The sequence below is a fragment of the Myotis daubentonii genome, chromosome 14 (assembly GCF_963259705.1).
Source record: "Myotis daubentonii chromosome 14, mMyoDau2.1, whole genome shotgun sequence".
Taxonomy (NCBI): domain Eukaryota; kingdom Metazoa; phylum Chordata; class Mammalia; order Chiroptera; family Vespertilionidae; genus Myotis; species Myotis daubentonii.
The window spans coordinates 59,588,309-59,645,910 of record NC_081853.1 but is presented as its reverse complement, the minus strand read 5'-3'; the positions used below and the strand labels follow the sequence as shown (position 1 = coordinate 59,645,910).

The 57,602-nt window shown below is 50.0% G+C and overlaps 3 protein-coding genes, 1 non-coding gene and 1 pseudogene across 5 annotated transcripts; 2 read left to right on the top strand and 3 right to left on the bottom strand.

The window, feature by feature from the left end:
- Positions 1–1,247: 1,247 nt before the first annotated feature.
- On the top strand, positions 1,248–5,466 carry RTP3 (receptor transporter protein 3). The gene is made up of 2 exons (XM_059664962.1): positions 1,248–1,783; positions 4,412–5,466. Exons 1-2 carry the CDS (start codon positions 1,617–1,619, stop codon positions 5,136–5,138), a joined length of 894 nt encoding a protein of 297 aa, XP_059520945.1. The 5' UTR covers positions 1,248–1,616; the 3' UTR covers positions 5,139–5,466.
- Positions 5,467–5,551: 85 nt separating this feature from the next.
- LOC132215516 (UPF0598 protein C8orf82-like) lies at positions 5,552–8,663 on the bottom strand (annotated as a pseudogene).
- Positions 8,664–12,072: 3,409 nt separating this feature from the next.
- LRRC2 (leucine rich repeat containing 2) lies at positions 12,073–30,881 on the bottom strand. Of its 2 annotated transcripts, XM_059664960.1 has the most exons (10): positions 30,739–30,837; positions 28,262–28,322; positions 25,518–25,661; positions 23,406–23,613; positions 22,067–22,223; positions 21,614–21,750; positions 19,614–19,759; positions 16,650–16,805; positions 13,598–13,734; positions 12,073–12,964 (listed from the first exon to the last, which is right to left on the bottom strand). In XM_059664960.1, the coding sequence occupies exons 3-10, from the start codon at positions 25,640–25,642 to the stop codon at positions 12,915–12,917; spliced, it is 1,116 nt and encodes a 371-aa protein (XP_059520943.1). In that variant the 5' UTR covers positions 25,643–25,661; positions 28,262–28,322; positions 30,739–30,837; the 3' UTR covers positions 12,073–12,914. The 2 variants fall into 2 exon arrangements, with proteins under 2 accessions (XP_059520943.1, XP_059520942.1); XM_059664959.1 differs by lacking the exon at positions 28,262–28,322 and having other exon boundaries at positions 30,739–30,881.
- On the bottom strand, positions 20,094–20,257 carry LOC132215977 (U1 spliceosomal RNA). Its single transcript, XR_009448666.1, has one exon. It is a non-coding gene; the product is annotated as a U1 spliceosomal RNA (small nuclear RNA).
- A 9,304-nt stretch (positions 30,882–40,185) lies between the features above and the next one.
- CRIPTO (cripto, EGF-CFC family member) lies at positions 40,186–42,689 on the top strand. The gene is made up of 5 exons (XM_059662944.1): positions 40,186–40,231; positions 40,312–40,440; positions 41,110–41,224; positions 41,311–41,420; positions 42,574–42,689. The coding sequence occupies exons 1-5, from the start codon at positions 40,192–40,194 to the stop codon at positions 42,687–42,689; spliced, it is 510 nt and encodes a 169-aa protein (XP_059518927.1). The 5' UTR covers positions 40,186–40,191.
- Positions 42,690–57,602: the final 14,913 nt, after the last annotated feature.

Sequence of the window (57,602 nt, the reverse complement as noted above, 5' to 3'; positions counted from 1 at the left end):
GTACCTTGGTTACAGGCACTGTTATGGGTTCAATCAGCGAGATAGACCACCGACTCAGAATTTAAATTTAAGAGCCTGTATTAAGCTGGCCAGCGACTTACAGTGCGTACCTCCTCACAAGGGAGCCTCGCAGCTGTAGTCCCGACCGAGTGCAGCAAAGCTTTTATTTGCAAAAACTACAAAGCGTTAACCGGCAGGGTAAAAGTTCAGAAGGAAAACGGGGTCACACCTGGCTGGAGCACATCACACCACTTTGTTTCTTTAAAACAATCAGTAATTTTTCTATGCCACGGTCCCTGCCCCCACACATTAAGCCCCGTGTCCCTAGCACCCCCCTAGCACACTGTGCCCCGGGCCATGTCCAATGGGAGGATTTATAAGATCAAAATAACTTTTCTATTGCTAAGCCAAACAGCAGGGTTAAAGTGAAACTACAGTTTCCACTTGAGATGACTGCTAACTACACTTCAGCACATCCCGGGTAGCGGGTGTGCAGGAGGCAGCTGATCGATGTTTCTAACTCTCTATCCCTCTCCCTTCCTTTCTGTAAAAAATCAATAAAATATATTTTTTAAAAAGAACTGGGCTGAATCTTCCTGCCACCCTGGCCGCACCTGTCTCCGGACCTCACCCCAGCCCTTTCATTCTTTCTGACTCATGGTGGTGTTTTTAAAAATATTTTTTTATTTATTTCAGAGACGAAGAGGGAGAGGGAGAGAGAGATCAATGATGAGAGAGAATCATCAATGGGCTGCCTCCTGCACACTCCACAGTGGGGACTGAGCCAGCAACCCAGGCATGTGCCCTACCTGGGAATTGAACCATGACCTCCTGGTTCACAGTTCAACACTCAACCACTGAGCCACACCAGCCAGGCTAATGTGGTTTTAAGTAAAAAATAAAAATTTACTTCATTGGTATTCTGAATAAATGCTAATAAAATTAATAATACTAATATAATAGTAAAAGTTTTCGAAACGGCCTGCTGCTCAGAGTCTAAGCTGAAACAAGAAGGCAGGAGCTGCTCTGCTCAGTGTCAACAGGGCCAGGTGACACCGTCAGCCACCTCCCAGGGCGTAGCCACCTCCCAGGGCGTAGCCCATGCTCGGAAGGAGTGACAGTGAGTCCCTGGCCCTGTTCCAAGGAGAATGGCCTCTGGGCTGGACAGGGAAGAAGGTGAGTCACAGCCACTGGCCCTGAGGAAGGGAGTGGCAGCCTTGCCAGGTAGGAGGCTGGAAGCCAGCTTGCATGTAAGTATAGAAACCCCTGTTTCCAGGATCCAGGGGGGTCCAGACAAGATCTGAAAAAGGCTGCCAGAGAGGAAGGCTGAGGGGAGGTAACAGCAGAGCCAGACTGAGATCTACCCTCCTGACATGGGGCCCCAAGAGCTCCTGGGGTGGGCTCTTGGTGAATGAAACCATGCATTCCATGTCTTTCGAAATTCCCTGTGCAGCCTGACTCAAATGACCTTTGTCCTTGGGACAAAGAGCAGGTCTGTAGGCCCAGTGCAGGGCCATAGAGGGGAGCGGATGTGACCCGTGCTCTCTACAGTGGAAACCACACGTCTGGCTAGAGACCCGTCAGAGTCGAGGAGAGACTGGTGCCCCCAGCTCACCATGCCAGCAGCCAAGAGTCAGGATGCGAAGGTGTGGCAGAAAGTGTTTCAGGAATTAATTCACGAGGTGAAACCATGGCACCAATGGACCCTGACACTAGACAACAGCCTCATTCCCAACACCCTGCAACCAGAGTGGGCACAATACCAGCAGTGGGTCTTTGCCAGGTGAGTGGGGAATGGGGTGGGATGTATTCCAGAATATTCTTCCTATTCCTTACTCTGTATACTGGTTACCTTTCTGATTCCATTCCTGCTGTACTAGTAAACTGAAGATTAGAGAAAGGAAGGAGCCCATCAATCAAGACATTGTAGCTTCATTAAAGATTGTTTTCCTATTACAATGAACCCCAAAACAGTAGCAGGGGCAGTGTGGGGTGATGCCCAAATATGGAGAAATCAGGCTGCGAAGGTGAGGGCAAGAGCAGCGAGGCCCAGGAGAGCTGAATGAGCAAGGCTTGCTGCAAATGCAAAGGGGCGGGGGTCAGTGGACCCACTACAGAACCCGAAAGAGGGGCCCTCCCTGGGCACTGAGGAGAACCCCTCATGGAGGGGCAGAGCCACATGCAACCATCTTGACCTCTCTACAAGGAGCTGATGGAATCTTTGTAAAAATAGGACCCTTAGAGGCATCCAAAGGCTAAGCCTCTGCTTTCCAGGTGGGAAATCAGAGCCCAAGGATGGGGTCCACCTGCACGGAGGATGGTTCCTGGGACTGGGGAAGGGGCATGTTGCCTGCCCACTGCCCCCTCCCTGAAAGGTCTGGGAAGGGGAAACTGAGCTCTCCTCTCCATAACCTATAGTTTTCCCAGGTCAGAAGCTGGCACCAAGAGCAGCTGAGCAAAGTCTCAGCTCCTTTTTTTTTTTTTTTTTTAACTCTGAGCTGTCACCAACAGAGCAGCAGTGACCCAGGATGGTGGCAGGAACTGTAGCTCAGAAGAGCAGGGCCCAGGACCTTTGCACCAGCAGGTCATCTTGCTCACAGTGGTCAGGGCTCCTGGGCATCTTCCCTGCATTTCATCCTCATCTTCACCCAGTGAGGCGAGGCTAGAATCAAGATACAGAGGAAGCCCTGGTCACTTGGGCTCAGTGGATAGAACATCAACCTGTGGACTGAAGGGTCCCAGGCTTGAGTCCAGTCAAGGGCACGTACCTCCCTTGCAGGCTCGACCCCCAGCCCTGGTTGGGGCACATGAAGGAAGCAACCAATAAATATGTCTCTCTCACGTCGATGTTTCTCTCCCTCTTTCCCTTTCCATTCTTTCTAAAACTCTCTGGAAAAATACCCTCGGGAGAGGATTAACAACAGAAATAAACTAAATTTAAAAAGAAAGATACAAAAGGAAAACCTTGATTGACTCCTTCCCAGCACCCTCTGATCCACCGTCCAGACTCTAGGTGCTCCTGCATCATGCCCAGCAAGGCCAGGCTTGGCTGTTGTAACAAATAACCTAACACATGGCCCCAAGCTCACCATGAAACAGAAGGAAAGAGCTGGAAAGTCAAGGGCTTCAGTGCCAGACCTGGAAGCAGCATCCATCACTTCAGCCGACATCCCATCAGCCAACTGGTCATCTTGCCCCAACTTAACTGCCCAGCGGGGCTGGAACACGGTGGGGGGGGGGGGAGTGTGTGGATAATTTGGTGAGCACTTCATGTGCTCAGCCCTCTGCTCCCCCGTAATTCCTATCCTGGGTGCTGCCATGTGCTTCCCTGCCTTCTCTCTCTCCATTTCTGCCGACATGTATTTGTGCAGCTATCTTAGGTCAGAAAATTGCCCTCCTCCCTGCTGAGAGGAAGGGTCATTCTCTGGTACCCTCTCTGAGGCCAGGGGCACGAGGAATCTGAAGTGTTTCAGGCTACTTTGAGCAATGGATTGGGGCAATGAAGAGAGCGGACACGGCACCCTCCCAGTACTAATGGCAGACTGGGGGGCCCTGGGCAACTGGGAGCAAAGCAATGCTTTTCCCTAGGACACTGCGCTGTTTAGGGTCCCTTCCTGACATGGGGTCTATGACAGGATCTGGGTCCTTTGGGGCTGCTATTAAAAAACAGCCATCACAACAACAACAAAAACAGGCTGGGCGGCTCATGAACAACAGAAACGTGTTGCTCACAGTTCTGGGGGTTGGAAGACCAAGACCAGGGCACCCGCTGGTCAGGTGAGGGCCCTCCCTGGGTCGCAGACTTCCTGTGGTGTCCCCACATGGCCGAAGGAGCTAGGGGGCGCTGTGGGCCTCTTGCAGAGGCCTCTCAGCCTTTCACCAGGGCTGCTCCCTCCTGACCTAATCACCCCCCAAAGCCCCGCCTTCTAACACCATCACCTTGGGCTTCAGGGTTTCCTGTGAATCTGAGGAGGACACAGCTTTCAGACGGTAGCACTTACCAACACCCACCTGGATCCACTTGTGGTTGTTGTCCCACTTCAATCTACATTCGGAGAAGCCTTGGTTTGGAGTCAGGAAACTGAGGTGCTTGTCCTGCCTCTTACACCCACAGAGTCCCTGGGCCTGACAAGTTCCCGGTGTGTGCTCGTCTCTGACATGATCTTCTGGGACTTGAAAGGGGCCCGAGATCCCTTCGGCTCTTGGAGCATGTGACCCGCTGTCGTAATGATAGACACCTGTGGGTCATGAGCTTGTCAGCACACAATGGAGATAGAAACAAGGGACTTGGTCACTTCATCCCCCACTGACCCAGGACCCAGGCTACGTCTCTGTAACGGTGGCCCCCCGCTCCCCTCTGGCCCCGCCCCCGGCTCGGCCACGCTGAGGGTCTCCTTTTCTGCCTCCACAGGTTCACGTGCTCCTGGTGCTCTCGCAGTTGGGCCTCCGCCCACGTTCAAGTCCTTTGCCACATGCACTGGAGTAAGAGGGACTCCGCGGGCCAGGTGAAGATGAGGGTCTTCGCCCAGAGATGTCGGAAGTGCTCGGACCCTCCATTTGAGGTTCCCGAATTCACGGAGGAGAACGTCTCGAGGATCCTGAATAACCTGGTGTTCCGGATTCTGAAGAAATGCTACGGAGAAGGATTTAAGTCAATGGAGGAGATTCCTACAATCAAGGATATCTCTCTTAAAGGGCCACATGACACTAACAACTGTGAGGCGTGTCTCCAGGGCTTTTGTGCTCAGTGTGAGTTAGATCTAGACAAACCATCACCAACGTCCCCTTCACTTTTCACAATAAGCACCCCTACCTTCGGGGTTCCCATCTATAAACCTTCTTTCACAAGGAGTAGCACCTGTGAGGATGCAGTGACAGGGGACACCGAGGTGAAGAAAGGAGAGGTAGTGCACAGCCCCTGGTTTCCTGAGCCCCCACGGGCTAAGAGTCCCAGAGCAAGCACCAACGACCAGGAAGAGAGTATAGTCGAGGTCTCCGCCCCACTGGAGGATTCGCATCCCCACAGCGCCCAGAATCGCAGGCACTGCAATTTCAGAATTTGCTGCTGTTCAATCATTCTAATCCTCATCATTGTCGTGGTGGTGGTGGCGGTGGTTGCTGCTAAAATCACTATATGAACCTCAAAAGCATGGTGCTAAGTTTAAAAAATCAGACACACCAAGTCATAGATTGTATGATCCCGCTGATGTGAAATATTCAGACTAGGTAAATCAGGAAGTAGATTGGTGTCCATGCCACTGTTGTGGCCGGTGTGGCTCAGTTGGTGGATGTTGTCCCGAGTACCAAAAGGTTGCTGGTTTGATTCGTCAGGGCACATGCCCAGGTTTCAGATTCCGTCCCCAGTTGGGGTGCATGCAGGAGGCAGCTGATGGATGTTTCTCTTTCCAATTGATGTTTCTCTCTCCCTCTCCCTTCGTCTCTCTCTAAAATCAATAAAAACAGTTTTAAAAATAGTATCTCGGCTCTCCAGATGGCTCATGCGCAAAGATGCAGGCAGTAAGGCCGCTGAGGGCCCACGGCCTTTCGCCTCTCAAGGTGAGTGCACGTGTGAGGGCATCACGGATGCCACGGCCCAGCGCACCAGACCTACGCCCCCTGCGCGTTCAGGCGCGGGGTGTTGCAGGCGCGCGTGGGAGGCCAGGGGCAGCAGGCGCTCTGGCTCGAAGGGCACAGCCAGCGCCTATCCGCCGCCCGCAGTAGGAGAGGCGCGGGGCCTGCAGCCAGCAGATGCGTCAAGACCACGGGCGGTCCTCATGGCGCAGGAAGTTGCGCTCCCTGCCGCAGGGAGAGAGGAAGGGGAAGGAGGCCTCGTAGCTGCGGTTGGGTCTCAGGCGGGAGAAGGTGACCAGGAACTGCAGGTCTGGGGAGGCGGACACGGGCTGCTCACCACGCCAGGCCCCGTTACCCCAGGGCCACGCCAGGGGCCGCGCCGGCAGGGAGGGCCGCCCTGGCCTCACTCGATAGCGGGGCTCGGGAGCTCAGGATGCCCAGCCCCTGCCGCGGGCGGGGTTGGGGAGCGGACCCTCCGAAGCCTTCCCCGAAGGGAGAAGGAAGGTGGAGAGGGCACAGCAGTACCTTTGAAACAGGTGATGAAGTTCTTCATTTTGGAGTCATCCAGGAAAAGCTGCAGACAGAGGGACAGGCGGTGCCCATGAGCCCGGCCGGACGCCTGCCCGAGGCGGGAGGGTCCTTGTGCCCGGGTCGGACCTGTGTCCGCTCCCTGTGCTCGTCTGTGCGCACCGTGTACAGAGGAGCGTAGAGGGAACCCGGGCCCTTCCCATTCCCCGGATGGGCCGCACCTGGCCCGGCTTCCTCACACACAGGTTCATTAAAGCAGCCTTTTCCGCGTCTTGAACCTCACGTTTCTAATCAGGTGCCACATTCTCCGCGGGGCTACCTGACTGGCTCCCCCCGCCCGCGCCCCAACCGCCAGGGCTTCCGAAGCAGGCCGGGCAACCCAGGACTAGAGGCCGAAGGTGGGAAGGAACTGGGGGTGCGAGGCGCAGACGCGTGTGGAGCTGGCAGCCAGGGGCAGGGGGATAAAATAGTATCTCTACATGTATTGCATTCAATAATATGTTCGTTTGCGGGTATTATGTAACATGAAATAAGTATATAAAAATGCAGTAGTCTTTTTAAAATATATTTTATTGATTTTTTTTACAGAGAGTAAGGGAGAGGGATAGAGAGTAAGAAACATCAATGAGCTGCCTCCTGCACACCCCACACTGTGGATGTGCCCGAAGCGAAGGTGCATGCCCTTGGCTGGAAGGGAATCAAACCTGGGACCTTTCAGTCCGCAGGCTGACGCTCTATCCACTGAGCCGAACCGGTTAGGGTTGCAGTACTCTTCATAAATATAAAAGCCTGAGTGACCAAACCACTGAAAGACCAAACGACCGGTCGCTATGATGCGCACTGACCACCAGGGGGAAGATGCTCAACACAGGAGCTGCTCCCCCGTGGTCAATGAGCTCCCAGAGCCAACCTCCTGCAGCCCCTCCCTCCCTTCCCAGCCAACCTCTGCAGCCCCCATTGGCCCTCATCTCTGGCCAGGCTGAGAGACCCCCCCCCCCCATGCATGAATTCATGCTCCAGGCCTCTAGTTTATTTATATGAACACCAAGACAGATTTTTGCACTAATGACTGGTTTTATTGAAACAAAATTCACATTAAGTTCAAAAAAGTCAACTTGTATGAAAGTCCCCATTTCATATATTTTCTATTTGACCATATATAACATAACCTTGGCATGAAATAAAATTCCAAAATCATTCAAGTAGTGTGCTGCACCAGCACAGCCAAGGGTTTGGTGAGCCTCAGGAGGGGTGGTGAAGGATTAAAGAAAAGACAGACAAGCGAATACAGCTGGGGCTCAGCGGATTCCATGTGCCTGGATGAGGGCACAGAAAGACCCAGCCTGCAAGCTGAAGCTGTATTTTATAGTCAGATCAAAACAAGGGACGTGGTCCACATGTTTACAATGTTCTTGTGATTTTCACCTTGTTTTGGCAGCACTTGCTACACCTCCCACAGCCTATTAGCTACCTAGGAAAGAATTAAGGAGGGTTATAAGGTTAAGCTTAATTTGCTAAGAGGGCTTTGCCCTCCAAGCTGGGACTTGTTTGTGACTCTTGAATTACATTGTTAAAGAGTTAAAAAGAAAAATACAGTTGTTTGAGGTCCAATTACAGTGATTTCTCATTTTCCTATTATTTTCATATCTTAACCTACTTCCCCGAGTTTGTCTTTAAGTTGGAGCACTCCTCTACTGTGGTTGTAGAAGCTCTGCCTGTTGAGGATAAATTATTTGGAATTGTGATTAGACCCACCAAGACAAGATATTGGAGTGTCAGTAGTAACCTTTTTTAAATGCATGCCTATGGGGACAGACTGATTCTTCAGATAAGAGAAAATAAAAGTCACACTTCATATTTAGCCCAGATTAACTTCCTAAAGAACCCAACTGGCTAGACCCATACTGTCTACTATGCGAGCCACCTCTGACTGTTTAAATTTAAATCAAATGAAAAATTTAGTTCTTCAGTCACACCTGTCAGCATTCAAGTTCTCATGCTACTGGACACACATTGGAAGACGCCATCGCTGCAGGAAGGGCTCCTGGGCAGAACTGAGCTGCACCAAATAGCAGTTGATTTGTACAGAAATCTATGTGAATACATGAATTTTTTTCATTCTTAGTCACAAAACGTACTTGTTTAAGCTTATCTTCAACAAACAATCCTGTTTGTTTGAGCCCAGGACAGTGATATAAAAGTAAATATTTGTACAATGTCTCCATATTATGATGTGATGTGGGCGTCCAAAGTCATGAACCCAATCTCTGTCACGTAGACAGTCTCGTGAGCTCCCTCTGGGTCCATGGCATCTTGGCCATGGGCAGATGGTACCCATGAGGAAGCCTTGCAAGGGACCCCTCACCAATGTGGGTCAGTCATCCCCACTACACTATCTGGCCACCTTGGAGGGGGGTGGCCCTAAGGCATTGCCTCTGCTCCCTGCTCTCAGCTGGGTCCCAGAGCAAGATGACCATCCATGCAGGCCATCCAAGGCTTCCCATGACCAGCCACACCCACCCTTCCTCTGCCAGGACTGCCAGCACACCACCTGAGTGCACCATGCCCACTGTGTGTGCTGGCATCCCAGCCCTTCCACCTTCAAAGCCCAGATCACACCTAAACTCTCCTGAGAGCACATGTGCCAGGGCTGACCAGCAAACCCTGACCGACAGATGAATGATTACTCTGGCACACATTTCTGTGGAGGCTAAGGGACTGCCTGACGAGAGAAACGAAACAGCCCTGTTCACCTGTCTTCTGATGCTTTTATTGTAACAGCAGCTTGAACTGAAATTGACTATTAGATACTATCAGCAGGGTAAGCATTCATGAGAAGACACATGCATCTGCAGTGTCCTTTAAGCAAGGACGTCTGAAGACTAAGCATAAAGATTCCAGTGAACACCCAGACTTGTTTGGAGAAGTCAAGGCAGGGCGGTCACCTTCAGCCAGCTCCTGTCCTTTTGGAATTTCCGCCTTACAAATTTTCCAACCAAGTCCCGTGCTTCCCCCCCCCCCCCCCCCCCATTCTGTTTTGCTGGCTGCAGAAGACAGAGGGAGGCAGCAAACTTTCTGCTTTGGAGTGTCAGGGTCGTGAAGCATGTTTACTGCTCGAGTTTTGATTTTGCAGACTATAAGAAAAACAAAGAGAATTACAATGACAGTAATGCTAAGTCCAATCAGGTGCCAATTGATTCTAGGAAACCACGTGGTGGGGCCTATCTACTTCAAATGCTCCTTTACTGTATTTCAGGTAGTAGTCTGTTGTTCATGTTTACTGACCGTAAGTAAGGGTTCTTTAATTTGCTTTTGTAATGCATTTACTTCTTTAGTAAGGTTATCATGAAAGACTCTTTACAGATGTTTTTTCATATTTATCTACTGATGGTGACTACTCTTCTATTTTAAGGGGTGACACATATATGCTTGTGCTCCCAATCACAACTGAGTATTTGTTGATACACCACGGCATCCTGCCTTCTAGTAAGTTGCAGGGAGTAGGATTATAAAGGGGAAGGGGCAGGCGGTGAGGAATGTAGCTCTGTGTAGGCCTGGGGGACCACAGGTGCCAGCTATTGCCCTTTAGTCATCAGGTGATGAGATGATGTTTTGACTCCTAGTGGGTAGACCTGACCATGCTTATAGGTTCTGCTTGCTGGCTTCACAGCTGAGTCAGCTCCTTAATCACTTCAGAAAGGCCTTGAAAAGGAAACTTTTAAGAAAAACTTAACTCCTTATATATACATAAGAAACTTAACTCCCTATTCACATAAGTATATGCGTTCTAAGATTTAAAATAATATGATTACTTTTCAGATTAATTCAGGTGTTCTACCTATTAGATTATAAATCCCCCCTTTCATTCCCCCCTCTGATTAGGTGGATTGGTGGATATCTATCACACTTGTAGTAAATCTCTTTGTAAAGAAGCTTTCCCTTTCAACACACTGGAAAAGAACCAAACAAATTCTGTATTAGTTTACTTTAGATTTATTTATCTAACTAGATTTATTACTCAGTATACCTATAATTTCCTTTAAAGATTTCTCTTCACAATCCTGATTTTTATATACTTACATTAACTCTCTTTTCCTTCAAAATGCATCTATTCCTCATGCCTTCTATTAAGTATTCCTACCCCAATATCCTTTCTTCCTGTTATATCCCTTCCTTTATGTCCTTTTCACCATTTTTACTTCCTCAACTCTAATTCTTTACAAACCCTCTGCAACTTACCCAGACCCTTTCAGTTTGTCTATTCACTTTCTCTTTCCTTTATCTCTACACCTTCTATTATACCAAAACTATGAATTCTTTCTAATTAATTAGAATTAAAGGTCAGTTCTACACAGGCTCCGAGTTCTGGGATGTCTCTCTCAGACATGACATTCCAGTAAAGTTTTGGTTAATAAAACCACAATTGGAAACTGACTTATGTCCTGTTATGAAGAAATCAGATTCTCATTGGATTTATGCAAACATATTGCCATGAGAATAATAACTATAATTATTTTTAGTCCTATAATATTCTTTTTCTCCTGATTTTTCTTGCATTTCTATAAATCCAGAGAACCTTTGCTTTCTAGGAAGATAATGAAAAAAACTTTTTTCCCCCCTTACTTTCATAAATAGGCTTATTATTCCAATGGAAAATATACTCACACTAGGGGCCCAGTGCACGACTTCATGCACCTTGAAAGGAACTGTGGGTCACAAAGCTGCAGTGGGCATAGAGGCAGGTCTCAGCCCATCATCCAGGCCCCTGCCCAGCCCCTCCTGCCACGGCCCGTCCCCTCTCTGCCAGCAGCCCTGCTCCCGCCGCTGCTGCTGCATGCGCTGACGGTGCTGGCCCCACTCGCACCCGCTGATGGCACGGAGTGACTGGAGCCAGTGCCAGCAGTGAGTGTGAGTGGGGCCATCGCCAGCAGCAGGTGCAAGCGCCGGGCAGGACCACGGCACACAGGAGCAAAGAATTTTTAGTAACCACCAGAGGCTCACCTCATGACAGCAACCGGCGCCCTGCTTTGGTCTGGTGCCCTGACTCACCTGCTCCACCACCCACCACGGCCGACGCCCACCATGTCCCGCGTGAGCCCCCTGGTGGTCAGTGCACGTCATAGCGACCAGTTGTTCGGTTGTTCCACCGTCCGGTCTATTTGCATATTACGGTTTCATATACATAGATTCTTAAGAAGCATAACAAAGGTAGCATAACCTTGACAACTCTCAGAGGAGGCTGGAGAAGCGATGGGTGTATGGGGGGGGGGGGGGTAGATAGTAGGCCCCAGGGTTTGTTCCCAGGACTGCAGCAACTCCTGTGCCTCCAATGTCTTTAGTGCAAAAGTACCTTTTTTTTTTACAAGAGTGGCTCATTACCTTGTTGGTCTTGCATAACTGGGCAAGCCAAAGCTCTCCTTCTAACATAGCTTGCCTGACACAGGATCCCACAACTGAGGGTCTGGTTGATGAACTCTCCCACACCAGTGGCAGAGGAACAGGAAATGTGTCCTCCAGCAGTGGGGCTTTAGGTACTACGGGCTCTACGTCAGGAGGAGGGGGTGGTGGTAGTTCCTCCTGGTGTTCCGTAGGCTTTTGATCCTCGGTATGAAGTGGGCGTAGTGCAGCTTGAACAAGAACCCACATAGTTAATGTCAAGGGCACTCGTTTTCCCTGGGCCTGACTTCTTTTTAAATTCCTGCCCACTTGTTCCCAGAGATAACTGAGGCCCCACTTGACTCTTACATATTGCTGTTGTTCGGTGGGCAGCTGCTGTCCCATTGTGAAACTTTAGCTGAGAAACAATTCCCTCAAACATGGAAATCTCCAGCAGGCTCGTGACTTACTGTGCAGTTACTTTTGTTTTTGAGGTTTCCGCTGTGTCTTGTGTTCCTCCTCACATGGGGCACCACTTGCTGGGGCGGACCAGCAGACCCTGATCACCGACAGATGAATGATCACTCTGACATACAATTGCTGTGAAAGAGAGGGCTAAGGGACTGCTTGGCTAGAGAAACCAAACATCCCTGTTTGCCTACCTCCTCAGGCTTTTATTTTAACAACAGCTTGAACTAAAATTAACTGTTAGATACTATCAGAAGGGTAAGCATCCTTGAGAAGACACTGTGTCCTTTAGGTAAGGACATCTACAGACTAAGCATAAAGATTCCAATAAACACCCGGGGGCTCAGACCTGTTTGGAAAAGTCAAGGCAGGGGCAGATGCCTTCAGCCAACTCCCCCTGGAGGTTCTGACCTTTCGGAGTTTCCTCCTTACAAATTTTCCAACCAAGTCCCGTGCTTCCCCACACCCACACTTGCAATTTAAAGCATACGGTAATAGCAATTTGTATAAACCCAAGGACAATTATTCTCAGTAAAAGAAACAATGCATTAAAACTCCTTCAAAATCACAAAATAAAATAAACTCGCATCTGAATTCATCCAATAGAAATGCTCTTTCATTTCTGCCCCTCTATCGCTTGATGCCTAAAAACAACACAACTTCAGAATTTGGTCTAAGTTACAATTTTTAAAAATAATGCATTTCTAAACTATTAAATGTGCATTATTCGGAAACAAGTGTATGCAAATGAACCTTTAACTTTCAATCTATAAACCCATTGATCAATTCCCCAGTCCACAGAGAAAAGTTTTCATACACTTGGAATTTGAAAGTCATTTTCCTGAAGTTACAACCTGGCTTTTAGGCTTGCTGCTTAAGCATAAGCCATTACTCCTACATGACATGGCCCACAGCACGAAGATTCGCAGCTGCACAGACAGGGAGATTCTGCGGTCTTCTGATGGATGGCATCAGAGCTGAAGGCTAAAAGACACTTTGGTGGTATAGCTGGGCACAGATTCTGTAACAATAGGAAAACATATACTCAGCCATTCTCTGTTCCATTATGGTGTGTGACTACATAATCAGAAGAACAGGACTAATGCCTTCTTTCTGTTTATGCATTCTTGTGACAGGAGGCACACTGTGGAAATCACACTTTCCTGCACCTCCACACTCCTCTGTGTACTCAAACTAAATGGGTTGAGTTACTAGTCTGCCGTCTTGTGCTTTCCATTTTGTGACTTTGATATGGGTATACCTTGATTTATATAAGAGATGACTTTTTCTAATATTGAATTTAAATGGGTTTTGAAATAGAATCTTATTATTCCATTAAGTAGGATACTGTTGTCAATGTCATTTAGTTAAAAACTCACGTACAATTAGCAATGCAACAACCCTCACGTTGTAAGTATGTGTTTCTCTGTAAGATGGTGTATCAAGCATTCAAGTGCAGTAGGCAAATCAAATATTTTAAGGAAAGATATCTTTTATTTTTGGTAAAAGGAAAGGTAATTTAGGAAGTAAACTGCCCCTAACCAATTAAATTTTGTCCATTTTACTTTTATCAATAAATCATGTATGTAAGTATGGCATGAGTTAATGGAATTTTGTATATTCATTTAAAATATTTTAAATATGAGTAACCTACCTCTTTCTTTAAGATCTTCAATATAGGCTCTCATAAATTCTTTATCAAAGTGTTGACGATCTTGTTCACTTTCCCTCATTTCTTCACCATCTTGACACTGAATATTATCAATGGGATTGTCCATAAGGTTTACAAATCTATTCAAGAAAATATGGGCAATATCACATTTTCCCGTGTGCATTCTGAACTGCAAAATTCCTCCCATGGGAAGTCAACCTTTGTTGTCCTAAACCCCAAGTTCTCACTTATTCTTGAAAGTCACAGTTGTCCATAAAATTATCACCACCAGTGGATTCCACTGTGGAACAATCCATCAGGGTTATGGAATTAGTATTCAGGCAGAGACTGTCCAGAGGCCTGATGGGGAGATGAGAGCTACTCAGCCACAGAGAGAGGGCAATGGGCAAGAGCCCAAAAGGTGGACAGTGACACTTCTCTCAGTCAGATCCTTAAAACTGTATGATGCCTTCAGGGGCTTGGTATTACTCCCAGTTAGTGACATCTTTTTTTTCATTTGTTTAAATTGATGGGGTTGCCACTGGTCAACATGAACATATAGGTTTCATGTGTGCATTTCTATGTTACAAAATTTGTATATTGCACCATGTGCCCACCACCCAAGTCAGATCTTCTTCTGGGATATAAAACTGAAACTTATGAACACAAACAGCTGTCTGATGGTTGCCAGAGGGAAGGACACCAACTCTTAAACCAGGCTTAACTAAAAAGAACTCAGGTAAAATCCCCATAAAGGAGGTATTTCTACAAAATAAACTGACAAACAAAAAAGATCCAGAGACACTGAAGCAGAAGCGGTGGGGGGAGAGATTAATCAATGAGCTGATATGCATATATGCATCGCCCATGGACAGACAACAGTGCAGGGAAGACTGGGGAGGGGGAGAGAGCTGAGTGGAGGGGGTCAATGGGGGGAGAAAAGGGGGCATCTGTAATATTTTCAACAATAATGATAAATTTTAAAAAGAAAAAAGATCCTCAGGTGAGGATTAACACACACACACACACACACACACACACACAAAAGAAATGAGTATTTAATGAGTGAATAAATGGATAAATGTTTGTTTGTTTTACAGTTTTATTTTGGGCGGAGGTTGGGCATTTTTATATCTTTAAAGGGATGGTAACTAAGAGATAGTGGTATTTAGGTAAACGGACCCTTAAAAAACATACCAGGGCCCTGGCCGGTTTGGCTCAGTGGATAGAGCGTCCTCCTGGGGACTGAAGGGTCCCGGGTTTGATTCTGGTCAAGGGCACATGCCCAGATTACTGGCTCGATCCCCAATAGGGGGCGTGCAAGAGGCAGCTGATCAATGATTCTCTCTCATCATTGATGTTTCTATCTCTTTTTCTCTCCCCATTTCTCTCTGAAATTAATGAAAATATATTTAAAAAACAAAACAAAATAAAAAAAGACATAACAGGGTTGGTCCTATTTTATAAAATGTCTCAGGCTTCTGCTGCCTGGGCTGCAGAATGGGATCTATTTCTGAATTTTCTGTAATTGGCACCATGCTGGGAGCACTGCACGTCCTCAATAAATATTCACAGATTTTTTTAAAAGGGGTTTCCTAGATGAGTTACTGCTAAGGAAAAAGTAGTTAAGTGAAAGAAACTAAAATGGCATTTGGTCTTTTGTCTTCACAATTTTAAAAGATGTTTTCAGTGAAAATGATATAATTATTTAGGAAATCCCTCAAAGCCTCTTTGGTTGCAACAGCAGGCCCTGCAGTCTTAGCACTGTTCGCTCGTGGAAGGAGGAACAAGTGAGTCCAGAATGGTGCTCATCCGCACACCAGGTGGCTGAGCTGGATGCCTCCAGCACCCAGTGATGGAAGTCAGCAGCTTTTAAAGGACTGTTGGCGGGCTTTTTTCTGGGCAGAGACTCCTTTATGCACACCCGGAGGGGAGATAATGGAACGTGGCCACCACAATGAAATGTGATCTTCAGCAAAGAGAATGTCTATAGTGAAATGACCTGATCAGTTCAGTTGCTGGATCAAACCTAACAAAAATCATTCTAACTAGTTTTAGAAAATTACATGCAATAAGTACATGTGGCTTATCCACACACATCTGTCATATTTTAGCATATGCTTTCTCCATTCATTGTATTTAATGTCTAGATATAGAGAAAGCAAAAAGGTTTCAATTCTTATCTAGATCCACTCAATTTTTCCTTTGCAATCTTTCATTGCATTAATTGTTATTGTCTTTCCCTACCCCCAAAACAATCTGCCTATATTTCATCATGCTGGTTGAAGGCACAGTGGGCCAGATGCTGGGATTCCATTGTCTAGACTCTAGGCAATAAGGTTGTTAATCTTTCCATGATGATAAGCAGTTCTTGGAAAAGGAGAATGGACTTCATTCCCAGGTTAACTCCCATATCCCAGGTGTACAACTCCCAGCTGATCAGAATGTGCCTTCTCTAATGAGAACAGAACAATCACGGTTAACTGAGCATGATTAATATTTCTGCCCCCAACAAAAACAGTGACTGACCAATGAAAGATTGCCTTTGGGTTCTGGGGTAACAAAGGGGAGGGCAAGAGACTGCTGCTTTAAATAAAAAGTACCATTTCATTGTTCAAAATTTAAAATACGTATGGTGACTTACCATGTAGATGGCACAGAAATCCTCTGAGTTCTACCTCCTCATGTTACTGTCCAAAAACTTCAAAATCCGGTAAAAAGCATCAGAACTCCCGTGACCTGGGATCTGAGACAGGACCTCAGGCTCCAGACGCCCCTCGCTCCTTACCTTGTGTCTCTACGAGGATGTCTGGCCTACTCACTTTCAAAGTTATTTTTTAAATAATTTTTTTATTGATTTCAGAGAGGAAGGCAGAGAGGACAGAAACATCAATGATGAGAGAGAATCATTGATCAGCTGCCTCCTGCACGCCCCCTACTGGGGATGGAGCCTGCATACCCAGCATGTGCCCTGACTGGGAATCGAACCTCGACCTCCTGGTTCATAGATCGATGCTCAACCGCTGAGCCACGCGGCTGGCAGTGGTCTACTCACTTTAAAGGCGTGGAGGAGTCACAGAGGGCCGTCGGGATCTCCACCAGGTGGTCCCCACTGACGACTAACAAAGTGAGCTTCTTCAGGTTAAGCAGGGCGTAGGGAAGGTAGGTCAGCTTGTTCTTATACAGGAGAAACGTCTGCAGCTCCTCTAGCCTACGAGGACGGAAAAGGGATCGGAGCACAAGGACTCAGCCTCCCAGCAAAGAACACTGGAGCGAACTGCCCATCAGTCCCAGCAGGAAATCACGAATTACTTTATCTTTTATATGTGACCCTTATGAGAAAAAAACTAACTTTAGAAATTAAACAAATTCCTGCCAGGTAACACAATTTGTGTTTATTGTTTATTTTTTTACTGACTTCATTGCCGATTGAAGACACAGATACGGCGGCAGCATAAGCACATTGCGCGGTATGCAGTAGGGGGCCTAACAAATCAGCATATCCTTCCAATATGGATGTCCATCCGCTACACTGTACACCCGAAACTAATACAAAGCAGTGTTCAATGCAAACTGTAATCGAAAAACTTTAAAAAATCAATATATTCCTCCCAGTGTCTGCCTCATTCCAAGGGTGAACAGGGCACGGGAAAGAAGTTATGAAAATAAACAAATTTCAGCCAATGTTTCCTTTTGTAGATCTTGAGAGTACAGTTATTCCTCTCTCATCATATTTTCTAACTTTACAATAGGAAGAAGTCTGTGGAGAACAGAAAATGAGCCGATGATGCTCCAATGCATTTTACTCTGGTTCCGTTTTATTCTAACTTGGCGACTCCCTCTTCAGTTTTTTCTTTCATCCGTTTGCATAATCTTGACAGACCCCATAAATATTCCACAAAGTTCCCTCCTATCTCAAACCAAAGCAGTTACCCTTAACACTCACCCACTGAGAAAGCATCGCTACACATCAGATGTACCAGGAGCAGAAAACAGAAACAGGAGGTGGCCTTCAGACGAGGCCACTTTTGGTGTCTTATGCTACTTTCTAAAGAAGGTGGCAGATTTCAGGAGGCCAGAGATTTTGTTTCATTCACAACTTTAAACCCAACCTGCCATATAGGCGACTAATAACATTGGCGGAATGAATGATATATGATTCAATGTAACAATTATTTCTAAACATGAAATAGCTACAAGGATATAATTTGAAAACCTTAATAAGCATCCCAATTCTGTTTGAAAGATTATGTATAATAAATCAATAAGTGAAACTAGTAAAAATTACCCTGATATTCTAAACATGGAGTGATATATTTCTATTCCATATGTAATAATTTTACTTTTCTACTTCTGTGGAGTAAAGAAAAGTGGATGATGCCATTCTATTGGGGACCAAAGTAAAGTTCACCAAAACAAGGAAGATTTGTTCACATGAACATATACAGGTAGGCAAAAGTAGGTTTACAGTTGCTCATATGAAAAACAATACAATAATTATTAAATAATACTAGGGGCCCGGTGCACGAAATTCGAGCACTGGGTGGGGGGGGGGGGAGTGTCCCTCAGCCCAGCCTGCCCCCTCTCACATACTGGGAGCCCTCAGGCGTTGACCCCCATCACCCTCCAATCGCAGGATCGGCCCCTTGCCCAGGCCTGACGCCTCTGACAGAGGTGTCAGGCCTGGGCAGGGGACCCTCATTTCCCCCCATCACTGGTTCTGCCCCCAGCCCAGGCCTGATGCCTCTGGCCCAGGCATCAGGCCTGGGCAGGGGACCCCCAGACCCCTCCGATTGCTGGCTCTGCCCCTTGCCCAGGCCTGATGCCTCAGCCAGAGGCGTAGACCCCCATCACCCTCTGATCACCTGATCGGCCCCTTGCCCAGGCCTGACGCCTCCGCCAGAGGTGTCAGGCTTGGACAGGGGACCCCCATCTCCCCCCGATCACTGGCTCTGGCCCCTGCCCAGGCCTGAGGCCTCTGGCCCAGGAATCATGCCTGGGCAGGGGACCCCCATCTCCCTCTGATCGCTTGCTCCACCCCCCACCCAGGCCTGATGCCTCTGGCCCAGGCTTCAGGCCTGGACAAGGGGACCATCATATCCCCCCAATCCCCGGCTCAGCCCCCCACCCAGGCCTGATGCCTCGGCCAGAGGAGTTGACCCTCATCACCCTCCAATCACCAATCACCGGATCGGCCCCTTGACCAGGCCTGAGGCCTCTGGCAGAGGTGTCAGGCCTGGGCAGGGGACCCCCAGCTCCCTGCGGTTGCAGGCTCCGCCCCTGCCCAGGCCTAACGCCTCTGGCTGAGGCGTCAGGCCCGGGCAGCGGGGACCCGCAGCTGCAGCAGCCCCGCGATCGTGGGCTCCGCTTTAGGCCCAGGCAAGGGATCCCTAGCTCCTGGGACTGCCAGCTTCGACCATGCCCAGCTCCCATCGCTGGCTCCACCCCTACTTCCTGCTATCACTGGCCAGGGCCGAAAAGGCACCTGATTCTCCGATCATGGCTGGGGGGCAGGGCCGCCTTTGCCCTGCCCCCCAGCTCTTAGCTCCCCCCTGGGTTTCCAATCACTGTCAGTGGCAGGGGGCTTCTTCCTGCTTTCCCTTTCGCCTCCCTGCATTGTGCCTACATATGCAAATTAACCACCATCTTGTTGGCAGTTAACTGCCAATCTTAGTTGGCAGTTAATTTGCATATAGCCCTGATTAGCCAATGAAAAGGGTAGCTCGTACGCCAATTACCATTTTTCTCTTTTATTAGTGTTGATAAGACTTGTGTTTTGCGAACTCACAACTGTAAACCTGCTTTTGCCCATCCCTGTATATACACATGTACATGTATGATGTAGACTAGACACTGTCTTATTATATAAAGAACCAAACTCATTTCCTAGAAACAATAAACTCTGGAGAATTCATTGATTTCAAAGACCATTCATGTGCTATGCAAGTGTAAAATGTTACGGTGTCGAAGATGTTAGTAACCAGTCCATACACCTCACCTTCAGAATGCAAGTAGCTACCTGTCTATGTCTTGTGGCAGGTCATTCAGGCTATTGTTGCTGATATCCAACCACTGCAAACTGGACATCCTCAGGACACAGATGGGGACACTGGAAAACTTGTTTGCTGAGAGATCTACAAATGTAACTTGCTTCAAATTACTTAACTAGAAAGGAACAAAAAATATCCAATTACTTCTGTAAGAGAGAAAGTTAAGTTCGACTAATAACTTTTCAACTGATGTCTCTTCCCCAAGGCATTCCTATGAACATATGCAAAAGAGGTCAAAACAGTATGTTCTGTGGACCACTGTGCAACACACCGGGGGTGCGAAGATAAGTAGCTCACAGTGGCTGGCTGCCCTTGAGGACTTGGTGGTTTCATAAGTAAGCAATGCAATTTTATATAGTAAATGGGCAAAACAGAATTCTCAGGGGGCGATGGGAATATCTTAAGACTGAGTTGATAAAATGTTTATTTATTTATTTATTATTTATTTTCAGGGGAGAGCACAAACGCAGTCCCCCACGACCACAAAATAGGCAGTCGAGTTCCCCACATTTGGGGAAATCCCAGGGATCAGCACCTCCGGAGTGCAGTGGGTAAGCCTCGCCCTGGGAAAACCACCTTCGTGATCATGACATCTCCCCTGCCAGGTGAGTGTGTGAAATGTACACTTATAACCACTGAATTTTATGGCATGTAAATTACCTCTCAATAAAGCGGGGAAGGTACAAGGAGCAGAGAGAGCAGCCTCGAGGCCGTGTCCCAGTCCAGATGACAGACCACTTGGACTTGGACTAGGGTGTTGGTGGGAAGGTGCTGGGCAGTGGTCAGACGTTGAGGGCCTGCCCAAGAGGACTGACTGATGGCATGGAAGCAAAAAAGGTCAGAGGTGACTTGGCTCGCTTGTAATCTGACCGCGTGAGAGAGGACTGAGCCATTTTCCAAACTGGGGAAGAATGACGCTGTGCACAGAACCATGACCTTGGCAGCGTCCCCTCCCCTGGACCACTGTCAGGCATTTGCCGGGGCGAGATGGGTGTGGGTAGAAGCAGCCACCTCCTCCCACATGGAAGCTTTCAGGAAAGGAGATTAGCAGTGTGACCGGCAGCCAGGCCGTGTCTGAACCTTGACAGCAATACCATTTTTAGCCTGTTCATCACCTGCAGGACTGTCAGACCCTTATCTCTTCAACACAAGAGGCCTGTTGAGTCTTATTTGGCAATTAAAACCGTTCACTGTCACCTGCTCCATTTTGTCAGGAAATGATTTGAAATCATTTATCCAATGAATACAGACCAAAGGAAACTAACAAATATTTTTCAGTTAATAAATGTCTTAAATCCTATCTGTAGGACTACTTGAGTTACCTACAGTTGTGTTCAGTATATAAATTTTTAAAATTATACCCCCTTTATTTATTTCCAGCTGCTTCTAATGCATTTCACCATTGTGGATAAATAAACCAGGTCTTGCCGAAACCGGTTTGGCTCAGTGGATAGAGCGTCGGCTTGCGGACTTAAGGGTCCCAGGTTCGATTCCGGTCAAGGGCATGTACCTGGGTTGCGGGCACATCCCCAGAAGGAGATGTGCAGGAGGCAGCTGATCGATGTTTCTCTCTCATCGATGTTTCTAACTCTCTATCTCTCTCCCTTCCTCTCTGTAAAAAAATCAATAAAATATATTTAAAAAAAATAAAAAATAAACCAGGTCTGTATCACAGACAATAGGCATCATATATTAAATAGGCATTAAATACAAATATCTTGCATGAAAACAGGATTTTTGCCTAGTTTTCCTTTGATGGCATTTCTGAACTGAAAATCAGGTCCTGGCCTAGTGTAAGAACATTTTAAAGACCTTATAATAGCCAGTAGATGGTGATGGCAATGTCAGGAAATTGTGACATAATGTAGATGGGTTTCATTTTTCAAAGCTTCTTCCCCATATTATAGACCATTCTATATCATGCACCAAATAAAAATAAATCATCGTGCAGAAATGGTAACTTTCTTACTTCAAAGGGGAGCTCGGTCAATTCTAGATTTCCAGAACAATCCAGTTTCTCAAGGTTCTCACACTCTCCCAGTTCTGGAGGAATGCTCTTCAAACGGTTGAAGCTCACGTTGAGTTCTTTCAGGTTCTTCAAACAGCCTGTCACCAGAAAAAAGGAAAAAAATGACTATCACAATGACCGAAAGAAAATGAAAAATTCCTGAACACAGCATTGCTCACTCATGAGACTTCTAGATCCTGAGCATCTGGCGAAGGTCTGTATGTGCTGAGTTACACAGGCGGGACCCGGGCGTCACCACCCAAAGGGACATTGTGACCGAGCGGCTCTGGGCACACAGAGCACGGCCCTGCCTGGCGACTTCCTGGGGTGGGAGGGGGAGCAGTTCTCACGGCAGCCGCACCTGTGCACCGGCTGCCTGCTCACCAGAGGCCTGGGCCCTGCTGAGAGACATACCAATTTCAGCCGGAAGACGGGAGATCTGGTTTTTTGGCAGATCCAGAATTCTCATCGCTTGGAAGAGCCTGACAAAGGCAGGAATGGCCTCAATCCGGGTGTGGTTTATGTGCCATTCTTCCAGGTGTGTCTGCTCCTTCAGGGCGTCTGGGAGCTCCTGGGACAGGTGCATGACAGGATGGCACTAGGTCCTCAATGCGTCCAAGCGCGCACTAAGCCCAGGAACACGTGTGCTCATTTAAAAAGCCAGGGCGAGAGGTCATGGGAGGTCATGCGCGAGAGTGTCAGAGGTGCCTGCCAGCTCCCGGGCGTTTCAGAGAAAGCAGGCCGCTGCGGTGGTCATTCATGTCGCAGCAAGAGATCAGCCCAACTCAGAACTGCCGTGAATTTGTGATATTATTCAAGTGAAATGCCTGGTCAGCACAGACAAGCTGGCTCACAGCCACAGCCACAACATGCCTTATTGTTTACACATGCCAGTTTAATATCTAAAAATACAGCCTGTCCATGCACCCGACTGTTCGATTTGGCCTGCATTTCCCTTCCTCTGTAGTTGCTTTTCAAAAACCTGATAAACATGTACTCTTTTTTTTAAAAAATATATATTTTATTGATTTTTTACAGAGAGGAAGGGAGAGGGATAGAGAGTCAGAAACATCGATGAGAGAGAAACATCGATCAGCTGCCTCCTGCACACCCCCTACTGGGGAAGTGCCCGCAACCCAGGTACATGCCCTTGACCGGAATCGAACCTGGGACCCTTCAGTCCGCAGGCCGACGCTCTATCCACTGAGCCAAACCGGTTTCGGCTAAACATGTACTCTTTGCTGGGCCGAATTTCTAAGTGTTTTTAAGAGTCTGCAGGAAGGAAAGATGGACAGAAGACAGAGGACTTCCGACCAGGCTCCACAGGTGCCCACGGGAGCCACTCCCTCGGCCTTCGTGGAGGAGGAGCCTCGAGAACCTGGTTCAGAGCAGACCTCTCGGTTTCAATTTTTTAAAAATATATTTTATTGATTTCAGAGAGAAAGGGAGAGGGAGAGAGAGAACCATCAATGAGAGAGAATCATTGATTAGCTGCCTCCTATACACCCCACACTGGGGATCGAGCCCGCAACCCAGGCGTGTGCCCTTGACTGGAATCGAACGCGAGACCCTTCAGTCCCCAGGCCGACACTCCATCCACTGAACCAAACCAGCCAGGGCCAGAGCAGACCCTCTCAAGGTAAGAGCGCTCACCCGCCAAGGCCAAGGCTTTGAGCTCAGCTTAGGGGCCATCAGGACATCAGCGCTGCACTGAGCTGCCACTGGCCGCAGAGACAGGAACACACGGACTCACCGTCCAGTGCTCTCCCGAAAGCTCAAACACAAACTTGCTGCTGCCTTGGTCCCTGCCCTTGGAAGGCAAGCTCTGCCGCAGAAGGGAGTTCCTCTCGAGCTTGTCCAGCAGCCGCACGCCGGTGTCCACGAGGCCGTCCCTGCAGTAGGCAGCCTGGGGGACGCCTCTCCGGCGGCACTCGGATGCGAGGTTCCACTCCTCCTTGATCCTAAACGCAGGCAGAGGCGCCGTCACCGGGCAGTGCCCTCACCTGCCCGCAGAGGGCACCTGGCACAGGCACAGCCCTCCCCTGGCTGGAAGGGGTGGGGACAGAGGAAACTTAAAACCTCAGGGTTGTGAATTACTAGCAACTTTGGCTTTAAAAAGTTAGAGGAGTTAGATAAAATTCCCGGCTAAGATTTCTCCCAAAGTTACCTACACGTTTGATTAATGAAGTAGGTGGCTAGTACCCTATCCTATTCCTTGGATAGTAGGTGGTGCCAACCCAAGTTTTAAAAACGCACGGGCTCAGGAATTTGCTGATCGTTCACGAGCATGTGGATAGAAACACAGAGGCAACACCAGTTTATGAGACACCGGACTATAGAAAGTTCCCATCAGCCACCCTGGGAAATTCTCTCCAGCAGGTGCACCTGTCATCATAAACTCCAGGTGCAGTCAGACGCTGGAGCTGGCTGGGGAGCCCTCAGCACCCCCTGTCACCCCCCCCACACACACACACACACACATCCCTCCTCAGCACCTTCTCCTTGGTAACTGTCTGACCTATCGTTCTGCAACTTTCCACACCGATGCCTCATCCCCCAACTTTGCTGTAAACTCGTGATGACTGTGGGCCACACCTTGCTGCCCTCTGGGTGGTACAGTGGTTAGAGTAGCGTTTTGCCTGTGGCGGGCCTTTCTCATTGAGTGTAATATCTGCTTGGAGCCTTCAACAGGCTAACATTCTATGCGGTACAAAACCAAAGTTTGTTGTCGTTTTCCTTCAAAACTCTCAGGCACAGACGTTGTCTCAAAATAGGTAGCCCAAGCACCCGGACCCTCCTCAGGGACTTGGTGGCGGGGGGATCAAGGCTTCTAGGAGGGGCAATTTTAAAAACAGACTCTGCGTGGCCAGAGGCAGCACAGATGCTAAGTGACAAGTAAAAAGAAGTTCCAACTCTCTGGGACCACAGCAGTATGTCGGGGAAAGGGCTTGGCCAAGTTACTTAGGACCCTCGTCCTTGCCTTCCAATCTGGGGTGACAGCCACCACCTGAAACAGCCGTATTTGCTTACAGCAGCAGCTGGGTTATCAGGCATGATCAGAATGGGTGTTAGTTCGATGGGAATAGTTCATAAAAGCGAAGAACCAAGAATAAAGAGACATCCACACCTCTGCATTTTGTTTTTAACTTTTGTTTTAACCGGGAATATCACACTCTGCCAACTTGGTGTAGAATGGTTGTGCCCATCGGAATCCCATTCCGCCCTTCCTGGAAAAAACGGGCGCCCATACTGCACCCCCAGGAGTCCAGCTGGCTTTCTTCACAGGGGACACAAATTACGGAACGCACAGCACCTGGATGTGCAACCTTCCCCGCTCGTCGACTTTCATCAGCCTTGTGCAGAGTTAATTCGATTGTGTGATTCATATTTATCACAAACACAGTGATAACTTTATTTCGTTTTCATTGACATGAGTTTACCTAAGAGCAGTCAGCCTACAAATCACACCACTACCATCAAATAAAATTGGCATCAACACAAGGAACCCTGCCTGGCACCCAGCTCCTGGGGGAGGCTGACATGCTGACACAGAGCAGCCCGCACCTGGCTCACATGAGCATGGAGAGTCAGGCGGCCCCTGACCCAGAACCGGCTGCAGAGGACTTTATCGCCTCATCGCCGCCTTCCCTGGGCCCAGCATGGTGCCTGGGTGCATGTGAGTCCCTACAGCTGTGGGTGCTGCTCTATAGAAATCGAATGTTCTTTCTGGGCAGCAGCGTGAAGGTTCGGAAGTTCAGTAAGCGGGTGTCACCGACAGTGAGAAGGCCCCGAAGAAAGACGCCCCCTCCCAACACAGCTCCAGTCTGCCCGGCCCTGCCTGCTGCGAGCAGCACAGAAAACATACTTTTCCAAGGCGCTTCTCTCCAGTCTCTCCGCCTCCTTCTTCTGCCACGCTCTGTGCTTCTTGACTCGAGTTTCCCACAAGCCTCTGATGACAGAAATGTCGAATGCGACCACTTTATGTCCCATGTTGGGAGCATAAAATTACCTGTTTAAAAAATATATACATGTATGTCAGCTTCACCCACACACAGAAGGAAGTAGTCTTACCATGAATGTTGAATAGAAACATGAATGAATCAGTTGTCTTAAGTGATGATGAAATGCCTTGTTCATTCAAGGATGTTATTCTGTGCTCATGTTCTTTTTAAAAAAAAAATTTTTTTAATTGATTTCAGAGAGGAATGGAGAGGGAGAGATGGACACACCAATAATGAGAGAGACTCATTGATTGGCTGCCTCCTGCACGCCCTCTAGTAGGGATTGAGCCTGCAACCCGGGCACATGCCCTTGACCAGAATTGAACCCAGGATCCTTGTCTGCAGGCCAACGCTCTATCCACTGAGCTAAACCAGCTAGGGCTGTGCTCATGTTCTTAAGGTCAGTCCAAGTGCAACACTCACCCTAGGGTCACCTCCTCTACAACATATTTATTACAAACATATTCCCTTTGACTCAATGGAATTGTGGGTTCCCAGAGCTCCCCGGGCATTCCTCAAGCTCCAAGCTCCCATATTCTACTGAATTTAGCAGCTAATCTTCCCACTAGGCTGTAACATACTCAAGGGTAAGTTTAATGGGTTAATCACAACACACACACACACACACACACACACACACCTGGTTGTCCACAGCTGCACACCAGTCACCATTAAGTAACAAAAGCAAACATTGCACAAAGCTCCGAGAGCACTTTCCCCCCTGGGCCTGACCCCACCCAGCCTGGGGACATGTTCCGGGAGCCGCCCCTGCAACATGAACACAGCCTCACAAGCAGCTGGTCTCTGTTTAGGCAGATTTCCAAGTGCAAAGAAAATCAGACTCAGGCACGTCTCCGCTCTCACATCTTGGGGAGACTCAGCACAGTGCCTGGCACATAGTAGGCCCTTCATAAATATTTGTCGAATGAGTAAGTGAATGAATGAATGAATGAATGAAAGTGAATAAAATAATTATATCCAGATTGCTTCCTTCTCAGGCCACTCAATGAGCTTTCTCTCTTTTTACTTTCACAACTCACCTTTGCTGTTCGAGTGATTATTTGATCACTGCAAAGTATTTATCAGGACATAAAAGTGCATGTCCATTCATGCCAATAAGCCAGCGGTTCTCAACCTGTGGGTCGCGACACCTTTGGGGGTCGAACGACCCTTTCTCAGGGGTCGCCTAAGACCATCGGAAAACACATATATAATTACATATTGTTTTTGTGATTAATCACTATGCTTTAATTATGTTCAATTTGTAACAATGACAATACATCCTGCATATCAGATATTTACATTACGATTCATAACAGTAGCAAATTACAGTTATGAAGTAGCAACGAAAATAATTTTATGGTTGGGGGTCACCACTACATGAGGAACTGCATTAAAGGGCCGCGGCATTAGGAAGGTTGAGAACCACTGCACTAAGCTATGGTTATCTCCCTTATCTGTGTAAAATAACTTTCTAGAGATTGTTTTAAACTGCCTCTGCCTACAGCATCAAAATCTGGCTACATCCATTTCCTGATTTGCACAAACATGTGCAAACTTCATGAGATGCGCTGGGCCAGAACCACTCAGCTAAGCCACTCGGACTTCTGAACCTCAGAAACTGTGAGATGACACAAGTTTGCTGTTTGAAGCTGTTCGGTGTTGGGGTGATTTGGTTGGGCAGCAACAAATAACTAACATGGTGGACAGTGAGACAAGAGGCCATTTATAAAAATCAGCCTCATTACAGTGCCATCTGGTGTCTGTACAGCCAGCTGCTTCCTTTGACACATCCACTTGTAAGGTCTCACACAAATCTCAGAGAAACGTGATTTCTTCTAAACTTACCCATTTAAAATCAATCCATCCCTGGCTGCTTAATCCCCATCTGGAGAGTGACTCCATGTTTATCTGGAGGGCATGTCTTCACACTTTGTTTCTTCACTCTGCTCACCCCTTTGGGGACATGCACACACGCACGTGCGCGCACACACACACTGATGCACACACAGTCTCTCTCGTGCGCACACACACACTGATGCACACACAGTCTCTCTCGTGCGCACACACACACTGATGCACACACAGTCTCTCACACACACGTCCCTTTCACCACCTAAGTCTTAGTGGGTGTGCGATTCTCATCACCAGTCACATCTGGCCTCAGTTGTGCAAAAACCTCAGCTGGTCACCGGACTTTCCACTCAGCCCCGGCCACTCCGTTCGTCACATGACAGTGACAGCCATTTTCCAAGGAGAACTGGATCGTGCTGCCACCGGGCACAAGTCCTCCAGGGACTTCCCTTTGGAACGAGAGGGAGACCCAGCTCCTCACGGCACCCCATAAGCCCCTGGTGTGATGTGCCAGGCCGGGGCCAGCCCCTCCCACTCACCCCGACAGCTCTCCTCATGCTTGCCCCCCAGCTGCCCCCCTCAGGCTGTTCACAAGCTCCCCGTGCCTGGACCAGCCATCTGGGAGGCCCCAGATGGGCTCAGAGCCTGGCCCTCAAGTCAGCCCTCCACCCACACACCTGTGCAGGGAACCCTGTGCACGGAGCCCCTTTTCTAGGTGTGTTTCTGTCCCTTGATTCCTGGGAACTCTTCATACCTGGCATTTATGGGCACTCGCTAAACGCAGAAAGACGAATGCTTTGCCACAAGTTCTCGATCTAGAGGGAGAACAGATGCCGAAAGGGATACATTTAAAGCAGCAGGTGGATTCAACACCAGAGGCTGCGTGCTGCTGTGGGAGCAGGAAGAGGAGGGGCGCTCAAGTGTGTGGGGAGAGGGGATGGGGGTGGTCCTGCAGGAACCGTGAAGAAGGGGACAAACCTTTCCACGCGCCCCCACCCGACCGCAGGTGTATCAGTCACTTTACAGAACCACCCTGACCTCAAGCCAGAGGGCATGACTGAGAACATGTCCCCTGGCACTGAACACGCCCTCCACTCAGCGGTCGACAGGCCAGGACTCCAGGCAGGAGGGGGGCTGCTGGTCACCTTGGCCTCTCCTTTCTTGACAAATGATAAACTGGCCTGGCCGGGGCGGCTCAGCTGGTTGGGCGTCGTCCAGTGCACGGGTTCGATGCCCGGTCGGGGCACAGGCCCAGGTTTCAGGCTCGATCCCCAGTAGGGGGTGTGCAGGAGGCAGCTGTTCAATATTTCTCTCTCACATCCATGTCTCTCTCTCACATGGGTCTCTCTATCTCTCTTCCTCTCCCTTCCTCTCTATGAAAGTCAATAAAAAATCTATTTTTAAAAATGATAAACCAGATTGGGGGTGTGGGGGGCAGGGTGAGCATCTGAGAGGACCTGAGTGGGAAGGACCTGGGGAGTCTGGGAGGAGAACAAGCGAAGTCCACAGTCCAGGGGCCAAGGCCTTCCTGGTGCCCCTCTTTGAGGTCAGGAGAGGGTCAGGGGGAAGATGGGAGAGGGGAGCAAAGCAGGTGTCAGGAGGTCCCCTGAACCAGCTGTGGGAGGAGAGGCCTGGCCCCCCTCCTCCCCGCCTGACCCTCGGGGTCCCCAGGGCACCTCCTCCCCTTGGGCAGGCCGGCTCCAGGCCTCCCGGATATCTGCCCGAGGGAAGGACAGTGACCAGTGGGAATCTCCGGGGACACCAGACACAGTGGGGACCGGAGGGCAGACAGGGGCTTCAGTGGCACAAATTCCATTCTGTCCTCCCGTAAGGCCACTCCCTGGATCTCAGAGGGAGTTTTCTGAAAGTGTGGGGTACGTAGGGGCTCACTATTCAAGTGAGGTCAGTACAGTCACAATACATCAACCAAGCTCTGAATTAAATACATGTTCTGTCACATGACCCGGATTTCCCTGGGGCACCCCTTACTTTTACTGTAATCTGCTAAGCTAGCAATGGGGGTGGGGGCACTTGGCTGCAGTGGGATTAAGAGGACAGCTCGGTGGGCCGCCCAGCCCAGAGTCCTGCCTCCTGGTTACTGCTGCATGTCCCCAAGACGGTCACCTCAGCTCTCTGGACCTCGGGGTTCTCGTCCGGACACGGGGCGGAACAGCAGCGCTGAGCTCCTAGGGTTGGTGATAGGATCACGCATCATCGTGTCAAGTGCTTAAGACAGTACCCGCCACCTAGTAAAGCTCAGAAAATGTCACTTATCTAAAAAACAGAAATCAAGATGGCCATTGTTGCCAACTAAGAATAAGATACAACTGAGGGGAGGACGGGGCCTAGGCGTTGTCTGCACCCCCATGGCTCCAGAGGCTGGGGGGGCGGCCCCGGGTGTGGGGAGGGCTGGGCCAGCAGGTCCGCTGAGCTGCCTACAGAGGCCAGGCTCTCCCCTGGGAGTCCCATCACTTTTAAAAAAGATTTTTACAGAGAGAGGAAGAGAGGGGGGAGAGAGAGAGAGAGACAGAGAGAGAGAGAGAGAGAGAGAGAGAGAGAGAGAGAGGCTCCACGGGCCGCCTCCTGCACACCCCGCGCTGGGGATGGAGCCCCAAACCCAGGCCTGTGCCCTGACCGGGAACCCAGCCGTAACCTCCTGGTTCACAGGCCGATGCTCAACCGCCGACCCCGGGCTGAGGCCGTCTCATCGGACTCACCTGGAGCCGGACCCTCAGTGCACGGAGGCCGCTCAACCGCTGAGCCGCCCGGGCCCGGGCCCGGGCTCCGGCCTGTTCGCCCCCCAACCCCCCAACGCCCTCCTCACCCCCGCCCCCCGCCGCCCGCCGCCCGCCGGGGCAGCTGACACAGGCGGAGCTGCCTTCTCTCCGGACAGCACCTGGGACCACAGGGGTGTGAGCTGGGCCCTGGGCTCAGGGCGGGGCGCTGGGGGTGCCACTAACCAGGAGCCGGAGTGGCAGCCGCCCCCCCCCGTCCTTTCGGGGGTTCACCCCGTCCTGCCAGGCACAGCGGGAGGATGTAAACAAAGAGCGCTGCCGCCACCCTCCCGGCAGGTGCCGCCCTCGGGTCCGCCACCCCGGTTTCAGGAGCAGCCGCTCGCCCGCCCCTCGCCCCCCTCGCCCCCCTCGCCCCCCTCGCCCCCCTCGCCCCCCTCGCCCCCCTCGCCCCCCTCGCCCCCCTCGCCCCCCGCAGCCCCCCGCGCCGGCCCCCTACCCGTGACTCCGCCGCCCGCGGCTCTGTCTGCGCGCCGAGCACGTGACCCGTAGCCTGGAGGCCGCGAACCTGAGCCGCGGGCCACGCGCTGCCGGCGCTGCTGTCTCCGCCGCGTGACTCAGCGGCCGCGCGGGGCGGGGCGGGGCGGGGCGGGGCGGGGCGGGGCGGGGCGGGGCGGGGCGGGGCGGGGCGGGGCGGGGCGGGGCGGGGCGGGGCGGGGCGGGGCGCGCGGGGCGGGGCGGGGCGCGCGGGGCGGGGCGGGGCGCGCGGGGCGGGGCGGGGCGCGCGGGGCGGGGCGGGGCGCGCGGGGCGGGGCGGGGCGCGCGGGGCGCTGGACGCGGGAGCTCGAACCCGGGCCCCCTGCTCCTCGGGCCGCTGGCGGGGCTGCGGACGCACGAAAGGCTCAGGGTGCGGCCTGAAACAGGCCGGAAAGCGGAAGGGACGGGGTGGGGCTCGGCCCCCGCTAGGCGGCGCCCAAAGCGGCGAGAGCCCGGCGACCCAGGGATGGGTTTCCTTTCAATGTTTGAAGAACCGGCGTGGAAGGTCTTGAATTTTTATTCTTACGTGTTTTTATTTTTTCCTCTTACGTGTTGTTTTATTTTTTCCTCTTACGTGTTGTTCCCCCCCCCCTTTTTTTAAATATATGTTATTGATTTTTTACAGAGAGGAAGGGAGAGGGACAGAGAGTCAGAAACATCGATCGGCCGCCTCCTACACACCCCCCACTGGGGAGGTGCCTGCAACCCGGGCCTGTGCCCCTGACCAGAATCGAACCAGGGACCCTTCAGTCCGCAGGCCGAGGCTCTATCCACTGAGCCACACCGATTAGGGCGCCCCCCCGCCCCCCCCCCCCCCGCTTTTAATTCCCTAACACGGATGTGGGTTTAGGTCCTCTTTAGAGATTTTACCAACTGGGAAAGTATGATTTGTTCATAATCCAACACTGTGACAATTTGACTATTAGTTAATCATCAGGAATTGTGCATCCCCGCCTCAGCCCACACAACCCCCACCCTCATGGCAACACTCCTCATACACCTTTGCCCTGAACAGAAAAATAATATTGTGTATAGGTCGGCGCTCAACCATTGAGCCACACCAGCTGGGCCAGAAAAACAATATTGTAGCTCTAATTACAAAATGGTTTGATTTTGAAAGTACCATTTTCTATTAGTTGACATTTATAATTGCTGACACTTGTACTCAAATTATCATTTCACATTGTATACTAAGTTGGTGGGGTGCAAAAAATCTGTGATTATATTAAATCGGACCTCTAAAGTGCTGGATGTGCTTCTTACTACTTAGAATAGAATGTTTGTATTACTTTTTTCTTTCGTTTTTTTCCTTCTTCTGCTTTTACTATTTCTTTCTCTTTTGATAAACAATGTAAGTTGCCTATTTAGTAATTAATGTTTGGTTTGGTTTTTGCTTTGTTTTGTTTTTTGTAGTATTATGAACCAAAGAATATAAATGGAAAAAGTAGTTTCAGTTCAGATATTGCTTAAATACTATTTCGATTTATGAGAGCTAAATATTTTAAAACTTAATCATATTTAAGTGGAAAAAATATTTTCCCCATAAATGCATTCAAAATTCTAAATGCAGTGGGATGCTTTGATGATGCTAATATGGGAGAAGTGGGCCATTGTATGGCCCAGGCTCCCTCGATTCTAACATGCACCCAAATAGCATGCAAAAAAAAAAAAATTTAGTAAGTAAAAATGCTTTCCCCTTTGTAATACTGTAAGCAATAAAAAATAAATAAATAAATAAATAAATAAATGAATAAAAATGCTTTCAGGCATATTTCAATTTCAGATAAACAACAAATAATTTTTATATGTCTCAAATAGTGCATGTCATACTTATACCAAAAAAATTTGTTGCTTATCTGAAATTTAATGATAATTAGGTGTCCTGTATTTTATCTGGAAACCCTCCACCCAACCACCAAGGAGCAACTGCTTAATATGCATGTGGTCTTATTTGGGGGTGATTTAAATGTTTTGGAATTAGAGGTAGTAGTTGCACAACTATGTGAATATACCAAATGCTACTGAATTTTTCACTCTACAATGGTTGATTTTATGCTCTGTGAATTTCATTTCACTTAATAAATAAGCAGATAATAAATAGAATATATATAATATAGAACATTACATATAAAACAAATATAATTATTCACTGGTAATATGATTCTTCTTTTCCTACTCATTCTTTTCTTTCTTAATCTTTTTAAAAATTGATTTCAGAGAGGAAGGAAGGAGAGAGAAATAGAAACATGGATTGGCTGCCTTCTTCACACTCCCTACTGGGGATGGAGCCCACAACCCAGGTATATGCCCTGACAAGGAATTGAACCGGTGACATCCTGGTTCAAGGGAGGATGATCAACCAACTGAGCCACACCAGCCAACCAGTAATATGATTCTTTATGTTGATAATCCAGAGAAATCTACAGATAAACTATGGGATTTGGTACATTTTATAGGCTACATTGGATCACTCCAAAATTTATATGTTGAAGTCTTAACCTCTAGTACCTCAGAAATAACTGTTGCAGATAGGACCTTTAAAGTGGTAATTAAGACAAAATGAGGTCATCTGGGTGGACCCGAGTCCAATATGATCGGTATTCTTATAAGAAGAGACGAGGACAGAGACCTGCGCACACACAGAGGAAAGCTCAGGACACTGCAAGTAGGTGGCCATCTGCAAGCCAAACCTGCAGACAACTTCATCTGTTGTTTAAGCCAGTGGGTCTGTGGCATTTGCTATGGCAGCCCAAGCAAACTAATAGAACAAGTCAATTTCATAAGGTCAATTAGATACAAGGTCAATATAAATATCTGCAACCACAAAAATGGAAGTAAAAGATACCATTTTCTTTAACATTAAAACTAAACAAATATTTAGGAATAATCTAACTAAACTGTATAAACCTCTATATAGAAAACGATAAAAATTATTGAAACTAAACTACACCTGAAGAAATCTTCGTGGACTGCCAGGCTCAATGTGATACAAATGTTCATGCCAACTCCCCTTTGAAGAGTCAATGTAGTTTCATCTAAATCCCAACAGAATTTTGGGGAAATTTAGAAATTTATTTAAAAACTACATGGAAATGTAAAAGATCAAGTATAGGCAAGATAATCTTGAATATGAAGGTCAAGGGTCAAGCACTTGCTATGCCAAATATCAAGGACTATTATAAACTTACAGTAATTGTTAGGTACATTCTTGTGCTCCATTATGCTCTTAGGGCTCTTGCCCCTCCCGGCAATTGTCCTATTATTCTCCTTATAGGTCTCATGATTAACAGCCTTTGGCTCCCAGTAAACTACCTCAACCAGTGTCCAGTGACCACCAACATCTGGCCCCCACCTGCACTTGGTCTGACCAGTTGCTCTGCCTGACCCTAACAAGAGACATAAATATCCAGCTCCCTCTACTCTGCCCTGCTGATGCCATTTTGGTCTCAGCCCTTCTGCTAGCAGATGTAACGATCTATAATAATAAAAGCGTAATATGCTAATTAGATCAGAGGACCTTCCGAATGAAGCCAGGACTGTGAGGGAAGCCCGGACCCTGGGTGCCAGAGGGAAGCGGTCCCAGCAGCCGGGGAAGGAAGGCCTGCTCTTGCATGAATTTCGTGCATTGGGCCTCTAGTAAACTTTTAATTCTTTACCCCTTTGGGCCTCGTATGTTCCCCCTTCAGCGACCCTAACAGTAATTAAGACAGAGGGGTATTGGCAGAAGTAGACCAACCAAACAGAATAAGGCATAAGAACACAAGCTCACAAACACACAATCAATTGATTCCCAATGAAAATGGTGTCAGAGAGCAGTAATATAAGAATGATTTTTTTTTTTAATAAATGGTGCTGAATAGAGCATGGAGTCAATAATACCATAGCTATATAAGGGGATGGATGGCTACTAGAGTTACTGTGATAACTTCATTAAGTATATAAATTTCGGATCACTATGTTGTACCCCTAAAGCTAATATAATATTGTATATCAACTATAATTAAAAATAAATTAAAATCAATAAGTGGTGATGAACCTTTGTATTGGTCCAATGCAGTGGAATATTCTACAGCAATGAATATGAGCAAACTTCCACAAACATCATAGATGACTCTCACCGACATAAATTTGAGCAAAAAGTATATACAGTTTCAAATCCACAGAAAAATAAACCTATGGGATTAGAAATCAGAACAGTAGCTGGCTTTGGGGAAGAGGAGGGGATGGTGGTTGTGAGGAGGCATGAAGTAGATTTCTGGGATTCTAATAATAATCTTCATCTTGGCCTGAGTAGTGGTTCCATGATACTCACTTTGAAATAATTTAACTGCAACCCTTATTATCTTATACGAATGTTTTTAGGTATTTGTTTTCACTTCTATTGCTGTGAAAGTTCACAGACTTGGTTGTCATCATTTATGAGCTCACGATTCCCTGAGCTCAGGAGTCCAGCCTGGCTGGGCTGTCCGCAGGGCGGGGCTCGCCTCTCAGGCCCTGGGACCCTTGGCCTTCAGAAGCCTTCTCACCAGAGCACTTTCCTTCGTTTCTGATTCAGACGCTCCCCTCCCCCTACTTGCATTCAATCCACTTCTAACCTGGGAAGAGCTGCGAAGAATGCCTGGATGTAAACACAGGCGAGATCCACTTAGGAGGCACTTTCAACGAGATTCTCCAGGTCTTGTGGAACCAAGTGGAACCCGCTTGCCTTCCCAAGTCTCCCTCCTGGGAGCCTGTCTGCCCATCCATCTGTCTGCTGGGGCCATTGGCCTCAGAGTCAGGAAGTGACTGCCCTCTCCCAGTTAGCAGCTTTTTGATAACATTAAAATGGCACTTGGCATAGATTACTGGGCTTATCTTATCTGGGTGGCAGAGGGAGGGAGGGAGAACTCTGTCTCCTCACGGTGCTCAGCACAGAGGAGCTGGGGAGTCAATATTTGTTGAATTTGATTGGAAGGAGAAAAATTTTGGTGAGAAAGAATTCTAAATCGTAGTCATGTCTGAAACGCTAAATCAGGCTTCTCCTACCCCGACTGACTTCCAGTGAGTGCATCAAGCTTGTCTTATTTCCACCGTAAACTCTTGAACAAGCTGCCCTGAAGTCAGCATTGCTTCCGATTCTTGGGAGTTGTTTCTCTTTCCTCTTTGTTGGATTTCCTGGCTCAGGGCAGGAAGGGCTTTTCTCAGAGCTAATGGCCTGGCTGCGTCTCCCAAAACAAGCCAGCTCGAGTTCCTCTAAAGCTTCCTGCCAAGTCATAGAACAAAGAAAAGCAGTTGACCCTTGAACAACACGGGGTGAGGGGCACTGACCCCACGAGCAGTTAGAAATCCACATATAATCGGTGACTCCCCCAAAACTTAACTATTAATGGCTGATTACTGACCAGAGGCCTTACCCAGAGCAAAAACAGTCCATTAGCACATTTTGGTATGTGCTATCTGTTATCTACTCTATTCTTACAATAAAATAAACTAGAGCAAAGAAAATGTGTAAGAAAACTATAAGGAAGAGAAAACACAGAATTTATGAGAAGTCCCATATAAGTGGACCCACACAGTTCCAATCCGTGTTGTCCAGGATCAGCCGCACAAGCACCCGTAAAACACAGGGAACAATGCAAATACGAACAACGAGATGCTGCTTTTCACATACAAATTAGCAAAAACTCAAGAGGCATTGTAGCCAGCTGGTAAGGACGGGGGGTGGGGAGAGGGAGGAAAGGGAGGGAAATTAACTTGGACCAGGTTCGCCTTTTCATGGAGTGACTCCAGGGCTAGAGATTGACCAGCCGATGCGCTCTCCAGCACTCACCAGGATGCATGTCCACGGGAGTTCGCTGCGAAATGCAGGAACACACCAACTGTCCATTCACTGCTGAGATAATTTATGATGTGTCTATAGAGGAATTCATACAATACACTCCCCCACTCACACTCACACACACACACGTGGTCCTCTCCCAAGCCCTTCTCTTCCTTCCACCCAGTTTATGGGACAATGTAGCTTTCAAGGCACTGGGTTGAGCTTGCCTTCCCCACTGAGATTGCAAATTTGCGAGCAAAAATACGTCCTTCTAAACCCCAGCACCAAGACGTGTGGCAAATGCTGTTTAAATTCATTGGTGAGAACAGAAAGCCATTAACTTGTTAATGAATGGGCGAGGTTTCATCACAAGCTGCTGGGTGCTGAGGGGGTGGGGTCAGAGGCCCTGCCATCTAGCTGGAGGACGCCACAGCCCAGCCTGAACGTTCCGGGAACAGTGACAGGTAAGACACGTGCGTCCCAGGAGTTCGATGGTAATAGTAGCCTTGTCCCTGAAAACCTCATCATTGTACTGCAGCAGTGGCTGTCCTTTTGGTTAACTCTTTAGTTGGGGTTTAATTCTGTATGTTCTCGACCAAGCTAACATCTATCCCATCTCCAAATGTGTTTTCTTCCTTGAACCTTAGACACGGGAAGTCCGTCTTTTGACTATGATGTTTTTTGGTTTGACTGTTCTTGGTTGGGTGGGTGGTTTTAAGCCAAATGCTTACTTGTGTGATTTTACATACAGCTCTGTCTCCTGGCCCAGTTCTTAATGCCCCCCTCTGAGGGCAGTACGAGAACTCCCAAGGCCAAGAGTATCTGTTGGGAGGAGGAGGAGGGCTGCCTGGGTCTGGAGACCCCCACTCCAGTGTCTCCTACCCCCAGGCCTGGTGCTCTGTGGTCTCCGACACAGAACTCGCTGGCTGGAGGCTGGGAGGCGGGGGGGGGGGGGGTGGGGGGGGGGGGACGACACTGTCATTCCCACAGTGACCGAGCAGAGGTGTCCGGCAGCCATTCTAAAGTCACCAGCCACCCCCACTCAGAGGCAGAAGCACGAGTTTGCAGTTACCTCAATGACAATGTCCTTTCTCCCTCACCACATGCGGGGTCACCTCTCACAACTGGGTCCGGACCCCAGAGCCCAGCCCTTAACAGGGACAAAGTAAACACATTAAATGCCTGTTCAGTGAATGGCCTGTGGGTCCCCAGCCCCATAGCAAACACCTGGCCACTCAACACCAGAGCCCTTCCATCTGGAAACCGACCAGGCTCTGTCTGCCCTGCGACCACTCGACTTCCCCCGCCCTCCGCACCCTGAGGACCGCAGTCGCCTCAGCGAGTTCCGTCCTCAGGTGAGGGGCTTGGTGGGGCAGGAGGCTGCCAGCCTTGGGCTGGGGGCTCAACTCCCCCGGCGCCAGACTCGGGGTCAGTCTCTCCCCCTGAACATGGGGAGGCCTGTGCCAGGGTCCTAGTTAAGTCCTAGAAGTCCCATCACAGCCCCTTTGGATAAGGGGGTGCTGCTGCTGCCTGCCCGGCCTCCACAGAGAAGATATGTAAACCCACAAATGGATTGTGGGCACTTTCTTTGTTTCCTTTAAGCCTCCCTGCAGCTCCCGGGGGTGGGGGGAGCCTCCCAGGCACTGTCCTCCCCCACATCCAGCTTCCAGCCTCCGGCCAAGTCCCCGACCCCCCAGGAAGGTCTGCCCCCCAGGAAGGTCCAAGGCACCGGGAGCTGGAGGGCCCAGTGAACATCTGCTGGCTGTTGGATGGGCTGCATCCGCCCTTGGCTCTCATGCCCCCCCCCCCAATAAAAACAGTTCCCTCCCGAGGGGAGGTGTGGGAGCAGACAACGCCCCCCCACCCTCCGCAGGGAGGTGGTTTCAGCTTGGCCTCCGGTTCCCCCCCCCCCCGCCCCCCGTGACACCAGAATTGACCCCAAGTTCAGGTGTCCTATGCCACCCTCCTCTCACGGAGCACAGTGCTCCAGTGTTTAATTTGTTACTGAATGCGTCCAAGTCACAGGTAGCTCCTAAATGTAATTTAATCCTAATTTCCAAAGTCAAGGGCTGGCATTTGCCTAACCTCGCCAGCCTCACAGTGGGAAGCTTTTGTGTAAGTTCCTTTCCCCACCTGTCCAGGGCTCCCTCCTTCGAGCCCAATTTGAAATTCCGGCCCGGGAAGAATTTTCCATCACGTGTGGTCAGGACCCCCTCTGGGCTCTTCCTGACTCTGAACTTCTGGCTCCTTTGCAAGCTACCTAGGCTCTCGCCTGCCTCCCCGCCCCCCAACTAACTCCCCACTGCGCCCCTGAGTACCTTTCTTAGGAAAACAAGGATGAAAGCAAATTTCAAGAATTAAAACTTGGCAATAAAATATCAAACGCCTTGAGAGCCCCGTACCTGGTGTTTTGAATTTCCTGATCAAAGCAACTACTTTCCACCACTCTTCCAACCTGAATCGCCGACTGGCTGGTGGAATTGATTCGCCTTTTCCCCCAAAAAAAGTAAACCCGATATTTTTAACCCACAACTAATAGGCAGTAGGCCTGGTTAACCCCGGTCTTACAAGATCCGCCTTTTCCACTCGCTCTTTGTTTAGGTGGCTTTTCTGCCTCTCGTCCCCTCCGTGGGGAGCTTTAGCGCTGTCACCGGTGGGGGTCCCCGCCTCCCGCCCCGCCAAGGGGAGAAAGGAGAATCCCGGGAGGCTGAGCCCCCACCTCCCACCGGTTTCCCCAGACGTCCTGGCTCCGGCTTCTAAGACCTAGGAAACGTGTATTTCTCACCAGGATATTTTTATGTTTTGAATTCCCATTTCTATGTCCGTAAACCGATGTGTCCTTTGGTGCTTTGGCAAGGACTGAATTGAAGCCGCACTGACGTCCCCCTGCGTTGTCCAGCGCTGTGGCCGTGAAGATGGACAGCTTTCCCTCCAGGTAGGTCCCCCTTCCTGCGAGCCTGCGGTGATGAGCTGGCAGCGTAGGAATGGTGCCCGGCCCGTCGTCTGATTTCATTTGCTCAAACCTTAAAAGAGCTGCCAGTGCTTCCCGGGAGACTGTGCCTTTACGACTTTCCGTCAGGGTCGGGCGCTGCCTGGGACTCGTGTGGGAGAAAAGGTCAAAGTTGCAACCAAATTAAAAATCTGCTCCTGAGGAGATGAAAGACATAGATTCAATATTTGCAAAAAGAATAATGGAAAATGTTTTTAACCTGAAAACGTTTCAAATGATTGGTTTAAATGAAATAGTCAGCAAAATGTGATTTTGTCAATTACACAGAAAATGTCATATTTAAAAATTATATGAAGGGGGAAAACGTGAAAGATGATCAGAGATTTGCACCGACTTAAGTAAAGGTGCATGTGCGGGCAGAGCCAAAGAGGGAATAGAGCGTCCTGAACCGAGAGCGCTGTTGGGTGGCTTCCGTTCCCATCAGCTTTCTTTCTGCTGTTGCGTGGCCGGTGTTTCAACGGAACGGGCGATGGGAGGAGCTGGAGTCCAGAGGCTCCCCTCAGCGGTCTGTGTCTGTCCTGTGGGAAGCCCGAGTGTGAACGCGAAAGCCTTTCTTCGCTCTGTTTTGCTGAGTGTCTGACTCCCTTCCTAGGCTGCTTCTGATCATGGCCGTTTCCAAGGCATTTGAACTGGAATCAGTTGCTGGTAAGCGACTTTCGGTTCTTTGGGTCACTAGCAATTTACGGGCCGATGCACGGACTCCACGAGTTGATTCTGTCACTAAGGGTTGGGCCACCATGAACGCCTGTCACAGGGAAACCTGGCCTTCAGAGAGGGCAGCCTTCGGTCCCGGGAGCAGCCTGCGATGCGTCATCGGCCTTTCCAGTCGGTGCCACCCGTGAGAATCCAGGACAGTAAGAGCCGCCTGCCTCCGCTCTCCACTGTGGGGTGTCACAGCCGGGCCCTTCTCCCGCTTCCTGTCTTTTGATCTTCCACCTGAGAGAGTGGGAGCCTGCTCTGGAGCTGGGCTGGTGCTGGGACAGGTTTTCATCGTGGAGGGAAGACGGGCAGTGTGTGTGCACTCTGCGTCCCTGGAGCCTCCTTCACTGATTCCACTTCACGCTGGGGCTCCGGACACCACCCCTGGCCTTTGCATGAACAAGATTCTCTGCTGCCCGGCAGGGCGCTCGGTGGTTGAGCACTGACCTACGAACCTGTGACCTCTGAGCGTTCGATTCCCGGTTGGGGCACAGGCCCAGGTTGTGGGCTCCATCCCCAGTGTGGGGCGTGCAGGAGGCAGCCGATCCATGGTTCTCTCTCATTATTGATGTTTCTATCTCTCTCTCTCCCTCTCCCTTCCTCTCTTAAATCAATAAAAATATATTTTTAAAAAACGATTTATCTGCTCAAAGGCAGGGGTAGCGAAGAGAACACTAAAAACCAGTCCTATTCTTGAGGTCTGTGATGCTTAGACATCTGCCCACGCGTTCGGGAGGCCACGCCCTTGGTGCTGCACTAACCTTGGCTCACAGGAACTCTGCTCTCCCATCCCTCCACCCTCTCAGCCATCTCTCCTCTTTCAGGTAAGGAGCTCAACAAAACCTGCTGCCTGAACGGGGGGACCTGCATGCTGGGGTCCTTCTGTGCCTGCCCCCCCTCCTTCTATGGACGGAACTGTGAGCACGATAAGCGCAAAGAGTAAGCCCTGAAGTCGGGGGGCGGGGGGTGGGGGGGGACAGTGAGGACTTTACGTATGTATGTGTCGCCTTATGCACTCCTCTCAGGAACTGTGGGTCTGTGCCCCACGACACCTGGCTGCCCCGGAAGTGCTCCATGTGCAAATGCTGGCACGGCCGGCTGCGCTGCTTCCCTCAGACCTTCCTGCCCGGGTGTGGTAAGTGGCGTTGCCCTTTCGGGTTGTCAGTTGCTGGTGGGCACTTAGCTAGAGGGGTCTCTTGCCTTACCTCGTGGCTTGCTGGGGACTGGCAGCCGGAGTTCTGCCGGTCAAAGGTTCGAGGACTGCAGGCGGGATGGTGACCTCGGTGACCTTGGCATTTCGCCCTCAGTGTCGCTGGCTGTGCTGCCTTTCGGATCGAGAGCTACTCCAAGTCTCTGAGATTTTCTAGTACGTGGCCGTCTATTGAGGAAAATAAACAAGAAGGTTTGACCTCTTAAAACACCAAGAGACTTTCCGGTGTCCCTTGCCTTCAGGCAGAGAGACGCAGACAATCTCCAGGGGGTACAGCTCAGTTAGTAGCCACCCCAGCAGCAGGGCGGGGGCACCCAACTCCAACTAATGCCCTTAAGTTACACCAGGGGCTTGGCCCCACTCTTGTCCCTTAGGAACTATGGGTCCAAAGAGGTCCCTGCACAGACCCCCTGGTGGTTGGTCTGAGGACCCTTGCACCTTGTTGATTGGCATTGACTTGAGGGAAACAATGACAAGAAGGTGGACATGAGGAAAGGGGTCTCCCCACGCCGACCTGACCGGGTTTCTGGGTCCACCCAGGTCCAGGGGCCTCTCGTAGTTCCACCCCTGCAGGTGTTAGAAAGTGAAAACATTCAGTCCACAAAGTAGGTAAAAGCGGTTGCTTCATGTGAGGACAAGATGGGACCCCCACCACCACCCCCGATCCAGGCTGGGACGTCTTTCCCTTGTGCACCCCTGCAAGTTGGGCCCAGGACAGGCATTTGCTAAGTGTGAGTTGAATGGTTGGACATGAGACCCAAAACATGCTGTGTCCTTGTCATCAGAGGCTAGCCACGTTCTGCTGACCCCTGCAACTGAGGGAAGATGTCACCGGCTGGGGTGGGTGAGAGCACAGGTCCAGGGAAGGGCAAGTTCACAGTCGGCCTGTGGCAACTTCTGTGGAAAGATCTGTCAGGAGTCTGACTTTGTGTGGTCAGCACTGTTGATCCCATGAGCACCCTGTACTCAAATGTTGAGCCCAACTAGCTTTGGGCTCGTGTCCATCTGCCACGTGTGTGGGCAGCAGGACCTACTGCCAGAGGGATTTCCTTTCATGACCAAATGTCCCTCCTTCCAGATGGCCACGGGATGGACGAGCACCTCGCAGCTTCCAGCGCCCCAGAACTAATGCCATCCGCAGGCGCTGCTCTCATGCTGGCTGGCACCTGCCTTGCTCTACAAAGTTCATATTAATCGACCTTTGTGTGCAACATTTGTCATGCAGGCTTCATGACCTGCCAAGGCTGTCCCTCCAGCGTCCTGGGAGCTGATTACTTGTTAGTTGCCTTGAAGTAGTGACTAGATTTCCATCATGGTCCCTGACATTTCTTACAGGACAGAAATACCTCAGATATCGCAGGTGTGGTTCCAGGCCACTGCAGTGAAGCGAATATTGCAATACAGGGAGTCACACAAATGTTTTGGTTCCCAGTGCACATAAAGTTATGTTTACACTATACTGTAGTCTATTGCATGTGCAATGGCGTTATGTCTAAAACAATGTGCATACCTTAATTTAAAATATTTTGTTTCTGAAAATTGTTTACCATCATTTGAACCTTCCGTGAGTTGTAATCTTAGCAGTGAGGGGTCTTACCTTCAATTTGTAAAAAACGAAAACACAATATCTGTGAAGCACAATAAATGAGATTTGCCTGAACCAACTACTTATTAGGGGTACTGGTTAATAATGCAAATTTTTTTCAATAGATGGAATTACACATGTGTTGATATATATGCGATTCGATATGTATGCTATTTTGTTGTACTGCATTATTACAGTTAATAATGAGGATTAATTATTAACCGGTTAATAATGTGGATTGACCATTTACCGTTTAATAATGCGGATTTTGTAATCAAAGAACACATGATAATTTCAAGAGAAACATCCAAAGTGCTTTATTCAAAGTAATGTCCATTGCTAGCTACACATTCCCCGTCTTTCAGGTAATTTGTGGAGACCTTCCCAATAGAACTTTTCTTGTTTTGAGGCAGACCATTCAGAGACCCGATTTTCCATTTCTTTGTATGTTTTGAAGTGCTGCTCAGAAAGTGTGTGTGCCATCGATCGGAACAAGTGCTTATCTGAAGGCACAAGGTCTGGTGAACACGGCAGGTGGGTTCATGCTTCCCAGGCAAGATCTTTTAACATGTCTTTAACTGGTTTGAAGTGCGTGATGGTGGGTCATCATGAAACAAAATTACTTTGCCGTGTCTTCTGGCACATTCTGGTCACTTTACAATCACAGCGTGGTTCACATTGATTATTTGTTGTCGGTGGCGATCAGTGTTAACGGTTTCACTTGGTTTTAGAAACTCATAATACACCACACCTTCCTGATCCCACCAAACGCAGAGCATTGTCTTCTTTCCGAAGCGATTTGGCCTTGCAGTCAATGTTAATGGTTGACCTGGGTCAATCCAGGATTTTGTGCGTTTGGGATTCTCAAAATAAATCCACTTTTCATCGCCAGTCACAATTCGATGCAAAAAAGACTTTCTTTCGTGCCATTAATGCAACATTTCACTGCTGACTTTTCGGTTTTCCATTTGTCTTTCGTTCAGTTGATATGGCACCCATTTTCCTTCCTCTAAAATCCTTCCCATTGCTTGTAAACGATCGGAAATTGTTTGCTGAGCAACGTTTCATCTTTCTGCAAGTTGTTTTTGAGTTTGACACGCATCTTCATCCAATAATGCTTGTAATTGTTGGTCTTCAAACTTTTTCAGTTGAACTGGACATTCTTTGTCTTTCACATCAAAATCATCATTTTTAAAGCATTTAAACCAGCGCTCACGAGTATCTTGAGATGGAGCATGTTCACCATAAGCTTCCCGAAGTATACGATCACTTTGAGCAGCGCTTCTCTTCAAAATACTAGTACTTCTACCTCTTCGGATTATTAAAAGCTAATCTAGCCCTAGCCAGCTTGGCTCAGTGGATAGAGCGTCGGCCTGCGGACTGAGGGGTCCCAGGTTCGATTCCGGTCAAGGGCATGTACCTTGGTTGTGGGCTCGATCCCCAGTGGGGGGTGTGCAGGAGGTAGCCGATCAATGATTCTCTCTCATCATTGCTGTTTCTATCTCTCCCTCTCCCTTCCTCTCTGAAATCAATACAGAAATATATTTGCGGGGGGGGGGGGGTGAGGGGGAAAGCTAATCTAACGTGGAACTGAAGAGAAAGCTTTGAGTGGGTAGAGTTGGTCACAATCCGTTTCTAGACACTGTAATGGAAGCGTCTGTAAGGGGAGCAAATGAGAGGGGATAGGCAAATGCTGGAGGAAGGCAGGGTCCGTGTGGCCAGGGAGACCAGTTAGAGAGGAAGCAAATGGGGAGGGCAGACACAATACAATGATTACTTGATTGATCATTTGTCCGATGGACACAGAGAAGCAAGTTAAAAAGCTAAATCAAAGGGCAAGTTTCTATAGAAAGCTGTAAAAGACAAGGACACCCCTTTTTTCTCAAGGCATTGTAAAGGGAATAAAGTCTCCTTGGAAAATAATTATATCCAAATTTTCCTAACAAGAGTGCTTAATCGGTTATGCTTGTGAGAAAATGTTCCCAATATATTGAGCTGTAAACCAGGTGATAAAACTACCGTAAAATGGGTGTGTATGTACCTATGGCCGGGGACGACAGGCAGGATACTGGCCCGAATGAGCGCTGCGGTTACTTCCGGGGGTGCCGTGGCCCGTGCTTTGTGACGGCGTGTTCTCTTCCCCCACACATTTGTGTTTTCTGTGGTGAGAGTGGGTACATCTGTTTTCACGCGTGAAACAGGCACCGGAAGAGCCGGGAGCACGAGGCGGTGCTTGGCGGTGCTCCTGGCTCTTGTGTCTTCTGCTTTGGGTACTGATGGATCTACGACCCATAGTTTCCCAAATGAATGCCCTGCAGATGCAAAATTCCCAATATGTGGGATTTTTTGCCCAATGAGCAGAGGTGACGCAGTGAGGGACACCCAAAGAGCGCAGAGCAGGGTGGGGCTCGCCGCTCACTGGCATGGGGCCGGTTTCCCAGTGTGTGAGCCTGGGTTCGCCCCTCCACTGCAGTGTTATTAGAATTAAGGGAAAGAAAATAGAACACACGCACAGAGAAGGTTTTTAACAAATGTCACATTTCTTCCCTTTCTACCTGCCTATTGACCACAGAGGTTTTATTTTTTTAAATATATTTTATTGATTTTTTACAGAGAGGAAGGGAGAAGGATAGAGAGTTAGAAACATCGATCGGCTGCCTCCTGCACACCCCCCACTGGGGATGTGCCCGCAGCCAAGGTACATGCCCTTGACCGGAATCGAACCTGGGACCCCTCAGTCCGCAGGCCAACACTCTATCCATTGAGCCAAACCGGTTAGGGCCACAGAGGCTTTAAAACATTATTTTTCCCAGAAATGGAAAATTAAAAATAAACTTTGGATTATTGAGAGAAGGCGTCTCGTCTGCATGAGAAGACCCGTCGCCACTGGGTGCAGCAGGGACAGTGTTCCCAACCTTGGCATTCACATACCCTCGTGTTGGGCCACAGCATCTGTATTTAATTTTCTCTTGACATCAACTCCGTTTTTATTGTAAAATACACATAATGTAAAACTCACCATTTCAACCATTTTTTAAATGTATTTTTTTATTGATTTCAGAGAGGAAGGGAGAGAGAGAGAGAGATAGAAACATCAATGATGAGAGAGAATCATCGATCGGCTGCCTCCTGCGTGCCTTCTACTGGGGATTGAGCTCGCAACCCAGGCATGTGCCCTTGGCTGGAATCGAACTGGGGACCCTTCAGTCCGCAGGCCGATGCTCTATCCACTGAGCCAAACCAACTAGGGTTCAACCATTTTTTAAGTATAAATTTCAATGGCGCCCTAGCTGGTTTGGCTCAACAGATAAAGCGTCAGCCTGCAGACTGAAGGGTACCAGGTTCAATTCCAGTCAAGGGCACATACCCGGGTTGCAGGAGGCTGCCAATCAATGATTCTCTCTCATCATTGATGTTTCTATCTCTCTCTCCCTCTTCCCCTCTGAAAACAATAAAAATATATTTTAAAAAATAAAATCATAGCCAGACCGGTTTGGCTCAGTGGATGGAGCGTTGGCCTGGGGACTGAAGGGTCCCGGGTTCGATTCCGGTTAAGGGCATGTACCTTGGTTGCGGGCACATCCCCAGTGGGAGGTGTGCAGGAGGCGGCTGGTCGATGTTTCTCTCTCATCGATGTTTCTAATTCTCTATCCCTCTCCCTCCTCTCTGTAAAAAATCAATAAAATATATTTTTTAAAAATAAAAATAAAATCATACAGCTCATTGGCATTAAGTGCACTGACATTATTGGGTAACCACCCCTCCCCACCACCACCATCTCTAGAACTTTTTCATCTTCCCAAACTGAAACTACCCATTAAACAGTCTCTCCCTGCCGCCCCATCTCCAGCCCCTGGCAACCCCACTCTATTTCCTGTGTCCATGAACCTGACTATCCAGGTACCTCATGTAGATGGAGTCACAGAGTACATGTTCTTTGTGACTGGCACTCTCCCTCCCACTGTCCCCCACCCTCACCCTATCAGCATCAGGGGCAGGGCTGAACCCCCCTCCATGAGCTAAACGCCCCCCCACAGGTCTCAGATCCTGTAACACTTCATCACTGATCTGTTTCCATATCTGTCTCCCCCACTGGAATGTGAGGACCCTCAGCAACCAAGTGCCAATCACTGGGGACCCTAGAGCTGCTCTCTGGGTGTGGGAATGTGGCGGGGGAGGGGGGGTGGTGAATGCAGGGAGGGAGAGTGGCGGGAGGAAAAGGGGTGAGGACTGCAGGCTGGGAGGTTCCTGTCTTCCTCATTAGCAGCTCTGTGTTATAAGACAATTAGCACTTGAGGCCATGCCCACATCCCCACCAGGGAAGGTGATGAAAGGAAGAACAGTGCCATTTACCAAGGGGCCCCAGCAGAGTCTGGCGCCTCCAGGAGTCACGCTTCCCTGCAGACCTGGCCACCCCATCTGCTGATAAATAGGACATGAAAGCAGAAGCTGCCTCTGCTTTCTTCTCCCAGCAATACAGCCCTCCTAAGCTACACACTTATTCCTTACACGGAAGGTCGGATGTAAATTAACCTTCCCGATTAGCCCAGGTCCATTTCCCCGGCGGCTGTCATCACATCTGTTCAGCACAGACTGACGGAGGCCTGGGCCAGGCCCAGGTGAGCACTGATGAGGCCCCCACAGCCCTGAGCTGGGCCTGGGGAGCGGAGAGGCCTGGCCTCCACTGCGTCTGAGCAGAGTGACCAGGTGGTGCCGGAGCGGCTGCTTTTGCCCACAGGGGCCCTCAGGAGCCTGGCCCGCGGGACCTGCGAGAGGAGAAAGGGTGGGAGTGCCTGGCGTTGCAGCAGATCCTTGGTAAATTACCTGTCACATCTTAGCTTCCCTGCACAGAAAAGTGGTCTTTACGAGGCAAGTGCCATGGCTAACAGTTGTGCTGTCACAAGTACAGAGCCAGGCATGCTGCCAAGGAGACATCCGGTCGCCAGGGCCAGGCGGTGGAGACCGGACTAGAACACAGTCTGCACTGCCTTGTATGGAAACCTCCCTTTAAAAAAAATTTTGTTTTTAAATTGATTTTAGAGAGAAAGGAAGAGGGAGGGAGAGATAGAAACATCAATGAAAGAGAATGACTGATTGGCTGCCTCCTGCACGCCCCATACTGGGGGATTGAGCCTAAAACCCAGGCAAGTGCCCTGACCAGGAATCAAACCGTGACCTCCAGGTTCATAGGTTGACACTCAACCACTGAGCCACGCCGGCCGGGCTGTATGGAAATCTTAACAAGACAAACCACTGAGTAATTGTGGGGCTCAGTGCGGAGAAAACCCCGGGGCTCTCTAGACCTCACTGTCCCTGTCCCTGCGTGGGGGGATGATATCAGCACCCATGTCTGAAGGATCCTTGTGAGGATGGCATGAGAGTGTGCAGGGTCCTGCTGGGCCGAGCTGGCACATGGTCCCAGCCACATCAGACCTGCCCAATGCAGTTGGCCAGGTTTCCCTGGGCTGGGCTGGGCGTGTGGATGTGAGTTTCAGCAGTTATTCTGGCTCCTGGCCACCTGGGGGTCACACGAGGAACACGTGCCCCACCTGTACACGTGTTCTCGCTCACGGGTTCCGGTGGAGAGTAGAGGACGAGCCCCATCACGAGGTCACTCAGCCTGACCTCTGCTCCATGAAGCCAGCTCAGGCCTGGCCAGAGCGCTGCCCTTGAAACGTAAGGCCGTGCTTGGCCAGGCGCCACTGGACTCAACAGCCTCAATCTCAGTGCCTGGAAAGACCCCAAAAGAGTGATGCCCCAAATACTCTTCTCCGTGGCTCTGCCGGAGGCTCTGCCCCGCCCTCATTTTTCTTCAGAGATGACAGGGCAGACGCCGGTGCAAACGCCGGTGTGATCCAGGGCGGCCCACCAAGCAGGAAAGGCTTACAGACTGTCAGGAGGGACACACAAGCCCAGGCCCCAATTTCGCAATCTTATCTGTTACCAAGCGTGATTTTAAACAAGGTCCTTGAAGATAAATAGCCAGGGGAACAGACTCCTAATTCCGTACAGATTAGTGCACACGCAGGGGTCCAGGCTCCTGCCACATGAAGGCACCAGAAGCCTGGGAGCCCTCTGGCCGAGTTTGCAGAGGATGGCTTTTCGGGAAGGCCCAGCTCCCAGCTCTGAGTTGGGGTCTGCAGTGGACAGAGATCTGAGCTGCTGGGGAACCAGGCCTGTGGGTCAGCCATTCTGTCTGTCAAGTCCTATCCTGCCTCTGCCTGGGCTGCCGGGCACTCAGGGCCCTGAATGCTACAGACCTGTCACCCCTCAGCAGCAGCCTTATCGACAGGGGACTTCCCACACTGTCTTCTGTCCTATTTGTCGCACTTCTTATCGCTTTTCCTTATCCTCCTAGATAACTCATTAGATAATTTAATTGAAAGCACTCTGCAAACTAAAATGTGTCCAACAGGCAGTGCCCTCGGCGGTCCCAGATTTGTCTCTTGCTTCAATAGTGTTTGGACGGAACAGACCCAGGGGCGCCCTTCGTCCAGCCTCCTGTCACGCTCCGCCATCTTATGCAGTCACCACCTTCAGAACCACCTCCGAGACCATCCAACACACGCGAATGTTTTCTACATTAACTCCTTATTGCTGAACAACCGTGAGCTCCCAAATTCGTCAGAATTATCCCGCCGAGGTGGAGGCTGCCGTCAACCACCTGGCCAACCTGCATCTGAGGGCCTCCCACACCTACCTCTCTCGGGGCTTCTATTTCGACCTGATGGTGTGGCTCTCAAGGGCGATGGCAGCTTCTCCCGCGTGTTGGCAGAGAGAAAGCACTAGCGTGCTGAGCGTCTCTTACAGTTGCAACACGAGCACAGAGGCGGCGTTCCCTTCCAGGACGTGCTGAAGCCTCCCAAGATGAGGGCAAAACTCAGGACACCAGGGGAGTCCCCCTGGCCTTGGAGAGGAACCCGAATCAGGCCCTTTTGGAGCTGCAGGCCCTGGTCCTACCTGTGCGGACCCTCGGCTCTGTGACTTCCTGGAGAGCCACTTCCTGGATGAGCAGGTGAAACTCATCAAGAATATGGGCCATCACCTGACTCACATCCGCAGGCTCCGGGCTCCAGGCTGAGCTGGGCGAGTATCTCTTCCAAAGCCTCACCCTCAAGCACGACTAGGAGCCTTGGGAGCCCAGAGGCCTTTGCGGGGCCCCTCTGCAGGCCCCTGGTGTCTGGCTTTTGCCTGAGCCTCTCCCCGAAACTACTAACCATTCTTTTAACCACCCTGAAGCCCTCTCCCATACATTGGACCAAATGAAACAATACAGCTCTTTGCAGCAAAAACCTATATAATAAAAGCCTAATATGCTAAGTGTTCGACTGTTCCTTAGATCATACGACCAGTCGCTATGATGTGCACTGACCACCAGGGGGCAGACGCTCCCAGTGGTAGGTTAGCTTGCTGCTGGGGTCCAGCCGATTGGGACTGGGCGAGATGGGCCCGACACACCCTGGAGCCCTCCTGCATTCCCTCCCGCCCCTATTGTGCACCAGTGGGGTTCCTCGGCTGGCCTGTGCCCTCTCGCACTCCGCAGGCCAGGCAGAGGGACCCCACCAGTGCACGAATCCATGTACCGGGCCTCTAGTAAGTAAGTAAATAAATAAAATAAAATGTGTCCAACAAAACCTTTTAATGCTTTAGATTTGTGGGATCACAATCATGACTCAAGACTTGACCATGAGGTCAGGAGGCATCTGGAAACCAGGAGCCAGGTCTGGAGGGGACTCCCTGGGAGAAGACAGGGGAGAAGCAAGATGCTCACCTACTTCCTATTTGACACTCATGGGTCCTGGTGGAGGAGCACAGGGTTGCCCAAAGTTAAAGCCACACCCAGCCCTGCCCTGGGTGACTTGGTTGGGCATCGTCTTGAGCACCAAAAGGTTGCTGGTTTGATTCCCGGTCAGAGCACAGTCCCAGGCTTATGGGCTCGATCCCAGGTACGAGGCCTGCAGGAGGTGAGGCAGCTGATTGAGGTTTAGCTCACATGGATGGTTCTCTCTCTCTCTCTCTCCCTGAGGGGTAGCCCCAAATCTACTCCTCTTCTCCCCTATGAAAAAGCCCTCAGGCCCTGGCTGAGTACTTCGTTAGAGCATCGTTCCAATATGCCAAGGTTGCAGGTTCGATCCCCAGTCAGGGCACATACAAGCAATAACCAATGAGCTAATAAATAAGTGGAACAACAAATCAATCCCTCTCTCTCCCTCCTGCTCCTTCCTCGCTTAAAATCAATCAATAAATAAAATTAATGGTATTTTTAAAAACCCTCAACTGCACGATCTGGCTCTGCTGCTGCATTAGACATTCACATTAGGAGGGGAAAGGCTTAGTGAATACCCCATAGGTTCAAAAGCAGCTATTCCGCCTGCTTCCTGGCCCAGGTGTCCGTTGTGGAGGTCTGAGCATCCACACTTAGGAGCCGGGCCCAGCAGGGAAGACAGTCCGGCTGTCTCAGACAAAGGGCCATTCCAGATGTTACCCAAGACCAGAGAATGGGTGTCGCTTTCAGCTGAGAAGTCCTGGGTTTGGTGACTGTTCCCTGGGAGACGGCACCACGGCCAGATCCTGCTGGGGCGAGGGTGGGGGTGTGGGGGGGAAGCTGAGCAGACTGTGAAGTACCTTCACCACCCTCCACGCAGATTAGCGATTAGCTTCCAAAGGACAGCAGGCCTCTGAGTCATCCTGTAAGTGACTCCAAAGTGTGACTTGTCACACCATCTGCGGCTCCTTTACCTCCAGGGTGGAGGGCGGCTTTGCTCACAGATAATCCCCAGCGTGTTCTGAACAACAGCTGGTTCCAGCCAAGTCATGGTCCCTGCAGGTCCTGCCAGAGCCACGCTCTCCTGGCCCTGGGCGGAGGAGAGCAGGGCCTGGGGCTATTTTTCACCAGGTAGGAGGCCCCACGTCCCTGGAATGAGACCTCGGTGATTCTCACGGAGGCATTTCTGCAACTCCTCCTGCCGGGCATATAAAAGGCGGAGACCCTGCGGTCCCAGGACCAGGCCAGGCCGCCGGAAGCCCAGAGCCGCGCTGAGCTTCCCACCCTCCTTCACGCCATCCAGACCTGGGCAGGTTCCTCTCAAAGGTAACGGTGCGCACTTGAGGGCGGGGATGGGACTCGCCTCCCACTTCTTGGAAGTGAAGTGCATCTACGCTTGGCAAACCTGTCTTTGTCAGTCTCTAAAACTCATCTTCCCTTCTGAACCCTTACCTTGCATCTGGTTGGATATGACTTAGCCATCCCAATGGGGCTTTTCATATCTAATTAGATATTTAGATGATGCATTTGAAACAAGCTAAACTCCGTGCGGAAGCCAGCAGTCAGTGCCAGTGTTCACTTAGCACAGAGAAGAAAGACAGGGAGTGCATTTTGAGAGAAAGGTGCTAACTCCCCCAAACCAGTGGCCTCAGGGACTTCAGATAGGGAAGCTCACCCCCAGTGGGCTTCACAGCAGACCAGGCCTAAGGAGATGTGCCAAGTGTGGGACGTATGGTAAAAGGGAGGCTTTGTGTGTGCTCGGCTCTGTGCATTGATCACACCTACAGCTCCACGGAGCCACCACCACCATCAGGACACAGAGCAAGTCCACAGTCCCCTCACACTGTGCCTTTGTGGTTCAACCCTCCCTCCTCACCCCAGGCAGTGATGACAGCTGGTCTTTCCAAGGCTGCCATACAAATGGAGTCACAGATAACATATAATCTATTTAATTTTAGTTTCCAATTGCTGCTTCCCCTCTGTGTAACTTCTGGGTTCATCCAAGTTATTGACTGTGTCAGGAGTTTGTTCTTTCTTATTGCTGCACAGTGTTCCGTTGTCTGGATGTTTGACAGGCGTTTTTTACCCTTCCCCTCACTGAAGGACGACCAGGTTGTTTCTACTTATTGGCAATTACAAACAGACTGTGTACAGGTGCAGAGGTTTTTGCATTTCTCTAGGCCAGTGGTCGGCAAACTCATTAGTCAGCAGAGCCAAATATCAACAGTGCTTCTTCAAAGTAGACGCGCCCAGGTCGAAAACCAACTTCTGCGCATGGGCCACGAAGTTTCAATCGCACTGTACGTGCACGCCCGCAGGTGGTATTTTGTGGAAGAGCCACACTCAAGGGAACAAAGAGCCGCATGTGGCTCTCGAGCCGCAGTTTGATGACCACTGCTCTAGGCGACATACCTAGATGGCTGGGTCATAGGGTGGGTATACGTTTAACTTGTGAGGAGCCACCCCACTGTTTTCTGGAATAATACCTGTCCATGTCGCATTCCCAGGGTCAATCTGTGAATTCCAGCTGCTCCCCATCCTACCACCTGATGCCCCTGTTTTTATCTTGGCCCTTCTCACAGGGCGAAGCAGTGTCTCTACATGGTTTTAATTGGTGTTTCCCTGGTGACTATGATGCACATCTCTTCATGCTATTTGACATCTGTGTGTCCTCTTGGACGAAGTGTCTGTTGAAGTGCTTTGCCCACCATTTCATTGGGTTTTGCTTTCATGTTGTTGAGTTTTGAGAGTTTTTTACAGATTCTGGAGACAAGTCCTTTGTCATATGTTATTGACAAATAGTTTTTGTTTGCTTGTATCTTGTCTTTTATTCCCTTAACAGTGTCATTTGCAAAGACTTCATTTTGATGAAGCCCAATTTATTAAATTGTTTTCATGAATGTGCTTTTACTGTCATTTCTAAGAACTCTAACCCCCAAGCCACAAAAAAATTTCTCCTATGTGTTCTCCTAAAAGCTTTACATTTTATATTACATCCATTTTGAGTTAATTTTTGTGTAAGGTGAGAGTTTCTGTCAGGTTCTTTTATTTTTTGCATATTGGTATCCTGTTGTCACAACACTATTTGTTGAGACCATTTGTTGAGAATCAGCTTGCCTCTCAATCCCTAGTTTTTAGGATATTTTATACATGTTTTGTTAGATTTATAGCTAAGTATTTCACTTGAGGCGTTATTGTAGATGATAGTGGGTTTTATATACATACGTATATATTTATTGATTTCAGAGAGAAAGGGAGAGGGAGAGAGAGATAGAAACATCAGTGATGAGAATCATTGATCTGCTGCCTCCTGCACACCCCACACTGGGGATCGAGCCTGCCACCCAGGCCTGTGCCCTGCTGGGAACTGAACCGTGACTTCGTGGTTCACAGCGCCACGCTCAACCACTGGGCCACACCGCCGGGTGCTAGTGGCGTGTTTTCAGTTTCCAGTTGCTCACTGGCATATATTAATTCTGTGTATTGATCTCATATCCTGCATCTTTGCTAAACTCTCTTAGTTCGAGGAATTCCTTTGAGGTTTGCTTCACGTGCACTTGGAAGGGACCTGTATTCTGCCGTTGGGTGGAGAGATCCATGATTACCCTTCAGGCTACTGGGCTGAGGACCGTCAGGTTTCCTCCATCTGCTATGATTGTCTCTCTACACTGTCACTGTTCAGGATCAGAACCAACCTGTGCAGCCCCCAGGCCAGCCAGCACTCAGCAGCAATTTTTAAGGAGTCACTCCTGAGGTCCGCCCACCTCTGTGGTCTCCCCAGTGATTTCCAATTCCCCGGACTCCCCGTTTTCATCCCTTTGGCCAGAAACCTGGGCTGTAGTTACCTGTTCCGCCCTGCACTTCCCATGGCTGCCCTCATGTCTGGGGTCAAACGCCCAGAGGACTGAGAGGGAGGAGGCAGGAGGGTGGGACCACAGCTCCTCCTGCTGGGGCAAGTTCTGCTGCCCAGGATGCTGTCTGCAGGCCCTGCTGATCCGTCGCTTCCATTGTTGCTGCCAAGCCTTCCTCACCTTGGAATTTCCTGGGACCTGAGAGACTGGAGAGAAGAAAAACAAGTGATTTCCCTCATCCCTGAGCACCGGAGTCTCCTCTCTAGACTCAGAGGACTTCTTGGCGCTCTCTTCACCACGTCCCCGCTGGTGGGTGGCCTTGAGTCTAAACTGGAGAGACCAGAGTAGAACCCGGAAATGTGTCTCTGGCGGGTGGCTCAGTTGGTTGGAGCATCGTCCTGCACATCAAAAGGTAGTGGGTTCGAGTTCCTGGTCACGGCACAGATGGGAGGCAACCGATCGAAATTTCTCGTTCACATCGATGTTTCTCTCAAAAAAAATTAGCTCCATTCAGCAGTCATTGGAATTCTGACCTTCAGTGACCTGCTTTCCGGGTCCGCAGTCCACTACACCCTGGGCTGAGACAGGGTGGCCCGTCCTCCCTGTTTATCTGGAACTGGAACCCTCTGTTCTACTTCAAGCTGTAATCAGTATGAAGCCTTTAAAAATGCTGTGAAAAATACAAAGTAGTTGCTCTTAAAAGGTGTCGGGTACAAAGAAATATGGCGGCGTGCACGGCCAGCTGGCAGAACGAACAGCTCTAGCCAAGTCTCAAGAGTGAGCTGTATAAACCAAAACTCTTTAAAAGCAAACACCGTTTGCCCTGGCCGGTTGCCCAGTGGTTAGTGTTGCCCTCAGACTGAAGGGTCACAGGCTCTATTCCCAGAAAAGAGCGTATACCTCAGTTGCAGGTTCAATTCCCAGACCCGGTGGGCACAAGCAAGAGGCAACCAATGCAGACGCCTGTCTCACACCGAGGTTTCTCTCTCCCTCTCCTCTTCCTTCCTTCTACTTTCTCTAAAAAAATAAAAAGTTCAATGGGGAGAATATCCTCGGGTGCGGATTACAAATTCACCACCTTCCTCATTCCTCCTTTGGGTTTCCTACTCGACGTGACCCGAGACTTGGAAACTGAACGGCTGGCACAGCGAGCGTGAGGACCCACCGCGGACCATGCGGCTCTGGAGCAGCGGGTTCCCTGAACGCTGCGGGCCCTCGTGCTGCCCGAGGCCTCCGACGGCACCAGCTCAACACCCCGTTCAAGTGGGCCGATGGGCAGGCGTCGCACGCTGCCGGTCTCTTTAAGCAAAGCTCCGTTTTGTGCAGTTCACGACGGTCCTTGTCGCCATGGCCTCCCGAGCGGGTGCTGGCGGGCGGGAAGCAGCGCCAGTTCTCGTGGACATGGGATCTGGTGCGGGTTCCTGGCCGAGGAGACAGAGGAGCAGAGCATGTGCTTCTCAAGGACAACCCCCTGCGCTTCCCGAGGGCTCGCCAACCATTGCTATTGCCCCTCGCGTTTCTGCCAGGTGGAGCCGTGCCCTCGTTTCAGAAGCCAGAAACCGAAACGCGTGCTCACAGAACACGTGAAGGACGGGCTGAGGGACCCCTCACCGTGAGGTCCCGGCAGGGTCTCCCAGGAGCTTCGATGGCTCTGGTCCAAACACAGAAGCATTTCTGTTCCTGAGGCGTAGCTCATGTGTCACAAAGTCTGCCCGTGGATAAGTTTTGGCAATTGCATGCAGCTGTGTAACCATCCCCAGAAACAAGTCATAACCTAGAGCCCCCTCCCCCACCCCAGGGCGCCCCCATCTGCTTCAGGGTCTCTGCTTCCATAGACCATCCCGCAGGCCTTGGCACAGTCTGCTCCCGCACCCGGTGCTCCCACCCACTCATCGGCATGTCCCTTCCCCTCAGACCATGTCAGGTGACTCCCCTTGGCCCCCACCCCCACCCCAGCTCCTGTCACAGGAAATCCCAGTGCCTGTGACGAGTGTGTGTCCAGCTCACTCCCTGTTAAACCTGAAGTCACCTTCATGGTCAAATTTGATCTTCAAAGACATTTTTTCAGTGCGGAGGCCCGGAGAATTGATTGACCAGCAGAAGGCATGTCAGATCAACGCGCAAATGGGTCTGGAGTAAACATCTGGCTTCAAGCCCCTCCCCTTCTACCCGCCCCACAGCCCAGTGTCTGAGAGAGAGCTGTGTCCAGACCTTCACGCTGAGCTCCAGCCTCAGTGCCTGCATGCCCTTTCCAAAGCCTTTCCCTGGGATCAGCACCAGGCACCTCAACCTGTTCGGTCCTGCTCGAGCCACTCTCTCCCCACGGGCCTGCTCCCCATGGGCCTGCTCCCCACGGACCTGCTCCCCATAGACCTGCTCCCCACGGACCTGCTCCCCACGGGCCTGCTCCCCATAGATCTGCTCCCCACGGACCTGCTCCCCATGGGCCTGCTCCCCACGGGCCTGCTCCCCACGGGCCTGCTCCCCATAGACCTGCTCCCCATAGACCTGCTCCCCACGGGCCTGCTCCCCATAGACCTGCTCCACACGGGCCTGCTCCCCATAGACCTGCTCCCCATAGACCTGCTCCCCACGGGCCTGCTCCCCACGGGCCTGCTCCCCACGGGCCTGCTCCCCACAGGCCTGCTCTGCTGTTTCCCTTCTGTGCACAGGCACAGCCGCTGGAGGCTCCCCTGATGCCGTCACCTTCACTCACCACCTGAGTTGACACCCCCAGAATATTGTGAACCCGTCCACTGTGCCTTATCCTCGCCGCCCCCAGCTGGGCACTGCATCTCCCTGGACAGTAGCCTCTAACCCTTTCCCTCACCCCCCAGGTCTGGGCGTTGGGCAGTTTCTTCACGGAGAACTGAGCACTCTGAGTGTCTGACATGAGCCATTCCACA

Coding starts and splice junctions, on each gene's coding strand:
- RTP3 (XM_059664962.1), top strand. CDS start 1,617: ATGCCAGCAGCCAAGAGTCAGGATGCGAAGGTGTGGCAGAAAGTGTTT. Junction 1,784..4,411: donor CAGCAGTGGGTCTTTGCCAG/GTGAGTGGGGAA, acceptor CTGCCTCCACAG/GTTCACGTGCTCCTGGTGCT.
- LRRC2 (XM_059664959.1), bottom strand. CDS start 25,642: ATGGGACATAAAGTGGTCGCATTCGACATTTCTGTCATCAGAGGCTTG. Junction 22,224..23,405: donor TTTCGGGAGAGCACTGGACG/GTGAGTCCGTGT, acceptor CACCTGTCCCAG/GAGCTCCCAGACGCCCTGAA. Junction 16,806..19,613: donor CTGCCACAAGACATAGACAG/GTAGCTACTTGC, acceptor CCGTCCTCGTAG/GCTAGAGGAGCTGCAGACGT.
- CRIPTO (XM_059662944.1), top strand. CDS start 40,192: ATGGCCGTTTCCAAGGCATTTGAACTGGAATCAGTTGCTG. Junction 40,232..40,311: donor TGAACTGGAATCAGTTGCTG/GTAAGCGACTTT, acceptor TCTGTCACTAAG/GGTTGGGCCACCATGAACGC. Junction 41,225..41,310: donor GAGCACGATAAGCGCAAAGA/GTAAGCCCTGAA, acceptor CACTCCTCTCAG/GAACTGTGGGTCTGTGCCCC.